This window comes from Lampris incognitus, chromosome 14 (assembly GCF_029633865.1).
Source record: "Lampris incognitus isolate fLamInc1 chromosome 14, fLamInc1.hap2, whole genome shotgun sequence".
In the NCBI taxonomy this organism is placed as follows: domain Eukaryota; kingdom Metazoa; phylum Chordata; class Actinopteri; order Lampriformes; family Lampridae; genus Lampris; species Lampris incognitus.
The window spans coordinates 39511110-39581806 of NC_079224.1; the positions used below are offsets into that span (position 1 = coordinate 39511110).

At 48.9% G+C, this 70697-nt stretch overlaps 4 protein-coding genes across 6 annotated transcripts; 3 read left to right on the plus strand and 1 right to left on the minus strand.

The window, feature by feature from the left end:
- The first annotated feature begins 5611 nt into the window (after positions 1-5611).
- Positions 5612-23245, plus strand: vwa5b2 (von Willebrand factor A domain containing 5B2). Its single transcript, XM_056293019.1, has 20 exons — positions 5612-5750; positions 5885-6100; positions 7483-7708; positions 7894-8051; positions 9075-9206; positions 9333-9457; positions 9618-9794; positions 11978-12088; positions 13380-13582; positions 15517-15631; positions 16107-16292; positions 16932-17148; positions 18450-18784; positions 18906-19143; positions 19927-20247; positions 20330-20467; positions 20578-20706; positions 21538-21649; positions 21753-21876; positions 22478-23245. Exons 1-20 carry the CDS (start codon positions 5612-5614, stop codon positions 23243-23245), a joined length of 4170 nt encoding a protein of 1389 aa, XP_056148994.1.
- Positions 23246-23413: 168 nt separating this feature from the next.
- On the minus strand, positions 23414-27869 carry alg3 (ALG3 alpha-1,3- mannosyltransferase). Of its 2 annotated transcripts, none has more exons than XM_056293020.1 (9): positions 27686-27869; positions 27134-27233; positions 26851-26998; positions 26563-26723; positions 26238-26358; positions 25895-26100; positions 25448-25525; positions 25068-25211; positions 23414-24928 (listed from the first exon to the last, which is right to left on the minus strand). In XM_056293020.1, the coding sequence occupies exons 1-9, from the start codon at positions 27867-27869 to the stop codon at positions 24748-24750; spliced, it is 1323 nt and encodes a 440-aa protein (XP_056148995.1). In that variant the 3' UTR covers positions 23414-24747. The 2 variants fall into 2 exon arrangements, with proteins under 2 accessions (XP_056148995.1, XP_056148997.1); XM_056293022.1 differs by lacking the exon at positions 27686-27869 and adding an exon at positions 27431-27631.
- Positions 27870-27960: 91 nt separating this feature from the next.
- On the plus strand, positions 27961-33013 carry mul1a (mitochondrial E3 ubiquitin protein ligase 1a). Of its 2 annotated transcripts, none has more exons than XM_056293348.1 (6): positions 27961-27991; positions 28675-28815; positions 29379-29466; positions 29583-29703; positions 30333-30564; positions 30760-33013. In XM_056293348.1, the coding sequence occupies exons 2-6, from the start codon at positions 28699-28701 to the stop codon at positions 31273-31275; spliced, it is 1074 nt and encodes a 357-aa protein (XP_056149323.1). In that variant the 5' UTR covers positions 27961-27991; positions 28675-28698; the 3' UTR covers positions 31276-33013. The 2 variants fall into 2 exon arrangements, with proteins under 2 accessions (XP_056149323.1, XP_056149322.1); XM_056293347.1 differs by lacking the exon at positions 27961-27991 and adding an exon at positions 28356-28499.
- A 6893-nt stretch (positions 33014-39906) lies between these two features.
- camk2n1a (calcium/calmodulin-dependent protein kinase II inhibitor 1a) lies at positions 39907-41797 on the plus strand. Its single transcript, XM_056293584.1, has 2 exons — positions 39907-40075; positions 40583-41797. The coding sequence occupies exons 1-2, from the start codon at positions 39907-39909 to the stop codon at positions 40651-40653; spliced, it is 240 nt and encodes a 79-aa protein (XP_056149559.1). The 3' UTR covers positions 40654-41797.
- Positions 41798-70697: the final 28900 nt, after the last annotated feature.

A 70697-nucleotide genomic window follows, 5' to 3' on the forward strand; every position in this document is an offset into this window, starting at 1 on the left:
TCTGAGGCGGTCGCCTCTCCTAATACGGTGAGGTGTGACCTCGATAGCCATTGCTTTAAGAGATGAGGGGTTGCCGTGGCGGCCTCATTGTAGTGGACGGCCATGGGATAGTTCAAGGTGTTTGTGCGGATTGCAGTCTTATGTTCGCCGAGTCGGTCTTTAAATTTTCTCTTGGTTCTGCCAATATAGAAAAAACCCACAGGGACATTCAAGGCGGTATACTACACGTGTAGTGCTGCAGTCAGCAAAGTGTTTCAACTTGCATGATTTGTTGGAAAATGTGTCTGAGAAGGTGTCTCCATTTTGACAATGTTGTCACAGTGGCGACATTGACCGCAGGAGTAGTTACCTACGGGTCGGCGTAGCCATGGGGGTTTTGGGTGGGAGGTAACTGTGGGACAGTTTGTCCTGCAGGGTGGAGGCTCTCCTGGAAGCAAAAGCAAGGGGGGGTCAGGGAAGAGTTCTTCAAGGGAAGGATCACTCTGGATTATGTTCCAGTTCTTTCTGATTATGTTTTGGATTTGGTGGAGATGTGGATGCAAAATAAACATCTGCATTTTGGTGGAGATGTGGATGCAAAATAAACATTTGCATTTTGTGGGGGTTTTGGGCGTTTTTGTAGGAGGCTCCGTCTATCCATGTCTTTGGCTTTGTTGTATGACGTTACCAGGTGGTGGTGGTTGTAGCCGCGTTCACTAAAGCGCTGTTGCATTTCTTCTGCTTTTTCGTTGAAGTCCTCGTCTTGGTCACATATACGCCGGCAGGGCTGAACTTTCAGTGCCAGTGTGCCAAATATCCCATTTTCCCATAGCATAAATGTACGTCAAATCTGCGTTTGGTATTGTGAAGATCTTTTCAGTGTAAGCTTGTGAAAATGTGCAAGATTCGCCTGGCTTGGGGGGCGTCTGGGTGGCGTGGTCTGTTCCATTACCTAACAACACGGGGATTGCTGGTTCAAATCCCCGCGTTACCTCCGGCTTGGTCGGGCGTCCCTACAGACACAGTTGGCCGTGTCTGTGGGTGGGAAGCCGGATGTGGGTGTGTGTCCCGGTCGCTGCACTAGCGCCTCCTCTGGTCGGTCGGGGCGCCTGTTCAGGGGGGAGGGGGAATTGGGGGGAATAGCGTGATCCTCCTACGTGCTACATCCCCCCGGTGAAACTCCTCACTGTCAGGGGAAAAGAAGCGGCTGGCGACTCCACATGTATCGGAGGAGGCATGTGGTAGTCTGCAGCCCTCCCCGCATCGGCAGAGGGGGTGGAGCAGCGACCAGGATGGCTCAGAAGAGTGGGGTAACTGGCCGGATACAACTGGGGAGAATAAGGTGGGAAAATCCAAAGGGAAAGAGAAAAGATTCGTCTGGCTTGCAGGAATATGCCAGTTGCACTTCAGCGACAAAACATCCCAAGTCCCAAAGAGCGGCACCAGGACAACTTGGCAGAGACTTCGGTGGCTCTGATACCTTGTGTGGGCTATCCTTTCCTCAGAAAGGGGAATAACACTTAATCTAAGCAAAGTCCAACATAATTTTTGAGAAACATAAGCTTTTTTCTAATGTCGAAAGACCAAGACTTGAGCTAGTGATGTCAGTAAAACGTAAGAGCTATTCTCCAAAAAAATTGTTTATTGAACCTACAGAGATTTTCTGAGACTAAATTTTATGTTTCATAAATGATCATGCAAAAATAGAGCAAAACCCATTAAAACTCAAATCTCTTTCAAGAGATTAGCCACATGGAGGCAGCACAGTGCCGCCTCAGATGACAGATCACGGTCAACCAGTCTCTCTCTCTCTTTCCCTCCCTTCCTTCATCTCTTGCTCGCTCTCTCTCTCACACACACTCACACACACTGTAATATCAACCCCTACAAAGGCATTCCCCACCCAAGCCATGTTTAGTCGAACAGGTGGTGACAGGGTACACGGTATAGATGAGCATCATTCATTCAAAGATAATGTTCTGTTCTGCTCTCTCTCTCTCTCTCTCTCTCTCTCTCTCTCTCTCTCTCTCTCTCTCTCTCTCTCTCTCTCTCTCTCTCTTCCCCTTCCTCGGTGTTTCTCTGTCTCTCTCCATCCTTTCCTTCCTCTCTCTCTCTGTTTCCCCCTCCTTTCATTCCTCTCTTTCTGTCTCTCTTTCTCCCTACCTCTCTTCATCTCTGTCTCTCTCTCCCTCCCTTCCTTCCTCTCTCCTCTGTCTCTCTCTCTCTCATACACACACACACACACACACACACACACACACACACACACACACACACACACACACACACACACACACACACACACACTGATATCCACCCCTACATTCCCCAGCCAAGCCATGTTTAGTTGACCAGGTGGTGACAGGGTACACAGTATGGATGAGCATCATTAAGCTTATCTCCTAGTCTCAAACATCTCTGTTTATTTTGTGTCTGGTACTTATGAACCCCAACCCTTTGACCATTCCCGGGAAGAGCAATGATCATGAGCCAAGAAATATCAACTCGATAACAGAAGCAAAAAGCTCTACCTCTACCACTGAGGTGGCGGCGTGGGTCACAATCAAGCAACCTTGGAGGACTATCTCTGGGTCTGAGGGTCAGGATTTAACCAGATCGCCGTCTCTGATCACAACAGGCCGTGTGTCTCTTGATATAGGACACAGAGAGGCCAGTGGTGCTCGTCTCTCTCCACGACCTCTGACAGGATAATGTCCTGAAGAGAAGACCCAATTGGTATCACAGCAGCCTATAGGTCCATCCATCCATCCATTATCCAAACCGCTTATACTGCTGGGATAGGGTCCAGCATCCCCGCGACCCCGAGAGCAGCCTATAGGTCAGCCCCAAAATCAGAAATGAGGAAGTAGTGCCTAAACACTTTGCCTCTCTTGCCTTGAGAGAATGAACTGTGAGTAAATGAAGTGCGAAAAAGCAGAAATACTGCAAAACAAAATAATATGACAAAATAACATAGTTTGGGGCAAGTGGGCCATTGAATGGCACTTGATAAGTTCTGATTAAAATGCCATTTCATTAATAGTATTCCACATTAGTAGCTGAGTATTTATTAAAATGTAGTAAAAAAATAAAAAAAGATCTGTGAGGAAAAAAAAAAAGTCATTGCCAATCTGGTTTCACCTACTGCCTGTTTGCGGCTGCTCTGTTTGCATCTGACCGACCTGGTGGAAGAGGCAGTCACACATAACTCCCCCTCCTCTCTCCGGTCCAGCCATTAGCCATGAATTATAGTGCCGCTACCATCACAGCCAATTGTCTGGATAAAAAGCAGACCACCTCCCTTATAGTTGTGCATTATGCCGGAGCAGCAGGTTCAAGATCTGCGATACTGCACAGCTCGTGGTGGTTTAGGTCAAAGCAGGTAAGCAGACTGCCAGTGCACTGCTGCACCGGAGCATCCAGATTTCCATGTCCATTGGCAGGATCGCTTTTTTTCCATACAACGACTGCAACCGGTGTGCTTGCCGAAAGGGAGGGAGGGAGGGAGAGACACAGAGACACAGAGAGGAGAGAGAGAGAGAGAGAGAGAGAGAGAGAGAGAGAGAGAGAGAGAGAGAGAGAGAGAGAGAGAGAGAGAGAGAGAGAGAGAGAGTTGTAGCAGCAGTGGGGGGGTGTTGGGGGAGAAGGAGGTGGCTGTGAGTGCAGGGTGGAGGAGAACAGGACTGCCATCACCGGCAAAACTCCCATGGCTTCATGAAAGAGCGACCCGCCAGCAGAAAGGATGGAGGACTGATGCGGTGACTGGACACATACCAGCCAAATACCTCCCTGCACTGAAGACCCCCCCCCCAAAAAAAGAATCAATAAATAAAAGTAAGTTATACAGAGACATATTACTTTGCATTTTATCTGGAATTTGATTTTAAACACAAATGAAGAACTGCAGTGCTGCCTGAAGCTAACTCCTGGTCAGCTATTCTTTTACATGGAGCAAAAACATCACAACAAGTAGGATCAAAAGTAACATTTGTAGTAATCCTGCAGGTTTTTTTTAAATTTATTTGCAATAATTATTTTCAGTAGATTTGATAAGTTAACAGTAGCTCTGTATGTCTTGGAATGTATCACAATGTATCAGGATGTGTTATCACTATCTTTTAATGGTCGTTGTCTGAATAACCAATGATTATTATTACAATTATTGGTAATTGATCAATATTAGTTCGCAAAATGCACCTTCTAGTTCTCATCTTAAGTTACAGACGGCAGAACTTTTTAATGAAGTGTGTGTATGTGTGAGAATCAGCAGCTTATTGTATATATATCAGCAAGGGTGCATTCGTATAATTTGCTGTATTCAAATTATCTATGATCATTATCATCAGTTAAACGTTAAAGTTACAGACACCCTTTTCTGTTGACATATTTCCTACGCAGGATTGTTTTATAAAAGTGCTTATAAAGTTATTATTACTATTATTATCATCATCATCATTATTATTATCATTATGCTTCATGCTCTCTAGCAATAATAATAAAACACACAGAAATACACTACCAGGCGTATTCAACAGCCTGTCAGAGAGCTGCACCGCAACAGCTTGAACACACAATGTTGTGTTTTCGCCGAGTTGTGTGTTCTTGTGGCAGAGGTTTGCCCCACTTAACAAACCAGACATTTATTTGCCTGTTGCTAGCTGAGAGCATGGTAGCCAGATGCTGTTGACCCACTCAGAAAGCTAGACGTGAACTGACCATTAGCTGGACAAGAGCAAACACACATGTACACAATTACATGCTCGCCACACACAAGCACAAGCGCACACACAGACACTAAGAAGCCTTTCTAATTTACTGTTACCTGGGCTGCAGTCTGCTAACTACGGTCGTTGCACCTGCAGCACTTACGGACTTAAATGGTAACTCATTAACAGTGTTATGCATTGTCATTTTCTTTACAGTTGAACTAGTTTCTACTTTAAAGAAAGTCACAGTTAGTGTAAGATCTGCGAGACTTTTTGTCCAAGTTTTTAATTTTTCTCTTTTTAGACTGATGATGACAATGTTTGGATACAGAGATGTTGTTTTTTTTCTTCTTCTCACCGTTGCTGTGCTGACCTTCTTGTGGTCCTCAAGCCCAGCAGAATACTAATCTCCCATCTCTTATCGCTCCGCTTCCTGCGGTTAGGTGAGAGTAAGGCTGTAAGTGTTGGTCCGCATACATTTGCATGGCGGTAGTCCCCATGAGTACCTGCCAGGCGTGAAACACGGTGTAGTAAATGTTGGCTTGCAAAGTTAATGATTGACCGAGGCCCTCACAGTCAAACGCTCCCAGCCCGTTGCTAAGAAGTGGGAGAGGGGCGATGGCTTGGTCACATGTTTAAGAAACGACACCAGTAGTGTTGGCGTTAAATGGATTTGTCTGGCAATTTTACAGGCACGCAGGCGAAGTTCATGAATAAGAAAATGCGTTTTGTTTGCTTTGCATCAACGCTGCATGTTCTCAGAACCACTGGGGTAGAACAGCCAACGGAGTATAAAATGCAAACTGGCATCCCGCTCATGCATGGAGTCCTTCACTCTGTTCAACCCACTTCACCAGCCCTTCTATCTTTGTTCCTGTACAGCCATTCCCCATAGATCCACTTTGGCCTCCTGAATCTCTGAGAAGATGGTGGGGCTGAGGAACCGCTCCACGTGGGAACCATTGCTCCTCAAGGCCTCCTGCATCAAGTCCTGCGCCAACGGCTGCTCTCTGGGCATCACGGCGAACCTTAGCTATGCCAACGCTGATGCAGAGTCCGTAGAAGGTCAGGCTGTTATAACGCACTTACCACATTAACGCAGCGGAATTGTGAAAACAGCAGGCAAATGTTACATGTTGTGTAGCTGAAATGCTGCAGGACTTCACAGAAGTCCACTGTTTGTGTGATGCTCATTGCAGGCGTCTTCATGTACCCTCTGCGGGAAAAGGAGGTTGTGGTGGGCTTTAAGGCTGTAATTGCAGGTCGGATGGTGGGAGTGCAGATCGAGAGCAGAGGGAAGCTGAAGGACTGCTGTCTGGATTGCTGCCCGGGATCGGGCCCCGACGGCCAATGTGGGGACGCCCAGGAGTGGGGCTGCTGCGGGAGCTCCAACTTAGACTTGCAGTGCACCAACGGTGAGGGGAGGATGGATGGGATGGGGATGGCGGGGTACTGAAAGAAAATATCTGGTCATCCGGGTAGCATACCAGTCGATTCCGTTGCCTACCAACAAAGGGATCGTCAGTTCGAATCCCCCCGCGTCACCTCCGGCTTGGTCGAGCGTCCCTACAGACACAATTGGCCGTGCCTGCAGGTGGGAAGCTGGATGTGGGTATGTGTCCTGGTTGCTGCACTAGCGCTTCCTCTGGTTGGTCGGGGCACTTGTTCGGGGGGGAGGGGGAACTGGGGGGAATGTCGTGATCCTCCCACACATTACGTCCCCCTGGCGAAACGCCTCACTGTCAGGTGAAAAGAAGCGGCTGGTGACTCCACATGTATCAGAGGAGGCAGGTGGTAGTCTGCAGCCCTCCCCGGATTGGCAGAGGGGGTGGAGCAGCAACCAAGATGGCTTGGAAGAGTGGGGTAATTGGCCAGATACAATTGGGGAGAAAGATCCCCCCCCCCAAAAAAAATCTGTTGGACAACGAAGAAATGCTGTATTTTTCTGTGTCTGCTAAAACCCATGTGCGCTGCATGGGCTTATTTATGAACCATGTGGTGGTGTTTTCCCAGACATAATTTCACAGGACTTCAGCTGACTTCAGTTCATTGCAGTTGACTGTTCAAATTTACCCGTACTGACCAGGGCTACAGAGCCACTCATTTTCCTGAGTCAGCCATCTAATAAATCAGCCCAAACAATTATTGAGCAGTAATCAACCTAATCCATTTACAGAGATGACACTGGTCATTGGTCCTCCTCTGTTTCATTCAGAGGCAACTGGACCTTTACTAAACACAGACCCAGTGAAGTATATCTGGGAACAAAGGAATGTTCTGTATTACTTGAGCTCATCTCACAAATATCCTAAATGCATTAAATGCTTACCTTATTTTGCCTGACGACTGAACGTTTCATCTGCAGGCTTAACGGCGTCACAATTTCTTGTCATTTCAACTTCTCAGTGATGAAAGAGTGATGCTGCACTGGTCTGCTCTCTACCTGCATACAAACACAACCACGTCCCTCCTTAGTCCCTTCCCAGGCTCATTTAAGATAGTGGTGTAGCCTTTGAGAGCAGACGAGAGGTAGAATGGACTTGGCAGCCTGCCTGTTGGTGAAATGGCTTTCACTTAGCACAAGCATATATCAACCGAGAGCGCATATTGGTGTTCCAGTACATAATGTGGTATCATGAAAACAGCAAAATGCCTCCTGTGACACGACCAAACCAGGGGGACAGCTCTGATGATTGTTTTCTGTCCTTCAAGATTTCAAATTTTACGAGGAAGCCGATTCACTTACCTCTTTTGCTTGTTGTGACGCGAAGAACTGCTGCAAATATTTTGCCTCCAGGTCACCTCATTCTGGACGAGGACCTGGAGAGGAACACCTTCATTGTGGACACAGGGGTTATTGGCCCTTTGGATATTGTGTCTATCATGATCAGGACCACCCTAGAGCTCCCCACGTTAGAGAATGGAGCGATCCGCATCGTCTACCCCACTCTGCTTACTCCTATTGTCACCGGCCAGATGACATCAAGCAAAAGCGAAAATGGAGGGAAATCAGACGAGACAGGGTAAGAAACAGCGCACTTGAAACTACTTTAAACTAAGTTTTACCAAACATTTTAAATGTCAGTAACTGAAATGTAACCTGTGAATAATTTGTAAATGATGTCAATGCGAGCTGGTCCCGAGCCAGGACTGAACTGTGAAACAGTCTGTCGCGTTTTCAAATAGTCTGCATCGCTCATCTCTTCAGACCGACCAGTTGCTTTGGCGCCGCCTCAGTCAAGCAGGAGCGGGTCCTGGGCCCTGAGCAGCAGTGTGCCCATGCCATCTTCACCAGCCCAGCTGCCAACCTGGCACCTTACGAACTCAACTTTCAGCTGCTGGTTAAAGGGGCCTGTCTACTGGCTGGTAACTGTCTCTCTCCTCCAGCGATAAAGACTTTGATTCAATGGGCTCCACAGTCGCTTATGGTGACATAATGGAGGTTAAGTCTGTCTGACAATTACAGTATTAAAAAAAAAATGACGCAGTGACCTAGATGTGAAGCACAACTGTTGTGGCATTTTGATGGGAACTGAACAATACGGGATCATTTGTAATTGGAAGTGGGCTTTGTATTGATGGCACATATTTTCAATTGAGCAGCTCACGTTGCATATTGTTTGCAGAATACCCTGATTGGACGCTTAATACTGACATTGTAGATTATTAGATGCTTTCACACCGCTTCAACAAAGCTAAAATAAGCCCAAGTGACAACCTAGAGAAGCAAAAGACTGATTTGTTTGATGAGGTTAAAGGTGACCGAGAACGTCTTACTTACATCTCTGTAGATGGTGTTTCTGTGAAATCCTACCTCGGCTGAAACCACACGGACAATACCAAGTGATAGAATATGAGGGAGAGGCTAAGAGAGAATAGCGGTGGTGGTGTGGAAAAAACATATATTTTGCAAATTTCCATACCAAAAACTTTAACATCTTACAAGAACATATATTTTTTGGGGAGATTGCACCCCCCCCCAACGCACACACAGATGTTATAGCTAAACGAAATGTCTAAATATCAGTTTGTAAGTGAGTGAGTGAATTAGAAGCTAGGTTCATGAGGTGGTTTGTATCTAAAAAGCATGAATGAGCTACTGGGCTGAGAGAAAAGGTTTACCACAGACCAAAACACAAGATGCAATACACCATGGAGTATACTCTAGGCATCGGTCTACCTCACCAGTGTGAGCCTCACAATTAGAAATAAATATAAGTATATAACATGTTGATACCTTGGCACCTTCACATTCATGACTGGTCATCATAATACTGGTCATCATTAGTTACTGCAAAATGTGTAAAAAGAGTTAGATAAAGAAAAAAACAGGGCTTTCACTATCAACTCTGGTTTTGAGGTATGTTTCTTTCCAAACACCACTGTCAGGACTGGAAAGCCCCACACATGATCTGAGGGCGGATGCAGACCCTAGTGCCCTTAGTGCCTCTGCCACCTACATTACCTTGGCACAAGAGCATCCGTATGACCGGCATATAGAGGTCATTCTCCACCTCAGCGGTGAGTGACCTAAAAACGTCTCCAAAGGCCTTACTCTCCCTTTCGCAACCTTTCTTTTTTCACTTTGTGAAAACTTTTTCCTGTTCCTGGCTTATGAATGTCACTCCCACCCACAATCTGCCGCAGAACCTCACAGCCCATTGGTCATCTTAGAGAGAGGCAGGCTCTCCTTTAGCCAGTATGAACAGCAGGTCTCTTCCCGCCGCGACTTCATTCGCTGTGCCCGAAAAGTTTCAGAACCCGAAAAGAAGGTTAGTGAGTCCAAACGCCTTTTTCTCCTCCAACTTTCATTTGCATTTCATATCTCGCGCCCTTGATACACGACTGTCGGCGTCTGCTCAGACTATGTTCCGACATGAAAATGCTTCACTGTCAAAGGTGGCATTACTGATATTCGTGCTTTGGCTGCAGTTGGAGTTTTTGAGGAAGCGGTACCACAAGGACATCCTGTGCTCCCCGGTCTTGATGCTCAACTTCTGTCCTGACTTGCTGTGTGAACCTCCAGAGCTGCACAAAGCCACCAGGGAGCTACTCTTCCTCATTGACCGAAGCGGTAGCATGAGTGGCACCAACATCCATCGCATAAAGGTGAGCTAGAGTTGGGGCTCCAATCGTCAGACTAAAAACACTTGGCTCCGTTGACAGTATTTAAGGCTTTCGGTTGTACATTTTTGGAACTCGACAAAAAAAAAAAGAAGGAGAAGAAGAAGAACAAAACACCTGAAAGGGAAACAGTCACGATTTTCAACATTATCTCTCTACATACACTGATCAGCTAAAACATTAAAACCACCTGCCCAATATTGTGTAGGTCCACCTTAGGCCGTCAAAAACAGCTCTGACCCATCGAGGCATGGACTCCAAAAGACCTCTGAAGGTGTCCTCTGGTATCTGGCACCAAGACGTTAGCAGCAGATCCTTTAAGTCCTGTAAGTTGTGAGGTGGGGCCTCCATGGGTCGGACTTGTTTCTCCAGCACATCCCACAGATGCTCAGTCAGATTGAGATCGGGGGAATTTGGAGGCCAAGGCAACACCCTTGAACTCTTTGTCATGTTCCTCAAAACCATTCCTGAACAATTTTTGCAGTGTCGCAGGGCACATTAAACTGCTGAAAGGGGCCACTGCCATCAGGGAATACCGTCGCCATGAAGGGGTGTACCTGGTCTGCAACCATGTTCTGGTAGGTGGTACGTGTCAAAGTAACATCCACATGAATGCCAGGACCCAAGGTTTCTCAGCAGAACATTCCCAGAGACTCGCACTGCCTCTGCCGGCTTGCCTTCTTCCCACAGTGCATCCTGGTGCCATCTCTTCCCAAGGTACATGATGCACAAGCACCTGGACATCCACATGATGTAAAAGAAAATATGATTCATCAGACCAGACCACCTGCTTCCATTGTTCCGTGGTCCAATTCTGACGCTCACATGCCAGGCACTTTTGGCAGCGGACAGGGGTCATCATGGGCACTCTGACCGGTCTGCAGCTACGCAGCCCCATACACAGCAAGCTGCGATGCACTGTGTCTTCTGGCATCTGTCTATCATAGCCAGCATTAACCTGTTCAGTAATTTGAGCTACAGTAGCTTTTCTGTGGATCAGACCAGACAGGCTAGCCTTTGCTCCCCGTGTGCATCAGTGAGCCTTGGGCGCCCGTGACCCTGTCGCTGGTTCACCGGTTGTCCATCCTTGGACCACTTTTGGTAGGTACTGGCCACTACATATCACAGAAAGGTGAATCAGTTCATCTGGACACAACGTTTAGTAGGAGAAATGTTATATCACTCATCCAAGTGACCTCGTCAGTCTTAACTGACTGCAGGTATCCCCCCCCCCAGCTTATAAACAACACAGTTGCATAACGACTGAAACCAACAATTGTTTTCATATGCAAATAGGCATGGCCAGCAACTAGAGGTTTAGTGGCCATGTGTACTATTCACAGAGGACTGGGGAAGAGTTGCAATCACAGCATTGTAAAATGGCAACAAATGTACTCTTAGACCCCCCCCCCCCCCCGGTTCAGGGATGGTCATTCCCTCTCCACATGACCACTACATACCGGGAACACCCCAAAAGACCTGCCATTTTGGAGATGCTCTGACCCAGTCGTCTAGCCGTCACAATCTGGCCCTTGTCAAAGTCACTCAGCTCCTTACCCCTCCCCATTTTTCCTGCTTCCAACACATCAACTTCAACAACTGACTGTTCACTTGCTGTCTAATATATACCCCCCCCCCTTTGACAAGTGCCGCTGTAATGAGATAATCAATGTTATTCACTTACCTGTCAGTCGTTCTCCTGTTTTGGCTGATCGGTGTACGTTGTAGGCACGATAATCCATCAGCAGCCATAACACTGAGTAGCCTTCCATGTGTCTCTGAAATGGCAAAGAAATGTTGTGTCTGTGACATTACTGCTAGACAGTCCCTGAATGTAAAAACTGTAATCCTTAATTCCTGGTTTGCCGCTACCCTCGGTGGACTACATTAAAACAGGCTACATTGTATAAGAAAAGGAAAATCACAACACAACATAGAGCTGTTTAAGCAAATGCCATTGAATGCCATATAAAAGAGGGCATTTCATGGCTTGTCCGCCAGTGACGTCACGGTGGACACAAAGAAAACTGCTCAGTATTATGGTTTCCAACGGAGGGTAAACTCGAAGGGATGATGTCGGAAGTCAGGATTGTTTCCCACTAACATCTATTTGCAATGATACAAATTTATGTGGCCCCCATCCTTTCAACCACATTGTGTTTCCACAGGAAGGCATGGTGGTGGCCCTGAAGAGCCTCCCCCCTGGCACCATGCTCAACGTTGTGGGCTTCGGCACCACCATCAAGGCCCTGTTCACCTCCAGCCAGCCCTGCACCGACGTTGGTTGAATACTTTGATCAATATCAGAGTAGAGAGTTGTCTTAATCTGCTGTGTGTTAACAACAGCAAGCTAACGAAGAATCTGAAAAATAATCTCGGAGCTTTGTGGAGGGTGACCCGTGATCCTGGCCCACGCCACTCATAAAATAGGAGACAAAGTTCAGGAGAGGCACGGAAAAGCTTGCTTTTTTTTTTTTAGATGTGTTCTCTGAAACTTGATGTTTTTGACCGTTTTAGGACCCCGTGTTCTGTTTTGTCCTCTCCCTCCCTCGATAATCAGGCAACAGGTCAGCTCTTTCGGTTGCCTTAGTAGCAGAGTATCAGGTTTTAGCCAGACGCGGGGTCTGTAGGGACAAAAAGTCTTTACACATACTGTGGGCCATATGGTGACCTTTCATGCATTTTAACAACAGTATGGCAGGATATGTGTCCCCCCCCCCCCGTCTATCAGACGTTGTTTGTCCACGGTGCGATTCGAGGCTGCTTTAAGGCAGGTGCTAACAACTGTGTATGTTTACTCTGTCTCTTTATATTAGACCAGGAGTGATTAAATCCTTCTCCGTCCTCCCTGGGTAAATGGGGCATCTGATATTGAACGTGGTGAATATATCTCAACAGCATCAGTGATGATCTTTACTTAGCTCGTGACATAACTGGACAGTTTTCGTTGCACATGATGCTCGTAAGAGTTGTCTTTATTTGACAGAAGATGTATTGGGCGATCTTTCTTTTACTCCCCTCTCTCTTTCTCACTTGTTTGTTCCGTGTGTATACATGCACACAGTCAGAAAGACAGTTAAAAAGAAATATGCAGGGCATCCGGGTAGCGTAGCGGTCTATTCCGCTACCTGCCAACACGGGGATCGCCGGTTCGAATTCCCGTGGTCGGGCGTCCCAACAGATTCAATCGGCCGTGTCTGCGGGTGGTAAGCCGGATGCGGGTATGTGTCCTGGTCACTGCACTAACGCCTCCTCTGGTCAGTCAGGGCACCTGCTCAGTGGGGGAGGGGGAACTGGGGGGAATAGCGTGATCCTCCCACGCGCTGTGTCCCCCCTGGCGAAACTCCTCACTGTCAGGTGAAAAGAAGCGGCTGGCGACTCCACGTGTACCGGAGGAGGCATGTGGTAGTCTGCAGCCCTCCCCGGATCGGCAGAGGGGGTGGAGTAGAGATCGGCTCGGAAGAGTGGGGTAATTGGCCAAGTACAAGTGGGGAGAAAAAGGGGGGGGGGCATGGCAGTGAGCATATATACATACACAAATACATGATGTGTATATACCATGTATACCAGGTGACTCTGGCGCAGGCGTGTGAGTATGTCCAGGGCATGAGAGCAGACATGCGTGGCACCAACCTGCTGGGGGCGATGTCCTGGGTGTACCAGCAGCCTATTCAACGGTCCTGCCCACGTCAGGTCTTCATCGTCACAGATGGCACCGTAATCAACGTGGGCAAAGTGCTGGAGCTGGTCCGCAGAAACATGTGTGCAGCCAGGTAAGGGGACCTGCGCCATGAACAGTTAAATAAATACAGTAATGGGCGTCCGGGTAGCGTAGTGGTCTATTCCATTGTCTACCAACACCGGGATCGCCCGTTCGAATCCCTGTGTTACCTCTGGCTTGGTCAGGCGTCCCTACAGACACAATTGGCCGGGTCTGCGGGTGGGGAGCTGGATGTGGGTATGTGTCCTGGTCTCTGCACTAGCACCTCCTCTGGTCGGTTGGGGCGCCTGTTTGGGGGTGGGGACCGGGGGGGAATAGTGTGATCCTCCACGTGCTACGTCCCCCTGGTGAAACTCCTCACCGTGAAGTGAAAAGAAGCGGCTGGCAACTCCGCATGTATCGGAGGAGGCACGTGGTAGTCTGCAGCCCTCCCCGGATCGGCAGAGAGGGTGGAGCAGCGACCAGGACGGCTCAAAAGAGTGGGGTAATTGGCCGGATACAACTGGGGAGAAAAACAGAACCCCCCCCCCCCAAAAAAAGGAACTTGATATATGGAAAATCCCATGTGAAAAGCTCCATGCGAGATTTACCATGGTATATCAAATGGGCAATATATGGAATACGTGCAATGTACCAGGGGAAACACGGTTTTCTAACATTTTCCGGTGACAACATCATTTCAAGTAACATAACATACAACACGGAAGATTTTCATGTTAACATGCACAGAACATGTGCTCCACCTGTGACAACATGGCTACATATGATGTAACATGTACGCATATGAACACATGTCATCGCGTGGGGATTCCTTTCCTTCTCTGTAAAGGGTTAGAAATCAGACATTAAAGACGACGCAGAGCCAGAGGGAGAAGGCGTGAGGGAGGATTGGTATTCTGAAGCGAAAACACCCGAGAGACTGACTTTTACGGAATCGACCCCCCTAGCAGAGATCTCCTCCATATCCGTCCGTGTCAGACAAACACGGAGGTCAGAGCTATCAATGAGGGAAAGGAGAGAGGGAGGAGAGGACAATGGGCGAAGGCAGAATGAGGTTCGACATACGAATAGCGGTGGGGGGGTGGGGGTGGGGGATGCTGTAAAGGGGGGGTTTAAAGAACTGACTGTGATCGTAACACACGGCGAATGAAAGAAAAGAAAGGAATGAGATATTTTTCAGCCACGCCCAGTAATCCCGCTAAGTGCTCTCCTCTGCAGCGCGTCTTGTCACACCGGTCTCACCCAGTCAGGCCCTGACTACTCCCCTGGGCATTTTCTCCACTAGCTCCGTATAGCCCTCATTAGCATTCCACTGTTAGACCGGCTTGGTTCGGCACTATTCGCCGATGGTTGATGTTTCTCCATCACCAATAATTCGTCGCATGCGGCTGTTGATAAAGAGTCAAGTTCAGCGATTGTCGCCAACATCGCAGTCAAACCCCACTGTCCACACCCCGGCCTTACAAGCGGTAACCCTCTCGTCTGTACCTTTCCATAAAATCACTGCTAACGGCATCTATTTCCCTTGTTGTTATATAGATATCCCGTCGTTATGAACAGCGTTTGTCCCTCTGGACAGACCCAGACCTGCTGTCTTAAGAGCTGCCACTCCAGAGCTTAGCCTTTCCAATTAGTCTATCCGTTGCTCTTTTCACACTTAATTTGCCAAATGGCTCGTGATCCCTCTCGGTGTCACAAATGACAGTTCCGGCTCGAAATGTCCCTTCGCCGAGGCAGGAATGACGTCAGGGGAAATCCTTTATGTGCCATTAGGCCTTACAGATGGATAATAATGTATGTCTGAGGCAATGAGGGGAAGGCAAATGGTAAAAATACATATCCATAAATCATGGGCAGCAGATAGAGCCAAGGGGGGGGGAGGCTCAATAATGTGAGAGAGTGAGCGCAGACAGGGACGATAACTCACGCGGTGACTCCTCTGACATGACTGACTTTACTTGGTGGATGTAAATAATACCTTTACAGATGCTTCGGTGTGGGCCTCGGTCTCCGAGCCTGCAGAAGGCTGTTGCAGGGCGTCGCCAAGCTGACAGGAGGGACAACGGAGTTTCTGGACGATGAGGAGAGGCTCCAGCCCAAGGTCAGAGGACCAGCGGCACTGCTATCTAGTGGAGGAATCGTAAAATACACGGGGGAGGGGGGGGGGTCTTACTTCGAGGGTATTTTGTTCTTCATGTCTTTGTCTTTGATTTCCAGCATGTGACAAGTCCTTTACATCTAGTCTAGGTGTTATTTCCCCAGCTATATCAGAATCATGCTTATTAGCCTCGTAGGTGTGCACATACATGGAATTTGATTCCGGTTGTGTACTTAACATAGAATAGCAACACTACAACACAACAATCTTCAGATATATACACAACAATTGACTTATACAGGTGAAATAAGAGTGCAACGGTGCAGAGAATATATCAGAGATGCTGAAGTAACTGTTAGCAGGATACTTACATAATACATAATACTCACACATGTATTTGTAAACCAAATCGTTATGCGTTACTCAGTGGGTCGTGTGCCGCTACGTGTCCTGACGAGGGGAAATTCGAACTTTTCAGCTCATCAAGACCCTGAAGAAGGTGTTTGAGCCTGTACTGACCGACGTGCGGATTGACTGGTACCTACCGGAAAACATGGAGGCTCTTCTGTCACCCAATGAGATCCCTCCGCTCTACCCTGGAAATCGACTGATTGGCTATTGTACTTTATATGATTTGTCGAACTTCAAGGGCAAGAAGACAGAGGTATGTGCTGCCGTATTCTCTGAAAGATGCTCTACTGTGTGTGTGTGTGTGTGTGTGTGTGTGTGTGTGTGTGTGTGTGTGTGTGTGTGTGTGTGTGTGTGTGTGTGTATACCAGGTTTTTCTATCCTAATGGGGACTTGACTAGGATAGCAAAACCTGAAACCACCTACCGTGTGGGAACATTTATGGGTCCCCATGAGGAAAAGGGTCTATTGTAGGGTTAAGGTGAGAATTAGGATTAGGTTAAAGCTAGGGTGAGGGTTAAGGTTAGGCATGTAGTTATGATAGTCAAGGTTAGGGTTAAGGGCTAGGGAAAGAATGTAGTTGATGAGGGGTACCCACATATATAGGGTGACATGGTGTGTGTATATGTGCACCTATTGCTATACTTGTGAGATCTGACCCTTGACCCCCCCACCTTTTTTGTGAGGACAAACTTGGTTTTAAGGACATTTTGGCCAGTCCTCACTTCTTTTAGGGTCTCTTTTAGTGTTTGGATTTGGGTTTAGGATTAAAATTAGGTCGAAGTCAGCATAAAGTTAGGGGTTAAGAGGGGGCTAATTACTAATGTGTGTGTGTGTGCGTGTTTGTACAAAGACAAACAGAAACAGGTATATCAACATGTTTCTTCTGTCACAGGCCCAGGGAAGGAGCTACAAAGGTGTACATCATGACTCCACGGGGTCGGTGTTTGGCCTGGCAAACGACGAGCTCTCACCCCCTCCAGCCTCAGAGCTCCTCCCCATGATGCTGTCTGCAGATGGCACCGACCTGGATGAGGCGCTGAGGGAGATCTCGAGGGAGATCTCCTCCGAGTTCTCCTGCGCCAGGGACACGAATCCTGGCACCAGCCCAGGTCAGACAGTCATCAACCACAAAATATGCACATACTATAAAGACGCAGTAGAAACACGAATATGTTTGTACCCGGTTGGTATGACAGGGGCTTAATGTAATTTCTACCTGGGCGCTGACCTCTTATCGTTCCCGAAGGCGAATCACAACATCAAATCAGTGTAAACAAACCAATTCAAACAGAAAGGCAACAGCTGCCTTGCATCTTCACCGACATCTGCCATGGTCAAATGCTGCTACGGGGACTTTTTCAGCAATTATGCATCAGTCCTTATTTAATCTTGATGCCACCATATGAACAACATGAGCAAATTAGATAGTTGGCGAAAAGATCAGCTATTGCTATATCAAATCAAAACACAGCACGCAGACACGGAGAAATAGTCACATTGGACATAAGTTACCTCACAGATGTAGATCTTGCAAACATCGGTTCTTCCAAAACACATTACATCTCTCACCTTCTCTTCAAAACCAATGCACGGGCCACCAGAGGGTGAATGTAGAGCTTTGCTACAAGAGGCAATGCTAATGCTACCACGTTTGTCCACAGGGCCGCTCAAAGTCCACAAAAATCTCAAACTCCTCATAGCAGCTTTAAATACCGAAAATCTTACTGGCCGCCTGGGTGGCGTAGCGGTCTATTCCATTGCCTACTAACACGGGGCTCGCTGGTTCAAATCCCCGTGTTACCTCCGGCTTGGTCGGGCGTTCCTACAGACACAACTGGCCGTGTCTGCGGGTGGGAAGCCAGACGTGGGTGTGCGACCCGGTCGCTGCACTAGCGCCTCCTCTGGTCGGTTGGGGCGCCTGTTCGGGCGGGGAGGGGGAACTGGGCGGAATAGCATGATCCTCCCATGCACTACGTCCCCCTGGTGAAACTCCTCACTGTCAGGTGAAAAGAAGCAGCTGGCGACTCCACATGTATCGGCAGAGGCAGGTGGTAGTCTGCAGCCCTCCCTGGATGGGCAGAGGGGTTGGAGCAGCGACCGGGACAGCTCGGAAGAGTGGGGTGATTGGCCGGGTACAATTGGGGAGAAAAACAGGGGAAAATTTCCCTAAATAAATAAATAAATCTTGGGAATTCGGGGGTTGCGAGTCAGTAACTTACCACTCAGCAACTTCTACAGATATTCACTAGTCATATTAAGCTCAGCTCCAGGAAAGCCAAAATATTATACATAACCACTTTAATACCTCTTCAGTAGTGTCCGGCATCAACAGCATCAACAACAAGTTCTATTATATAGTGGCACAGTCGCGGGGGGTCACGGCTTTTCTTCTCTTTCGTGTCATCTCTAGGTACAGATATGGACTGGTCCAGCGACGTCAGAAGAAGAATCCAGGAGAGCTCCTACATCCAGGAGCAGTATGTCCTCACTCGCTGCTCTCTCAGCAGTGAGCGAGACCTACAAACGCACTCCCACTCCACCACACACACCTCCTGGATCTCCGACACAACAGGTGGGCCCCTTCTCCCCGATTCCCCCTCCGGCGCACTACTGGATACCGGGTCTCTGCCCCAGGGCCTGGAGAAGATGTCCCACCTGGAGCAGAGAACGTCTCTGTCTCGCTGGGCAGACTCAACGTGGCAACACAACCTCTCCAATGAGAGTGCAGAACACAGGACAAAGAAGGTGAAAAAGGAGATGGAGAGACAGGTTTGCAGCCAACTGAGGTCGAGAGATATATTCGTTCATGACCTTTGACCGTCTTTGACCGTCTTTGTTTTCCCCCTTCCTCTGTCATCATCACCAGACCGGGCGTCTGTGCGGAGGAGAGGAATCCCGGAGGAGACAGAGGTCGCTGGTGCGCTCGACCATGGCAGCGCGGAGTTTCTCTTCCCCCCAGGGTGAACTGGACATGCACCACCTGAGGAGGGCACTAGAGAGAGTCTCCTTTGACCAGACGCTGGGAGGGAGGCTGGAAGAAAGCGATGCAGAGACGCTAGCCACCCCGAGAGGGACCATGTCCCGCAGAAGCCTCACCGATTCAAGTGAGTTACTACTTAGAAAAGCAGCATCCTTGTCTTCCTCCCTTAATAGGGAGGGAAAGCAGTAGAGCTGCCCTCTAATGGCAGAGTTCTCACCTAAGCATGACAGGGTTGGAATTCTCCATAGGGAGTTCCTATAGAAGAAATTATTTTAGGGAACATTGCAATATTGAAGCAGTGATGCCACTCGGAATATCTTTATGCAATTACTGACAAAATACACTTTTTGTAACGATTTACCACATTTTTCATATATTCTGTTGCCTGCCACCACGGGGATCGCCAGTTCGAATCCCCGTGTTACCTCCGGCTTGGTCGGGCATCCCTAGACACAAATGGCCGTGTCTGCGGGTGGGAAGCCAGACGTGGGTATGTCTCCTGGTCACTGCACTAGCGCCTCCTCTGGTCAGTTGAGGCGCCTTTTCGGCGGGGAGGGAATAGCGTGATCCCCCCCACGCGCTACATCCCCCTGGTGAAACTCCTCACTCTCAGGGGAAAAGATGCGGCTGGCAACTCGGCTGAAAATTACCCCACTCGGGTAATTGTCAGGTACAACTGGGGAGAAAAAGGGGGGAAAATCCCCCCCCCAAAAAAACATGTTTCATAGTTAATTGCTGTATATATCCCAAAAAGCCTGTGATTCCAACAACAATGCTGGTATGGATTTGTAATCCTGAATAAGAATTCTTCTCCAGTAGGAAAGCAACCACCAGAGAGCGTAGGTTTTCACTTTCCCTCCCTCTCTACTGCCGTCTCCATCCATTTCTTTCTTCCTATGCTCCTCAGATGGGATGCTGTTCCCCGCCTCTCCTCTGGACTGGGACAGCTTCATGGAGCCAGACTGTCTGTTCAGTGCCGTTCCCACTGAAAACCCTCCACCCGGCCAGTGCCGTTCTCTCATCCACGGTCTGCTGGGGGGCAGACCCGTGTCCTGGGAGGTGACTGTGGACCTGAGGCACCTCTGGACCCCGGGCGGTCAGGAGACAACTGGCCGAGGAGACGGAGGGAGAGGGGAATCTTGGAAGGAGATTATTCACCAGCTCACGGCTCTCTCGGTGATCCGAGACTTTGAGAGAATGGCGGAGAAGGAGAACGATCCGGAACACGGTGGGCTTTGTGATGCGTCCGAATGTAACAAGTAAAATCTAGTCGTCTCGTCTAAACCTTCATCTGTGTGCTGGTTTCTCAGGCCTGGCCAAGCGCTACCGTATGAAGGCCATCCAGACGAGCAAGCGTTGCAATATCATCTGCATGTACACAACCTTCACCGCTACCGAAAGCAACCCCGGCAAAGGGCTGCTCGACAGCACCGAAGTCAAGAACACAGGTAGACCGCCAACTCACTGCACACACGGTAATTCAGAAAACTGTTTGAAAAGTTTGAAGGCCCGATTCAGCTATTTTGTGTTGCATCTATGTGAATGTGTGTGGGTTAAGGGATGCGTTTGGATACCAGGCGGAGTTCCCAGTCAGGTAGTCACAGACAGACAGCTTATTCGGTCGGTCTGGGACGCCGCCGCTCCAGCAGAGACAGCGAAGAGCCGGAGGACGCCTGGAACTCCACAGGTAGAAATACACTGTATGACAAAACCTCCAGCCATATATGATTACGGACAGGAGAGTGGCAGGTCGCCGACAGCTCCATAATGTGTTACGGTACCGTGTGTATGAGAAGCTGCATCACGTGGTGTCGTGTTTTATGTCTCCCAGACAGGGACGACACCCCGGCCTCACCCTGTAGTCTTACATCGTGGGATTCCAGTAAGTGCTGCTGACGGCTTCCTCAGAACATCACAGACTAGGGGGGTCCGGGTAGCGTAGCGGTCTATTCCGTTGCCAACCAACACGGGGATCACAGGTTTGAATCCCCATGTTACCTCCGGCTTGGTCGGGCATCCCTACAGACACAACTGGCCGTGTCGGGGGTGGGAAGCCGGATGTGAGTATGTGTCCTGGTCGCCGCACTAGCGCCTCCTCTGGTCGGTCGGGGCGCCTGTTCAGGGGGGAGGGGGAACTGAGGGGGAACTGGGGGGGAATAGCGCGATCCTCCCACGCGCTACGTCTCCCTGGCAAAACTCCTCACTGTCAGGTGAAAAGAAGCGGCTGGCGACTCCACACGTATCGGGAGGAGGCATGTGGTAGTCTGCAGCCCTCCCCGGATCGGCAGAGGGGGTGGAGCAGCGACCGGGACGGCGCCGAAGAGTGAGGTTAAACTTGCATCTGCAGACCGACTTTGAAATACCGGGGGACGGATGAAGAGTTTCTCTCAACCCCTACCAGTAAAATTAGTTAATGAAACAATTAATAAACCAATTAAAAGATGCTCGCTCATTTTCTGCTGGACTCTGCACTGACTCTCTGAACCGTAATACGCTTCATCCCATACCTCCCTGCCAGGTGTGAGCGGCGGAGCCTACCCTGCAAGCACCTCAGCGATATCAGGCGCTTCCTCCGCCCGCTCACAGCGCTCCGTAGAGAGCAAGCTGATGGAGAGCTTCTTTGGCTCCAGGTGAGATTTCCGTCCAAACCAATGCCTGTCATGGAATCTGAACTCTGAACAAGGCAATGTGCTGTATTTTCACAGATGTCAGAGAAATGTGTGTGCTTTCCAGGTTTTATCTGGGCAGACTGAGGTCCTCCATTTCATCAGGGAAGCAGGTTCCTCTGAAGTCGCACTGCTTGTCTGCAGAGACCGAGAAACAAGCTGAAACGGAGGCTCCAGACTACCTCCCGCTGGTATGACGCAATCTCACAAAAACCATTGAAGGACAACTCCAGTTTATCACAACTTGGGTCTTTTTGTAATTTTTGCTACTGTGCATATCAGTTATGATATCAGTTTACTCACCGGTATTATTTTGGAGATTTTGTACATGGGACCACTGCTAGACACAGCTTTACAATGGCCTCTTACGGGGCAACCGAATCCAAGCCGTAGAGCTGTAGTTTCTCAATAGGCTGGTCATCCTGTAAGTTGAGCCAGAAAGTTACTCGGCAAAGCAGTCAAACATTGACAATATTGGGCAGTTTCGATTTCACTCCCAAGTACATCGTTTGGATAATTGACTTAAACTGGACTTGCTGAAAAATGTCTTTTGCTTGTGTTCAATTGCCCCATAAGACACCGTTGTAAAGTCGCGTATAGGAGTGGTCCTGTATTCCAAATCTTGACAATGAAGCCGGTGAGTAAATCGATATCATAACCGATATGCACAATGGCAAAAACTCTGAAAATAGGACCCAGATTGTGAGAAAACAGAATTAAAACATGCCTAAGTACGCACATGAGAACACACACAAGCACATGAAGCTCAGTATGAACATGGCGTTTCCTCAGGTGCGTCTCCAGCTGGTATCAGGAGCCTTCCTGTTGACAGAAGCCTACTCTGACTGTGTCCAGATCCCCCTGGACCGTCTGAAGAGGGCATCGCCTTACAGCCTCCATCGTCGCAGCCTCAGCCCACCCTTCCGCTGCACATCTCCCAATGCCCCACCCACCATCGCTGTTACGAAGCAACCCGGGGGGCTTCTCAATAACTTCTCCTGTGCGCCGTCCTCAACCTCCTTCTCCAAACCCCCTGCACCTCCTTTCCACCACACTCCAGATGACACACCTCTAACCCTGGAACCAAGACTCCGCCGGAGGCACTTCTCTGACAGAGACCCCGTTATTACCTCGCCCCCCGACCTCCTCAGCTCTGAGGAGGGATCTCTGGAAATGTCTGTTAACCAATCCCAGAGCCAGAGTCATGGCCAGGCAGACAGCGGACGCGGGTCGGAGACAGACGTCTGCGAGGGCTCACCAGTGGACCCAATTGCTGCAGAGCTCCAGGGGATTGCTCAGCTGGCTCAGGGGGACCTGGAGGGCTCGAGCTGGGCCACAGTCGTTGCTCTGGCTTGGCTTGAGCACCGTTGTGCTGGCTACTTCATGGAATGGGAGCTGGTGGCAGCCAAGGCAGACTACTGGCTACGCTGTCAGGATCTGCCGGAGGAGGTGGACCTGGCTGGGCTGAAGGGAGCTGCCAGACAACTGTTCCTGCTGCTACGCCACTGGGATGAGAACATCCAATTTAACATGCTGTGTTATAATCCCAATAACATGTGAGACAATCATCACTGAAGAAACACAGAAGAGAGCCAGGTCTACTCCCCCTTGGATCGTGGTCGATTAAAGCCAAAATTTCGTACACCATTAACTGCAATGTTATTGCCTTCACTCTCCAACTGAGACTCCAAAGAAGTGATTCCTTTGAGTACAAGAGTTACCCCAGTGCCAAAATTATTTTGAATATTAATGAGCTGCACATGAAATATTATATTATTGTAAGAATCTTTTATGAGTTAAGAATACTCTTTAACTTGACGCAGACCGAGTGGCCTTTTATGCTATCACAATAATGCCTTGATCTGAAAATGCATTTACTCCGCAATCTTAGTTGAGAGCCGATGGAATTTTCCTAATGCATAATCAATCAGATGGAACCAGACAAGTGTCAGTTGTGGAAACCAGAATGGTGGCGGCAGTAGCTCGACTGATGACTTCATCATTATTTACAGAGATGAACTTGAGTTTTGCAAATAAAAATGTAGGATAAGTCTATTTGTCATGATATGTAGCAGAAACATGCATGCAAAAGACAAAAAAAATAACACTTGATAGGGGCAAATTTGCAGCTCAAGTTTGATATAAAAGTTTACTCTTTTGGCATTTCAGTCTACTGTATACCCTTCACATCTTATATAACCGAGAGATTGTTGGGCCACAACCGTGGATGGATAAATAATAAAACAGACAAGTAGCCATAATTGTAAGCAGCTTAGGTCTAATGATTGTAGTAATTAATAGGACTATTTGGATACTGTTTTGGTTTCTTGCTACGGAATAAACTATCGTGCCCGTTGGTAATGCCAGAGACTTTTTTTTTTCCAGATACACACTTAATTGAAAGCTTGGTTGCTTAGGACCGAAGACGTTAGAAAGCTTAGACATGTCCAAGTCCCCTGGTACACTACAGACATTCCTACAGTATAACATACTGCCCTTTTAAAATACAAAAATAACCTTTATCATGCCAGCCAGCGATAGTTCCTTAACAATATATCTATCATATTAGGGGGACAACTGTGACAAATTACTTGACTACAGCAATCATGGGCAGAAGCTAATCTTAAAATAAAATATATAACTTAAAAGTCCATAAATTTTTCATCATATCTTTCAAAAATAGTAAAGCATCCACAGTTCCTCTTCATCAATAAACTCCACTCTTTCAATTATCCATTTGAAAATGGAACCTGAGAATTCCTATTTTCTGCCTTTTTTTCGTCTTACTTTAACGGTGATGGGCTACCGTGTACTGTACCGTATCATTATCACTAGGTGTCTGTCTGTAGACTGCACCCAGACGTTAGTGCTCTTCACATTTAGCGGCGAGCTGAGATGCATCAAACAGCTCCTTATTTTTTTTTCCTTTTTCTTTTTTTAAGACGGTCTACCCCAGTGACCTTGCTCTGCAACCATGTTGGAATAAGGCATGGAAAGGAGGATGCAGGCTACTCAGTAACTGATCAGACCCCTCAAAAGCTGAGTCCGGTGAGGGGTGTAGCTCACTGACGTTTGTCCTTCACTTGTACATCTTCCTGGGCATTCGCCGGGCCTGCAGCTGGGGCTGGAGCCAGCCACAGGGAGAGGAGAATGATGAGGTGACAAACATGGAGGGCAGCTGAGCTGTAGTTAGTGGAGGGGTAGGTGTTCCATGAAAGCTCTATGAGACCCAGAATTAGGACCCTGTGCACAAATACAGCAAATTTAGTAAGGCATTAACACACAATTAACTCTTGGGTGATCTGCATCTCAGTAACTTAAGTAAATGAAAGTGGAATATATTATAACACTCAGTTTAAGCCAGAGGCAGCTTCCTTCTCACCTCAGCAAGTGGGCCAGCTTCTTGACCCCTCCACTCCAGAGCAGGTAAGGCAGCGTGTGGAAGTACCAGACATAGAACTGGTAGTGCAGTGAACGGCAAAAGCACATGCCAATGAAATTAGAGGTAAACAGAATCAGCACTATCTGTGATTTTGTGTTAAGGCTGGACATAAATGTAAAAAAAACAAAAAAACAAAAAAACAACGATAAATATAATCAAGACCATATTAATTTGTTCACTCACTGATCAAAATTACTCCCCACAGCAATGTGACTTTGCAACAGGTATAATAGTATAGACAACAGTTCTAAAACCATAAAATATGTCCTTTGACAAATGTGATCTGCTGACAGTTGCACACTCGTGAGTAACAGAGGATATGATCAGCAGTGAGCTTCTGAGCAGGGATTTTCCTCTTGTTTGGCTCCTTTAGCAGATCTAGAATGCCTTCTCCAGGCCTGAGAAAGAGGGAAATGAGGTATTATTCCTACGCAGTAAGTGGGATTTCAACTTCAAGACTTCAGTAAGTACTCTACAGTTTATACACACCTTCCGTGAAGGCAGAGTGCCTTGTGTTAGTTCATAATGGCTATAGGCAGCCCCTATCTCTAAAATCAAAATCGATTAATACAGGTTTTACATTTTACTCCAACCCTAAACGTCATATCTGACAAACCTCCTTTTGAGTTGTGTTCAGCAGTACCTGAGCCAAAGCCTGTAGTTAACTGGAACAAATAAACTGAAAATAATGTAATTCCATACGAACGCCAGTCCATCTTCAACTACAATGCCAACATTGACCTTGGTATTGCCAGCATCTGTCTCACCTCTTCCAACGGCGGAGGCCAAAAAGTAGCAGGGTGAGCAGATGAGCAGTCAGCAGGACCAGATGGAAGTAGCGACTTAGGAAGAGCCACTCTGGCAGGAAGCGCCAGTTGACAGTCCACTTGAACATGAACTGACGACTCAAATCAAACGCCCGGTTTATATAACCAATGGGATTCTCCATCAGAAAAGGAAGGCCCAGTAACAGCTGTGGCATGAACAGAGTGAACTGAAGCTCAATAAATTCCATTAATATGAAAAAGAAAGATTAACTATGAGTGTGGAAAACAATGAAATCAAACAATAATGACAAATACTGATTTGAAGTATGTCTTCCTATTTTACCTGAATTGCTGCACAGAGAGAAAGCTTAGGGATAGTCCTAACCATACCAAACTCGGACAGGAGGAGAAAGAGAAGGCCTGGGGCAAACAGAATCACATTCATCTTCACAGATACTGCTAAACTGTCAGAAAGAGAGGGAGACAGAGTTGTACTTTGAACCATTTCACAGAAGGAAAACATGTCACTGGCTATGAATAAACATTTGCACCGAATAAATTCAGCAGAATGCAAAAAAGACACAAAATCCAACTATCGCAGTATCCAGTAAGAGAGGTTACGTACTTTGTCCTATAATCTTACATGCCATTAAGGGGTCCACACTTGCCTATAAAGGGCACAGCCCAACGTCCAATGTCCATCCATGAAGAGGTTGACAGCTTCGAACAGCAGCATCATGGCCACTGGGTCGTTGAAGAGACGCAGCACAAAGATTGAGTGAATCCGATATGAGGCACAGCACACAAAGAAGAAAACATAGGGAGGGACCTGAAATCAAGCAGGGAAATGGGAAGAAAAAAACCAATTAGTGAGCACACAAGTACAGTTTATTACTCAATACTACAGATGGCTGGCTGATTAGTGACTTCATAATAACAAGCAAACATGGGCCAACCTTTTTAGTGCGGTTGTATATCCTGAACACCAGCAGGAGAGTGATGAGGTAGAAGACTGCAAAAAGATACTGACCAAGTCGGATGTTAACCCCATGGTTTGTGATGTAGTAAAGAGCTGTGAAGATGTAGACAAAGCCAGCTGGATACCTAAAAAAAAACAAAAAAACCCCACAACCTCCTGGTTGGATCAGAGAGCAACGGTGAACTTACACATTTTAACACCTTATTGAATGTTAGGGAGCTCACTGGACAATTTGGGCACAGTGGGCTTTATAAACTCACACCAAGGGGCCTGTATCTCCTTCGAGCTGGGTGTAGTCGTAGGTGCCATTAATGACTCCCTCCACTTCATCCATGTAAGCTTTCCAGTCTATCTCTGTGTCTGCAGGATATGATATTAGTGACCAGGTGAGGCAAGGTCTGAATAATGGCATCTTGCTGACACGTTTGAGTTTGTTAAGATTGATTTGTCAGATCCAATAGATTCTATGACAGATCGCTGTCGATGGTATGCATAAGCAGCAAATGGACAAATTCAACTGCCCGAATTCTTTAAACTTTACGTAAAGTTTAACTCACACGACAGAATGGTTTAGCTTATAACAACTCCATGCACAACTTCCGAGGTGAACGGATATCTGCAAGTTAGGGATTTGTGAAAGTCTCGGGCATGAGCCACATCCACGGGATGGACGTGGCCACGCACGAGCAGTAAATACTCTCTTGACAGGCGGCAGCCGCGACTGTCAGCTAATGCTAGCAACTGAGCGGCTAGAGACGCTCGAGAGAACGGTGGCGTAGCTTAGCATGCTAACTAGCCGCGGAGCTACTTACACGCCACTTTTTGTATGACCCATATATTGATGGCGATTTCCAGGAACCAAAGAACTGAGGCAACAAGTAGCGTATACTCTGCTTTGAAAAGGACCAAGTGCTTTTCTTGCCACAGTGTGCGAATACTCCCGCACAGCCGAGACGGCGGACCGGGGCACTTCTTCTTCACTACTCCTCCGGCCATCTCGACGCACGACAAGAGGCCGCAACACGTGATCCAGGAAGAGGTCGTCTTGACGCGTTGGCTTCGTAACCTGTATCACATGACCTAAACACTTCCGGGTATGAGGACGGACTCTCCTTAAGGTAAACAACTGGGTGCAGAGTAAATATTGTTTGTTATGGATGCCAGCAATTGAAAATTCACAAGTTGACGTCTGTTATGTGCGTGCGTGTACTTGGTTGGGAGAATGAATCGGAGAATCCCACCAACCCTTTTAATGAACGATACCTTGTTTTCTTGTTCACCAAGGAACACAAGCTAATTTGTAGCTAAACTAGAATTTAGCTTACTTGCTTTTGCTGTGTGGTTAGCTAAATATCGGAAAGCGTAGCTTACGGCAACGCAAGTGTGCACTAATATTCATTTTAGTGAGTGTATGGGGGGGGGGGACCATTCTCTCGTATTGCAGCCATTACAGCAAAATCTTCATGCTCTTTCGTTAATGTAAACTATAACGATAGAGGTATCTTAACCAGCGATAATAACTGATTAAATGGTTGCCATTAGTCAACGACTTGTTTCCCTGTATGGTTTTAGACTGTCACGATTTGTTCTGACAGTAATGACTTTGGTCGAAGTATCAATTCCAAGGTTAGTTGAATTACTCAAACTAGAGCTGGGTGCAAGTAAGCAGACATTGCCATACCTTTAAGCTATGTGCCATAAACATTTCACACGAGTCCTGTAGGTTTGAATTCAATTGTATGCCTAATTTACATCACGTTTAACATGTTTGGGATTCTGGCTCTGTTGGTCTGTTCTCCAGGAGGTAAGAGGAGGCGCAGTGGGAATGGAGGAATTTCCTGTGAGGACTGTTGATGTGCTGTGTCTTGGAACCAGCCTCGCTATCTCCGGCATCTTCTACTATGTCTACAGAAAGAAGAAGAAGACGGTGGACAAACTCAATGTTGGTTGAATAGCATATGTACTTGGTATTCGTATTTATACAAAAGTAGCTTCTTGGCAGGTTTCTTTTTAAGATACTAAAGAAATATTCTCAATGTAATTAAATATGTACTATGTCCTCTGGACCAAGTTCATAGAGTATGTCAGTCCTCTGGATAACGGTACCACACATCTTTTATGTTCTTACTGGGTAAGAGTATAAATTCAGTCTGACTGTACAGTGAGATGATTGCTTTGGTCCCATTGCAATGGAGGAAAAAAATATTAAAACAGCATTCATGAAGCAGTTCAGAGGGTGTTTACACATTTATTTTTATAAGCCTAATTGCAATCTATGACACAAGTCTGTGTGGAAATAATTGTATTTGAGTGAAATTGCTGCAAGCTTGCTAGGAAGTTTAGCTGGTCATCTTAACACTACACTTTGGGCAACTCTGGTATCACAGGGGCATGTCTGTTTACAATTGTACCTGATATTCGGACACTTTGTATTAGGGGATGTGATTATCTAAAGTCTGATTCATAAAAATGAATGTGCTGTTGATCTGATTATTGTCTCTTCAGGATGCACCACATTTGCCCTTGGATGGAAAGCTTACGGAGCTTTTGAATGTAACCCCAGGAAAATGTCTGCAGTATGTTGTCATTGAAGGTAAACAGCCACACTAATTTGTTTTTTACAAGCCAAGGTTGATTCTTGTTTTTTCCTGAAAATGTGTTTAGCAATTACTGTCTCTTGCATCTGTGTTCATGCACTCTTGTGTATAGGGATAGTGCAACCAATAGGGGAGCCTCTAAGAAGTCAGTTCCAAGAGGGAAGTGTTGGAGTGGTGCAACAACTCATGTTGAGAGAACACAAACTGGTGTGGAACAGCTTAGCTCGCACTTGGTAAGAACCACAACACCATGGCAATACAGTACAATGAATCGTTATGACATGGCACAATATCTTTCAGTTACACAGGATCTCGTGCAACTATGTTTTTTTTTTTCTGTCCACAGTACGTACCTATGTCAAAACCTTGTTTGGATGCTCGAGTATAAGTGGGTGGCTAAGAGTGTGCATCTTCTCTCATAGTTGTTATATTGAATAAATCCTACAAGATCTTAATATAATCAATATAAGGGTCAATAGTAAGTTCAGGTGTCTCAGCGCTCACCACCTGTGCTCATGTTCTCAGTATGGATTTGATCTAGATTTACCCACATTACAATGACAACACATCGACATTTAGGCTTGTACCTAGACAATACATTCTTAAAAAACATGGAACCTCAACCACCATCTCAGCTATGACAGCCTGTTGAGACAGATTACTTAATTGGATTGCAACAGGTTTATTCGCAATTGAGTTATTGCAGACCCTCAATAGCTTAACAAAGAACACTTGGTAAATTTTGCTCATCAACTAAAGCTTAACTTGTATGCTGTCATTGCACTGTATTGCACTTTTGATAAAATTGTTCTCTTAAAAGCTACAGTAACCCACCAATCCCTCCCCCGCTCCCCTGTTGCAGGACTGACAGTGAGCGAGTGCTGCATCAGAGAGTGAATGCAGTGCCCTTCAACCTGGCTGGATCAGATGAGGCCACTGTCCGGGTGCTCTGTCCCCTTGAGGCCTCCGGGCTGCACATGGAGATCATCCATGAGAAGTTCCACCAGGCCACCTTTGGCTTCACTGACATCATAGGACAGTACCTGAGTGGGGAGAAGCCTAAAGGGCAGTTGGAGACAGAGGAAATGCTCAAGGTCAGTTGTTGAGTGTAACGCTTCTTGAAATGCAGAGATCAAAAAACTGATGGATGGATGAACATGATGATGAACATTAATATCAGTGATTTAGCCATCTTTCCTTGCTTTATTTTTTTTTAATATATGCTGATAGTTAAAACATATGTGAGATGGCCCTGATGAAGTATGTAAACATGCTATTTCATTTTCCAGGTGGGCGCTACCGTGACAGGAGTAGGTGAGCTAATCCTGGACACAGACCGGGCCCTGAAGCTGCGTCCTCCCACCAATGGCTCAGAGTTCTTCCTGAGCACGGAAGACTTTGACACCCTGCGAATGGGGCAGGAGAGTCAGGCAGCTGTGTGGCAGGTGTTGGCATCTGTCTTTGCCGTGGCTGGGGCCGCAATCCTCCTCTGGGTGGGGAGACGCTATTACCGCCACCTGAGGCTGCGCTGGGAGCAGGACAGGCTGAGAAGGGAGTTCGAGAGACTAGAGGCTAGAGCCCTGAGAGCGGGAACGGGCTCAGCAGAAAGCAGGGCTTCTGAAGATGGGGCTGAGGTACCTGTAGAAAATGCTTGTGTGATATGTCTTAGCCAGCCCCGAGGCTGTGTCTTGTTGGACTGTGGGCATGTGTGCTGCTGCTTTGGCTGCTATCAGGCCCTCCCTCAGCCCACCTGCCCCATATGTAGGCAGACCATCAAGAGAGTGGTGCCTCTGTACCAGGCCTGAGTGCAACCCCCACCCCACCCCCAAATGGAACCTGACCACCCTGCAAATACTAGTTCTTCTGTCAGCTTAACACTTTCAAGGTCTCAATCCCAGTACAAATACTGTAGAGAGGACAAAGCTAACTTTGTCTGGTTATCTTAAAACTACCTATCAGTAGTTTGGTGTTCTGAAGAAAGAGGTAGTTACAAAAAATGTGAAGTTATAATACATTGTGAATAATCTTACCTCGATGTGTTTGTCACTGGTTCAGCTGTAGAGCTGGTAGTACCGGCTCAGGCTCATATACTGTAAAACTGCAATGGATTGCACATCGCCAGTAACATCTGGATATTTATTACATGGACGCACACGTTCAATGAAATCTCCAAAGGAAATGTCGGATCAGTGCCTGTGGAGAAGATGGAGACAAATTTGCCCGGCTTGTAGAGGAGACCAATAACCCAAAGTTATGGGTCTCCATTACAAGGCCGGTATATTTGTCTCCATCTTCTCCACAGGTGAGAATCCGGGGTAAAGAAACCGACCTCTACCTGTGCATGAATCGCCACGGCAAGCTCGTGGGAAAGAGGGCCAGTAATCATGGTGCTGACTGCGTCTTCGTGGAGAAGATTCTGGAAAACCCCTACATAGCCCTGATGTTGGGACGCTATCCTGGCTGGGCTTCGCTAAACGAGGGCATCCCCGCCGTGGCCCGCACACGCTCCCCAACCAGCAGGCTGCTCACTTCTTGAAGCGCTTCCCGCCGGGGCGGGGGGGGCCCAACTTGACCACAGCCTCCCGCTTCATCATTGTGAGTTAGCGGAGCAAGCGGGTGCATGCCTCCAGACCTCGCTAGTAGCAGGTAATGCTAACTGCCACCACCCCGTTTTCCAAAACCTTGACCTGAGCCGACTAATGACTCACCCACTCCTCTCTGCAGTTGCACCCCGTTGAACACCTCCGTCTGCTGGAATAACAAACACTGAATGTGTTGGATTCAGTGTGTTGGGTTATTATTATATAATTACATATTAATTCAAACTTGGCCGTACTAAATTGTCCCTAGGTGTGAATGTGTGTGTGTGTGTGTGTGTGGGCCCTGTGATGGCCTGGCGGCCTGTCCAGGGTGCCTCCCCACCTGCCGCCCAATGACTGCTGGGATAGGCTCCAGCATCCCCCGCGTCCCTGAGTGCAGGATAAGCGGTCCGGATAACGGATGGGTGGATGAATAAGCTTTTCAAATCATTTAATATATGTGTGTGTGAATTCACTTATTACTGTTTAAGTTGTTATGTTGGTAACGTGGCATTACTGGACAAACTATGTCGTGAGAAAGTGTGTACATATATAAAATACAGATAGAAGTTTATTTTCCTACATGTTTGAGGGCACGTGCCTTGATATGGTGATTGAACTTGCAGTCGCAGAGTGGTTGCGTATAACACAGTCGTTCTGCCCTTGTCACAAGAAGACACGTTGTTCGTACCGCTGCTTCAAAACACTAACACAACTTAGTAACAAGTCTCTGGAAGAAGTTCCTCGCCGTGGGGGGAAAGAAATCGGAATAATTGGAAGTCACCGAAACAAAGACTCACTTGCAACCTTTTTTTTTTGTTGTTGTTTTTGTTTGGAAAACCAATAACTCCAAATTGTAAGTGGCCTCACAGGTGATGTTGATTTAACATATTGGGCGTTGCTGTAGGAGAGACGATGTGGAAACCGTCGCGTCTGTTGAAGCGACGGGGTCAATAAAGCAGCGCTCTCACATTAAACGGGGTGTTTTGTGCAGTTTATCTCAACGCAGTGTAACCGTGGATGCACGAAGGACACCAGATAGTGCCCCCAAGCGTAATACTCGATTTAAGATTGAGATGTTGGCCGTGCCCTGCATTAAGGACATTTTGAGAGGAGGCGTTTGAGGCACTTCAAGAAGTATTCCACCAAAACTTCCCAAAAGATCCAAAGATGGTGTTACCGGGAAGAAGGCCGGAAGGGACTGATGGAAGCGCTAAAAAATGTCTTTTACAAATATTACCAACAGCAGCAGTTAAATGCATCACAACTAAGTGGTTAAAACCTGAACCCCTTTTTCTTTACTCAGTTTAGTTAATCAAATTAATTATCAAAGTAATTAAAACTCAATTTAAGGTTCTCCATGAGACGTTAAGGAAGTCGTGGCGGTACTTACAGGTGGAGCTCTGCAGAAAGAGATCTGGGGGATGCTGCAGGTTTTCTATTGAGGTGTGTGTTTGTGTGCCGGTTTGATTTCTGGGCTGCAAGTTTAGCACGCTGCCCATCTGCGGCTCCCCACAACCAGCAGACATGTGAACAGCCGTTTCCTCACACGGCTGCTGCGGGGAAGTAGTTTATTTATGAGTGATGTGTGAAAAACCCAAAACACAACACTGACGGGACTCCCTTGCCCCGGGGTAAACTGTGATGGGGTTTATTTCCAGAGGGCAAAACGTCTTGTTGACGACAGCCAGCTGCTGTGAAGGCAGTCAGCAGACCTGCTATTCCTATCATCTCTTAACAAGCAGCCAGGAGAAGGGGGGGGGGGGAGGAAGGAGTGACAGGCAGATGGGAACCACCTCCGGATTTTTCCGTGGCCCTTTTATGAAAAGCGAGATGCCAACAAGTACGAGCGGCGTCAGGGAGGCAGAGGGGTAAAATGAGGACGTGTCACTTCTTTCTTTTCTTTGCATCTTCGGTGAAATTTTATACACACGGTTGAGTCAATTGTATTTTTATAGCCCGACACCACAAATAACACATTTGCCCCAGTGGGCTGACGGTTAAAGAATTGATGGCGTGACAGACGGAGAAATGCACGGGACACACAAACAAGCAAGCAATGCAAAAACTAAATATAGTAATAACTCACCATCGCACCATCAGATCAGATTTCTTGCTTTTCTAGACGTCAAAGCAGGCAGAGACAACACATAACACAGTGTTTCTCAGCCCAGTCCTCAAGGACCCCCTATCCTGCAGGTTTTCATTGCAACCCTGCATAGGTAGCCCTGCTTGTACTTACTCGACCAATCATCTCGCAGCACTTCATTATGCAAGGTGTGCAACGTCTGACAAAATTCATTGCTAATTGGATGAATAACTACAAACAGGCACCTATTCAGGGTTGCAAAGAAAATATGCAGGATAGGGGGTCCTTGAGGACTGGGCTGAGAAACACTGACATAACAGTTTACATGACATGAATATCCTAAAGGAGGTGGGGGGGGGGGTTCTTTTGTCTCTTTCAGAAATGTTATTTTATGATTAAAGAATTGGCCCAGTAAGATAGACAGGTTTACGATATACCGTCGACCGGCCTGTGAATCTGTAGAACAAAAGGAAGACGTCACGTTCTGCAGAACTAAAAACTAGGGGGTGAGACACGGGTTCAGAAGGGGTGAGGTGGGAGCAGGTGGGGGGATGTCAAAAGGGTCCCATAAATTCTCCTCAACGGTCACGGGGCTTCACTTTGACAAACTCTTTATTAGCGCTCTCGGCTGAACAGCTGGGCCCCGGCCCGGCCCCTCGCTGAACACGCCACAACGCCGGGCCGTGGCGGTACACCGGCATCATGGGTGGTTTCACTGCTCCTCCCGAGTGTGACTGGATCATCCAGAGCAGGAAAACAAGTTCACAGCAGCAGAACCTGAGCAATTTCAAAGGTGGAAACTGGTAATGTAAAGCTCTGGGAGGGGGGGGGGGTGGGGGGTATTTAAACATCATCTAAACTTTACTCAAACATTCACTGCAATGACGGTGCCGTCAGGGTGAAAGCAGATTATGAAAGACTTGCAATACAAATGATCAGATGCCGTATTTCTCACTATCTGCTGGATTTGCATCATGCAAAATTAGGACGCCAACATTTTCTAAGGTCGTTTCGTTCTTTCGCCACTAGGTGTCGCCCTCGCCACACTTCATCTCACAATGCGTACGCAACGCATAAACACAGTCTCCTCTGGACCGATTGCCAGTGATGTGGGCATGTTGTGAAACGCTATTCACAACACTGATGGACTGTCCCTCGTGAGGGAAGACATGCCACATGTGGGAATACCGGGAATGCTGCAAGGCCTTGGGAAGTGGGACTACTGTAACTGTAAGCCCTTATGGGACTGCGATCACAGTGCAGAAATCCCCCTACTGAGGTGTGTTGTGCTGGTTCTGGTGCACGTTCCAGCTGATTGTACGCTTCTTATGAACTGCATTAGTGTGGCAGCGTCACTGAGGATGTTTCGCTCTCACGGCCCACGTCTTGCAGCATCTGGAGAGGTCTACAATGGCAGACGGTCGAGTCAGACCCAGTTTATTTGTGTAGCCCTGAATCACAGTTACAGTCTCAAAGTGCTTTACAGTCACGCGGTGAGAAATAGGGAGGTGCGATAACAGTGGGCAACACCTTCTGCCTTTAGGGCCAGCAGGCATGGCCAGAGTCATATAGGCGGTGTGCATATAGGCGGTTTGAACGACACCGATCTGATTCTCCCTGCGAACATAAGCTCAGTTTCTGCAAACCTCTGAAATCCTGAAGCGACGTCGCCCGCTCGCTGTGCTGCTGGGTGGGTGGTGCGGCGTGGGTGTAGGTGTTTATAGCGCTGGCAACTGGGCTTCTGCAGACATTCAGACAGACAGGGAAAAGGGAAGGTTTAGATGCAGCACCTCTGGGGATGAGGCTGTACCACAACCCATCCGAGCCCGTGCTACCAATTACCGTTGTCACCCATCTGCTTCGGGCATGCCGCAAAATGTGTGATCTGTGACCTACTTTCCAAAAGTAGTGCGACTGCAGGGTTCCTCTTCCCTCACAACAAACCGACAAGAGGATGGATCGGGGACGGCTGTGGAAGAAGGGACGCTGCAGGAAAAACCGGGATTACCGGTCTCGGTGTCCCGATATCCCCGCCTCGCAATGCCCATCAGAGATAAAACGACAAGAGAAAAGCAGATCCCGAAAGATATTCCTCACATCTGTACTTCCCTTTCAGATCAGAGCAACAACAAAAAAAAAAGTCTTGAGAGACTCCAAACCCAGAAGTTGAGAGAGAGAGAGAGAGAGAGAGAGAGAGAGAGAGAGAGAGAGAGAGAGAGAGAGAGAGAGAGAGAGAGAGGTCTAGCTTCATGTACCCCAAGGATTTCACCAATATGGCCCTAAACAAAACGTATAAACATATATTTTTAGTTATTTCTGCCTTGTGTGTGTGTGGGGGGGGGGGGTGGGGGGGGGTCAGGTGAGAGAGACAGAGCAGGCAGCTGCTGCAGAGAGCGAGAGAGAGGGAGCATTGCTGCAGCCCACAGCTGTGTGCACGTCTCTCTCAGCCGTGTGTTTACGGATCCAAGGACAGGGATGCGGCCTGCGTTCCCACCGCCTGCTGGAGAACGCTTCAGCGGGGAGCGTCGACGTCCGGGACTGGGCCGGAGATTCGGAAGCGACTCCATCTAAACGATGGCTGCAGATGGCGTGTGCCGACCCTCTGGTCAGGAACAAACGATTCAGAGGGGCCCGGTTTGTATTTCTCTGTGCTGGTCCTCTAACTTACACGGTTAGCGCCCCTTAAACAGTCTCACACGGAGATACGAAGGGCTGATAGTCGAGAACCAATCGATCCTCAATCTAGGCTTTAAACTGCAGGCTTGATTTTATCAGTGTTTTCCCCCTGGGCCAGTGTCCTTCCCTTACTTTCTGTCTGTCTCCCATCCATCCATCCCTATCTATCTATCTATCTATCTATCTATCCACCTATCTATCTATCTATCTGTGTGTGTGTGTGTGTGTGTGTGTGTGTGTGTGTGTGTGTGTGTGTGTGTGTGTGTGTGTGTGTGTGTGTGTGTGTGTGTGTGTGTGTGTGCACATGCGTGCACACTCAGCTTTACTGGATTGACTGTTGGGGACAGAAGGGGGGAGGCAAGAGAATGACTCAGCAGTGGGACTCCTTTGTAATTGGAGGCAGCGTTTTAAGAGCACGCACACGCGCGCGCACACACACAGAGTGTTCCTTGAGGAAGGGTGCCCTTGTGAGAGGGGATTGGGCTGATTGAGCCAGTCTGCTCATTAGGAGCTGCTTTCTGCTAAACAGGCGGAGGGAATGAGAGCGGGAGAGAGAGAGTGTGTGTGTGTGTGAGAGAGAGCAAGAGAGTGAGAGCTGGGGGGAGAAGGAGACAGAGAGAAGGAAACAGGGGGGGGGACACACCACATGGCAGGGCTGGAGAGGGCATGGAAAGAGATGACTAAAAATGAAGAGGACGGCAGACAGAACGAGGAGTCACTGCACTTGACCAGTGATCCAATATCATGTGGGACAGATAAGAGCGTATGCAATTAGCGCCACCCTGTTGTTTGACGCCAGTACGTGGCCCTTTTGTGTCCAAGACCTGAGGGTAGGTTAGTGTATCGTTAAAGGTCAGGGTACAATAAAGACGGAGGGGAGATTCCAGTCGGCTGGTGTGACAGATGTATCTCTGCCCTAAATAGTTGCGCTGGTTGGCAACAACAGCGCAGCGCCTTTTCCCGGATAAGCTATAGGCGCATGAACAAACACCTGTTGCTTTGCAGGGCAGGAGGTCAAATTCTTTCCCCTGACCTCTGACACTGCTGCCGCTGGCCGATGACATCATGTGAACCCCCCCCCCCCCCGCCTGAATCCTCATTCAACTGCCTGCCTTGTGTTGACACCTAGAGGCCGCATCCTGGAGAGGAAGAAGCTTTGTAATGTATCCCCGGGAAACTAGGCTCTCTGCACCGGGACAGGGGGGGGGGCAGGTTTGTTATTAATAGCGCCGCCGCCTTTTAAAGCCGCGCTTGTAAAGCGTTAATGCTCAGGATTTGTGTGCACGGGAAGTTAAAATCAAACGCCAACATCATCTGGGGGGGGGCATCAATTCAAAAAGAACACGTTTCGAACGAGCTATGATCCGTAGCTATGACGTCAGTCAGCTTTGGGTTGACGTCTTCATTTCACCATCGCCTCTCCGTTGGGCGGAAGCGCTTTCTCAGGCGCGGAGTCACTCGCTGGGATGGTTTCCCGCCTCTTGCGCCCCCCCCCCCCCTTAACGCTGTCAACGGTGTGTGCGCCCCGTGTAACCCCTCTTCGTTACGCGGGGCGCACACGCCAGTGGGGGTTTGGGGGGGGGGGCTTGCCGCTATACTCATCTAACCCCGCCACCGTTGAGCCGTTCACCCCCGCCCTCCGGCGACGCCGGGTGACTGACCGCCGCGCAGAGGCGCCCGTCTGCCTCTCACGGCACCGCGTTTAAAACGTTCGTCAGCGGGCGCCGCAGGGGGGAAATGACGTCACCTGCAGGCCTTTGTTGACGCCCGCATGGACGCAGCGGTGCAGTTACAGGCCGGATGTTTACTGCCGCGTTTACGGCAGGGCGGAAAGGACAAACGTCGGGGTCCGTGTACACGCGTGTAACGCGTGTGCGCTGTCCATGGTGTTGGATTTCCCTTCGCAGCGCGCCAACGCGGACAGACGCGCGTAGAAATAGCTACACATCCAGCTACACAACCGTTTCACAATGGACCTTTTCCAACGTGAAAAAACAAAAAAAAACAAAAAACGCGCGGGCCTTGGAATACTGTAGCGAATTCGGGGGCCAACGCAACCACAGAGACTGCCGTGGTCGGGAGGCGAACCCGCGTCGCCCGCACCGCAGGAGGCATCGCTGACCGCTCGGCTAAAGGGTCAGACCCGCGAGCCCGCGGCCAGCGTGTCTTCTTATCCATGCACGTTACAACACGTTGGCGCGCTGCGTGTTGGCACTGCTGTGAAATTAACAAAGCTTTCGACACCTGGACTCTCAACACCCAGCCTTCTACAGACAATGGCGCCGTAGGAGCGGCCTCAGGTGTCGGGTTTTGGGGGGGGTAGATATTCACCCGCCGGCGACCTCCGAAAGGCCGCCAGGTGTTCGGGCGGCCCCGGTCCCGTTATAAGAAGCGGGCTCTGCCGCCTTTAGCGGACTTTCGACAGGACCGTGTGGTCGGAAGCACAGCACAGGTGGCGTCCACGTGTGAAGCCCATTCCCCCACCAAACACACACACGGGACGCTCACGTCGCGCAAGAAACCCCTTTTTTTTTAAAGTTTCTCCGCGGTGGCTTAGAAAGACGCCGCAAGGCTGCAACGATAAGCTTCGGGTTTTAGCCACGACACCTCTCGCCTGTTGGCGTCGCCCTTTCTCCTTTAACGCCCGACGCGCGCGCGCGCGCGCACACACGCTCTCGCGCGCCTCAACCCCGGATGGATGACTTCACCGCTCCGCCTGGGTTTCCTTTATGATCCCGGGATCTCCCACCACACTCACCAGTCAGCAGCCAGCCAAACAAGCGAGCGCAGCTCTGCCCCTGCTCTCCGCCACTCCACGCCGCTCCGCTCAGCGCAGCCACCGAGCAACCAACGAACGAGCGCCGCGGCTCCGACCCGACCTCCGGACCTAGCTCGCCTGCTCCGCGGCGAGTTTCCCACCGTCACTCCAGAAAAGGGATTCCGGCTGCAGAAACTCGGAACAAGTGCGCTTTCCACCAAGGATCTAAGGCTACGTACCGACCATAGCCACGGCTTTTTTCTTTTTACCTTTTTTTTTTTCCTCTCTCTCTCTCTCTCTCTGCCCCCCCCCCCCGATCGGCGTTCGTGCCACCATGTCCGAGGTACTGCCATACAACGAGGGGAAAATGAGCGGCTACGGGGCGGACAGCGAGGTCAGTCAGATGTCCTTTAGCTGCGGACTTCAGGACACCAGCGCCTTCTTCGCGGCGTCGCAGGCGAAAAGACCCCCGAAGCTGGGACAGATCGGCCGGGCCAAGCGAGGTAAATGAGACGAAAGCCGCACGGCAGGTTGCCGCCGCCGCCGAAACGAAACGAAACCGTGCTCGCTTAGCGGACGCGCGAGTCTTGCACCGGCTCCTCTCCCCGCGGCCGTGTGATCACCAATTTGGGCGCAAACAAGCCGCCCGTTGCCGTGCATCGGCTGACGCCGGTGACCTTGTTTGCAGCCATGCGTGAGAAATACGACGCAGTGTTGAGATAGTATACAGCAAAAGATACAAATACAGTTATACAAATAAGTTTGGCTTGGCACCGTTTTTTGGAAATCGGCTGTTTTCGGCAGGAACTGACATTAGAGATGTTCAACGGTGTCGATTAAAATCATGCACCATACATCATGTCGCGTGTAAAAGAAAGTGTACGTCGCATATCATGTCGTGTGTAATAGCAGCAGTAGTCTCCGGTGCAGAGAATACTGTCTGTCAACGCAGGTCGATGTCCCCGTGCTGTGTGAGTAAACACGAGTGTGTCTTCTCCTCCTTTCCACAGTGGTGATCGAGGACGACCGAATAGACGAGGTCCTGAAGGGGATGACGGACAAGTCGTCACCTGGCGTCTAAAACGCGCTGAACGATGCCTTGCAAGACTTTTTATTTTGATCACCGATTTGAAGCACTTGTCGGCTGTGCATGTTCGAGGATTTTGGGAGACAACGATGGCACGAGGCGAAGACAAGGATGGATTAGGAATGGAAGGAAGAAGGTGAAAAGACGAAAGGAAGAGAGATAAGAGAAATAGAAAGCTAAGATAGAGAGAGAGAGAGAGAGAGAGAGAGAGAGAGAGAGAGAGAGAGAGAGAGAGAGAGACTCTGGAGGGGAAAAAGAGACCGAGATTTATTATGGGATTGCTGGCAATTCTCCAAACGAATCCCGATTTGAGCAACTGCTGCGTAGCCAGATGTTGAGATGGCGGACGCTGCTCCGTTTCTCAACCTCTGCTGAAATCTAACGGATGAACTTGTCATTACACCACTTCACCACCGCCCCCCCCACTCCACTCCCCTCCCCCCACCACTCTTTTTCTTTTTTTCTTTCTTTCCAAAAAGCGCTGTAATGCAAAAAAAATAAATAAAAAAATACTGCAACTAAAGGCTGAACCCCCCCCTCCCCCAAACTCAAGCTTCCACCTCAACAGTATATAGGCTCGGTATAGGCTAAACTCCAAGCCCCCCCTCCCCCTCCCCCGCCCCTCCCCCTTTACACGCTCTGCATTGTTGATTCAGTCCGTCAGCGGCGTTGCATTTAAAGGAGCTGTCCTTTCAGCACTGACCCGACGACAGCGAGTTCCGGTCGCTGCTGAAGCTTTTCTTCTTCTTCTGCTTCTTCTTCTTCTTCTTCTTAAAACTGACCAACATAAAACTCTCAAGTCCACGAGCTAGAGGAGAGCCGTTGTATGTAAAACCATATATCCGAGGCTGGTGCAATGTTAATATTGTCTTTATTATAGACCCATTTGGTTTGCCCCCCCCCTTTAAAAAAAAAAGAAAAGGTCCCTTGCTACACGCTACATTTCCCCCCCCTTTTTTTGCATTACACCCCCCAACGGTTAAGGGTGCAGGTTGGCGCCTTCATGTAGCTACAATCTCCACCTGCGCACTTCCTCCTTTCTGAACCCCACATTTCCAATACTCCAACACCAAGAGGCCAGCAGAGATGTGGAGGTCATACAGTGGTAAACATGTTTGAAAATAGTAGAAATGATACTGATCGGGGAAAAAAAAGAAAAAAAGAAAAAAAAAGATGTTTTCTATTGGTTTGACTCTTGTTTCTTTTTTTTTCTTTTTTTTCTTTTTTCATTTTGCGATTATTCGTGTTTCTGTCTTTCTATAAATTCGAGTTGACTTCTTTCTCCATCTACTTGCATGAACTTTTGCTCCGGTGCCAACGCAGGTGCCAATCACTCTTAACCCTCTGGCACGCTTCTTTTTAACAAAAATTCATATTTGTATTTTTATATCTAAATATTTGTTATCTAAATGATATGCTAGTCTACCGTCTTACGATTCATCGACAGAAAAAAAAAATATTTATACTGCAGAGAGGGTACACACAAGATGGGGAGGAGGCCAGGCCACACGACCAGAACCGGGGGGGGGGGACGCTGGGTCGACCGGTCTCGTGTCCTATATCAGAGGTTGGAGGTTTTTTTTAAAGACTAACTGAATGTGTCTGGGGTTTTTGCACACATCAATGTTCAAACTATTATTAAGAAATCGTATACTGTGACTTGAGCTTCGTTGACGAATTTGTTAGAAAACGGCAATTTTAGAGTATATTGCACTGTTTACGAGTATCCTCAAATAACACGTGGTTATTTGACCGATTTTTTGGACATTATAGTTCTGTTGTTTTTTTTTTGTTTGTTTTTTTTTTTTTTTTTTTTTTTGTTTATTTTGTACCTTTCTTTTAAAGAAACTGGATATGGTTTGTTGTGCATGAAACCTTAATATTTTCAATAACGAAACACCGTTTTATGAAGCAAAAAAGCAACAAAAATGTCATGACATTCTAAGAATGAGTCATTGTAAATTACGATGCCATTTTCACTGTATTTGGTGAACTAATAAATGGTGAAAGAACCTGTAAACGTGTCACTTTGGCGTTGATTCCCACCCCCAACCCCCCCCAAGTAGCAACCCATCCGCTGGAGGACTACGACTATCAAATGCAGAAGAGTGTCCCGGCCGCTACCAAATAACCCAGGAGATACCGCCCGAGCGGAGGCCTGGACCAACCTGAGATTTACGGAGGGGGCGGCGTGCACGCGCCAAGTGTGAGGAAACAAAGGAGCGCACACTCCTATTTCAGGTTTATGCCCGCGGAGCGGTGCAGGTCCACACTAGGCCTCCATAGGCACCGCCTTCGTGTGTGTGTGTGTGTGTGTGTGTCTGCTGATCCTTAATTAAAGCGTGAGGAAGAAAGGGTGGTCCATCTGTTAAGCTGTTAAAACAGCTCCGCGCTGGCCTAGACCAGTGAATCCATTACACCCCCAGACCCCCCGTGGGGATCCACGTCCGGCAACGGCCTCAGCTATCAAAAGTCTGGCCTTTATAGCTCTCCCGTAAGCCGTCTCGCAAAGTCTACAGCAAGGCCGTGAAAACAAACAGCCCCCCCCCCCCGCCGGTGACGTGCCGGGCCACGTTTAGCGGTCTCACCGGGCCCTCGGAGAGAGCCTGCACCGTGCTCGTTAATCCCAGAAATCAAGCCGGCCGTGCCCGGTGCAGGCTGCAGCGGGCGGCCGACGACCTGACACGGCGGGGCTGTAGGTGGGACGAGGCGCACTCCTACGCCGTCGGCCAACTGTGTCAGTAGGGGAACCGCGTGTGCTGGTGTCGTCCCCGTTCCATCTGTGAGCTGCACACAATGCTGTGCTGCAACGCAACCACAGCAGGACAATGCTCACCTGCCTACAAATCTCACAATAGTGAGGCGGCGGACGTCAACCCCCCCCCCCCCCCCGACCACCCGCCCCAGCATAATATTTGCATTTATCTAGTACTGAAATGTTTTACAATGGACTCGTGCTTCAGCGGGTAGAGGGAGTGACGGCGCTGAGCGAGCTAAGTGAACAATGGCTATACGAACGACACGCTCTGCCAGCAAAACACAGGTAGAAACACTGACGCCAGCCAACACCGCGTCTGCACTCGAACACCAGGACATAAAGACCCTGTGCCGACACCATGGAAACACCCCCCCCCCCAAACTATGTTCCCACTGCCGAGATGATCGACTGTCCTGATACCATCAACACGCAACACTATTGACTGTGTTGTTGTTGTGCTTGTGTTTGAGGATGTGTATGTGTGTGTGTGTGTATGTGTGTTTGCCATCTGAGGCCATTGACAATTGCATTGTCACATTGATGGACAGCCCTGGTAAGCCGGAACCCGACTGACATATTTGGGCAGACATTACTGTCGTGTGTGTGTGTGTGTGTGTGTGTGTGTGTGTGTGTGTGTGTGTGTGTGTGTGTGTGTGTGTGTGTGTGTGTGTGTGTGTGCGTGTGCGTGCACACGCATGCAAACACAAACAAACACACGTGTGCATGCACACATGTATGCACACATGCGTGTTTGTGTGTGTGCATGCATGCATGCACACATTTGTTTGTGTGTGCATGCACGTGTGAGGGGTGTGCACACATGCATGCATGTTTGTGTGTGTGCATGCGTGTATACATGTGTGCATACATGCATGCATGCGTGCGTGCATGCACGTGTGTGTGTGTGTGTGTGTGTGTGATCTCCCACTCTCTCTCTCTCTCTCTCTCTTGTGCTCTCTCTCTCTCTCTCTCTCTCAATCAACACATGTATGAGGGAATCGGAGTTTGCCGGCGGGTGTGTAATGATTACAGGTAAAATCCTAGTGGGGCTCGTTTCAGACAGAACGAGTCGACGGTTGTACTTTACGACAACACGCTCGTGACCTCTGCCAGGGAACAGACGGGGAGCCTGGCGCGGGATGGGTGGCGGACCAGGGACCTCCAGCACAGGGCCCTGACTAGCATACTACAGCCAAACACACACTGCCCTAAATCCTGCACCCGCTCTGCAGCAGTTCGGCTGGCACGGCCCAGGGTGCCGAAGGCTTCTGCCCCGACAGACGGATCGGGGGTGCGGGCTACGGTGGGGTTAACACAAACACGCCGGGGTTAACACAAACACGCCGGGGTTAACACAAACACGCCGGAGACGCATCTGCGATCTGCCCCGGCGTAGCATCTCCACACACAGACGCAGAAGGACTTGGGTGACGATGCAGCACGACACACACACACAGAGGACCAATATGCTACAGCAGCACAGAGTACAGCGAGGACATCATGTGCCCCCCTGTCGTTGTCGGAAACCAACACAGACACACAAACAGGCAGACATAAAATACAATAGCGCACAGCTAAAAGCTTTTCCCCGGCTCGATGTGAAAGTGTGTCGTGGCGGCAATAACTTAACTTGGACAAAGAGCTTTGATTTGTGATCACACACACACGCACGCACACGCACACACACCGAGCGGACAGGCATTAATATTGCCCTACCTGTTACATAACCCTGCCATTATGCGGCCCCATAGGAGACTGGCACATATTCTGCACAGCCTTGGGCCGGCAGTGTGCCCCGGACTGAAACCACCGCGGCTTAGAACCACGCGACAAAGATGGCGGCTCCTCACACGCCGTCGACCATCTACTGCCAGAGGGCCCTCAGACGGGGCAGCACCCCGACTGAAGTAAACAGCTTTTTGAGGAAGTGTAACTTGACCTCCTGTTGTTTCATCAAAAGCTTACAGTGGTGGTTGTGAAGTGATGACCGAGTTAAAAATGAACACCCCCCCCTCCCAACTCCTCCTCCTCCTCCCCGAACACTAAAATAAAACAAAACCGCAGAACAAACACACAATGACTATGTTTGGGCAGAACATATGATGGATGTTTTTAGGTGCAGCCCCCCCCCCAAACCCCCACATATTAAAAGCACTCTGGGCCAATCAATATGCACAGTTGAAGGGAGGGAGCTGAGTGGATGGGGAGGGGGGGGGAGCCAGAAAGAGAGAGATAGATAGGCAATGAGCATGCAGCAGATTGCTGTTGCTGCTGCCCTTGGGCAACAGAGCATGGAGGACAATTAGGAACAACAGAGAGAATGCTGCCCCCCCCCACACACACACACACACACACAGCACTCATGAGAAAAACCACATCAGTCCCTGACAGACACCTGAACAGCCTGGGTGACGAGGGAAAAGGTGATTTGCAAAAGAGAGGAAGACTGAGGGATCAGAAGAGAGGGATAAAGCTCTGTGTGTAGGAAATAAAGATTACTGAACCTCTGCCTCCTGCATGAGGCCTGTGGCCCGCTCTGCAGTTATATAACTTAAGTCCGGTCGAGTTAAATCTCACTGTCGGGGTCGGTGCCGTTGCGCATTTGTCAGTTCAGCCGCGGGAGCTGAAAACCAAGTTCAAGAGCTGCTGAATGACAATATGATGCAGAAATGTGATGCAGAAATATGACACAGAACTATGATGCAGAACTATGACGCAGAACTATGATGCAGAACTATGATGCAGAACTGTGATGCAGAAATATGATGCGGAACTGTGATGCAGAAATATGATGCGGAAATGTGATGCGGAAATGTGATGCGAAAGTGACTGAAACGAGATGGAAGTGGCGTCAAGCCGAGTGGAACTTGGATGGAGGAAACAGGTCGGCTGCCAGAATATGAAACTAAAAAGAGGAAAAAAAGACAGCAGCAAGAGCGTCACACCGTATCCTTCATGAGTCGGATATGGAAACTGCAGAGACTATTGCGACTGTAGCGCTACTGCAGTGGTCAAATTCTCTTCGTTGTTTACCGAGATGAAACAGAAATACCCACCTTTACACACATACACACACCCACACACACACACACACACACACACACACACACACACACACACACACACAGGGATGAGCCCAGCACAGGTCTTCAGAGACCCGCCCTGCAGCATGGCCACTCTGCACCCCTGCCGAGGACACACTACCTATTGTCAATAGTCAGCCACTTAACATTACATAAGCAGCAGCATCCTCCCTGCACACACACACACACACACACACACACTGTCCACCCCACCGGACTGTTCATTTTTTTCTTTTTTTTTCAGCTTCCTGTTCATTTGGATGGTTGGAGCGCCGTGCTCATTTATCACCGTGGCAACCTGATAAAAGCCAAATGAATGATTAGGGCGTCCCCCAGGGACGACGGCGGTGGGGAGAGAGAGGGAAGTGCGATTTCATCACAAGACCGACGCCCGTCTGACAGGGGAACGTCGTTCCAGCGGCGTTATGATCCCTGCGTACCAAAAGAGGGGCGAACAGCTTCGCCGGCCCGACCCCGCACAACCCCGCCGAACCTGGAAGAGCTGCCGTAGGAGGCGGGAAGAGCGTGCCTGCGTGAAACAAACACACCTCGGGTTAAATCATAACAATAATATTAATATTAATATTAATAATAATAATAATATTGCAATAGAGGATTTTCATTTAGTGTCAGGGACAAGGGGCATGAAAAGTTTCTTTGCTGAAAATATACCCTTGAAACACAGCATCTTAACCTCGCCAAATGTCACAGCGGCAAAAGCGCCAAAGTTCGACAAAGTCATGGCCGTGTTACAACGGGGCAAAATCGTGGCGGGGGAGCGACTGAGCCGCCTGAAAGATCACGTACCTTTTTTCAAGCCTTAAAAATAGATGGTAATTAGATCTCTGTGGAGAATTAAAAATAAATGATTTCTACTTTATTAATGTGGTCCCCCCCCTCCCTCCCTCCAGTCACCAGCCTTCCTGTCTGCCCGCCCGCCTCTTTCTCTGGTCTATATTTAAGCAGTACACTGCACAAGACCCCAGACTCATCTGATATTTCCTCAACAAATAATACAAAGAGTGAGCTATTACTTGAGTCTTTGTGTGTGTGTGTGTGTGTGTGTGTGTGCAGTATCTTTGTGTCTTTGACAGGTCTTGCACATCAAACATCCCACGTCTACGATGGGAGGGGACGATGGGAGGGGGTGCAGATGATACGGGAGTCGGGAGGGACGCTGGATGACATGTTGACAAACTTAGACAGGGGTTTTACACGCTGGCTGGTGCTGCGTTTAAAACACGGCTGCTGACAAGCTTGTGCCGAAGGGGTTGCACATTGCACTTCGGGGGCAGTTGGCAAACGGTCTTCGCCGCAGGGCGTTTGAGTGCATCGCACTCCATGACCCGCTCATGTTTCTTCAGTCATTCGCTATCATAGGATGGATCAGGGCGGAGACCAAGGTAGACAGAGCTGGAGATTTTTATGATGGCAAAAAAAGAATTCTTCCGTCATTCATATATAAATCACTGAATTATACAAACATTATAAAAGATATAAAAATATCTCTTTAGGAAAGTCCGGAGTAGCTCATTTTCTCAAGGCCATCACCAAAACACATTAGCAGTTCACATTAGCATTACCGGCAGCGTTGAGCAGGAACCCGGTCTTGCTTCAGTCGTCACCCCTTACAGATGTGCTAACGTCTGCCCTCAGACTGCGAGTAAACATGCACGATCCCTGAAATGATGACTTCACGCTGTAAGGCAGATATTTGGGGCAGCAAAGAGGGGAGAGGTAAGGCATTACCCACACATTATCTATTTATTTTGGACCCCCCCCCCCGCTCCCCAATTGTATCTGGCCAATTACCCCACTCTTCCGAGCCGTCCCGGTCCCTGCTCCATCCCCTCTGCTGATCCAGGGAGGGCTGCAGACTACCACATGCCTCCTCCGATACACATGGAGTCACCAGCTGCTTCTTTTCACCTGACGGTGGGGAGTTTCGTCAGGGGGATGTAGCACGTGGGAGGATCAGGGAACAGACCCCTATGCTACCCGGACGCCCCCTAGTACCCACACATTATTAAACAACATGTTGACTACTTGGCTGCAGAATCAACATGACACAATCAGAGGGAAATTTTCACAAGGGTTTCCAAGATGATGGCCACAAAAAAGAGCTTTCTCCTTTCCTCATTTAGAAAGACGGGCACTAGGCTGGTTAAAAATGAACAGTATTAATATGCATATCCATAGATACACGTATCAATATAGCTAAGGCCTCCCCTATGTAGTCCAGCTGTTTTATAGGTCAATGTTACCCAAGAAGTCCTCATTATCTTCTTCTTGTGTCGCTGCGATCTGAGGATGCGGGGCTTTGGCCTCCTCCAGTAGTCTTCTCTCCAGAGCGGCGTCCTCAGGGCTAAGCTCCTCCCCTTTGGTCAGCACATACAGGAAGTAGTGGAAGCCGTCTCCGTAACTATAGTGACTGACGGACCAGTTGTACTCGGAGCGGGCGTAGAGGCGCTTCCTGAAGTGGGGCTGGGCGAAGGTAACGGAAAGAAAGCGCCCTCCAGGCTTCAACACACGACTAACCTGGGAGTGGACATTAGGGGAGAGAGAGAGAGAGAGAGAGAGAGAGAGAGAGAGAGAGAGAGAGAGAGAAAACATTACCAATACCACCTTTATCTCTATTATCGCCACCACCACCAACATCCCTTTTAACTGTACTGCCTCTAGCATCACAGACTCCACTATAACCACCAGCACCACCCCCTGTGCCCCAGAAGCTGAAGGAGAGTTTGTGAAAATTGTTACCTTTGCCCATCCCATCAACTTCAGGTGAACTAGTCAAACTGATGGCTACGAATGAACCGTTGAAATACATCTACAGCAGTGCGTGACAGCCATGGCGGTAGCAGCAGTGGCGAAAGCAAACGTAATAGACAAGCCCTGTAAATATCAATAATGTAACAGACACAGCCACAGGAAGTTGAATCGGTTCATCAGGACACAACGTTTATTGACAGAATCGTGTCATCACTCATCTAATGCCCCTTTTCCACCACACGGTACTGGCTCAACTTGCCTCGACTCGACTCGCTTCTGTGTCGTTTTCCATTACTGTAACCGTACCCCCTCAGTGTAGCTGGTTGTCATAGCGACGCCCGGTTAAACCGCTGTGACGTCATCTTCAACGCAACCATTGTAAGAACAAACAGCTGCGAGGGTAAGAAACGTCTGTACCTCCTCGATCGATAGACCACGGCGTGGATATTCGGCTCTCCCTTTTTTTCAATTTCAAAATCTACTTTTAAGATAACTCCGCTTTGACCACGTCGGTATTTAAAAATGCCGGGTGATATCCCATGCGCGCATTGATGACGCAGAGACGCAAAATGACGCAGTGACGCGTTTCCCTGACCAATCAGAGGTCTGCGTGGATTTTGGTACCCGCTCGTTTTTTGGAGCCTCGACAAAGGCGGTACCCCAAAATGTCGGCAACTTCCAGGAATGGAAAACGACAAAAGGTGAGTCGAGCCGGTACCATGCAGTGGAAAGGGGGCATAAGTGGCCTCTTCAGTCTAAACTGACTGCAGGTATCCCCACCCCTTATGCACAATACAGTGGCATAACGACCGAAACCAACCATCAGTTTCATGTGCGAATTGCTGTGACCATTAACTAGACTTTCAGTGGCCATGTGTACTATTCACAGAGGACCGAGGAATCGTTGCAATCACAGCATTGTAAGACGGGGACAGATGTACTCTTAGCCCCCGGTTCAGGGACGGTCGTTCCCTCTTCACAGATGGCAGATGGCCTCTGACTCCCCGTTCAAAGGAAGCGCTTTGGGTGTCTAGAAAAGCGCTGTATAAATGTAATGATGATGATTATTATTATTTCTTTTCTGTTTCCCCGTTTTACATCCTGTAGAGCTGGGTCCAAACTATGGACCTGAGGCACTATAGGGCAGATGTCACTTGATTGACAGTACTCCTCGTAATACGGGGGCTGTTCCGAGTAGGGCGATCTTCTGGACTGCACAGATGTTGATGTTGCCTGGGATACGGTTGGTGAACTTTTCCATTCCCTTCTTCATGAGTCCTAGAGCTCCGATGACCACTGGCGTTGTTTGGGTCTTCATACCCCACATCCTGTTGATTTCAATCTCCAGGTCTTTGTACTTTGTTAGCTTCTCTGTGACTTTTACTGAGGTGGGTTTTTTTTCGGATGGTGTCGCCACGTCGATGAGCATGCACCTCTTTTGCTTCCTGTCCTTGATAATGATGTCGGGCTTGTTGGCTTTTATCTCTCGGTCAGTGTGGATGGGCATGTCCTAGAGGACGGTGACAATATTATTATTATTATCCTCATCTCTGAAAGAGTGGCCCCTGGCCTGTAGATGTGTGTAGACTGTGGAGTCCTGGCCTGATGTGTTAGCTCTTTCTCATGTGTTGTGCCATTCTCTTGGTCAGCGTCTGTTTAGTTTCCCCAATGTATAAGTCGCAGCAATCCTCCCGGCACTCAACGTCATCATCAGCTCCTGAAACCTATGGAGGTCGTAGGAGCACAGCTGATGCCTCAACAGGTTGAGTCATCATTGTGTTTCAGTAGGGGGGAGTACCTGGTGGTCCCTATCTCTTCTCCAGGTATGGATGGCCGTTGGTTCACAGAGGAACTCATCCGCCCTTTGACACGTTTTGTTTTTAGTCCTGCTGAGTATCCACGTGCCGGTTTAGTCGCCGACGACCCGACGGTTGCAGTTTGACGTCGCACACAGGCACTTAACAGCGTACACTATATTGCTCGGTTTTTGCCAGGGGACCCGGCCCTTGGAGTGGACCAGTGAGGTCACTTAGATGATGATGAAACGTTTCTGTCCAACATTGTATCCAGATGAGCTGAAGCAACTTCCTTTGATTTCCTTACCTGGATTACGAGCACGCATCAAGATGCTCACAGACAAATTCGACTTGGGGAGAAGAGATCAACATCTGTCCTCGCGGTGTGAGCTAATTAGGCTGTTTTTCTAATGATTTAGAGATCTCTTTCATGGCAGCTCCACTATAATTCATGCCCTGGCATCACAACAACATTCACAAAAGGCATTTTTCTATGGCGCTAAAGGAAAGAAAATGTGATTTAACCAAGCTTACAAAATATTACCCCCCCCCCTTTCTCCCCAATTGTACCCGGCCATTTACCCCACTCTTCCGAGCCGTCCCGGTTGCTGCTCCGCCCCCTCTGCCGATCTGGGGAGGGCTGCAGACCACCACATGCCTCCTCCTATACACGTGGAGTCGCCAGCTGCTTCTTTTCAGGGTGTTTCTCCAGGGGGGACGTAGCACGTGGGAGGATCACGCTATTCCCCCTAGTTCCCCCGTCCCCGCCGGACAGGCACCAACCAGAGGAGGCGCTAGTGCAGCGACCAGGACACATACCCACATCCGGCTTCCCGACCGCAGACACAGCCAATTGTGTCTGTAGGGACGCCTAACCAAGCTAGAGGTAACATGGGGATTCGAACTGGCGATCCCCATGTTGGTAGGCAATGGAATAGACCGCCATGCCACCTGGACGCCCCAGGCTAATGGATTCTTATCTCACCTCTCCTCCTCTTCCTTCCTCATGTCTCCTCTCTTCTCTGTTTTATTTTCACTCCTTCTCTAACCTCCCTCCCTACCCCTACCCATCTCGCTCTCACCCTGAAGCCCTTGTTTTTTAGCCTTCTAGGGCCGCCCAACCAAGCTGGAGGTAACAAGGGGATTCGAACCGGCGAGCCCCGTGTTGGTAGGCATTACAAAATATTATTACAAGAAATCCTCGACTTGTTAACACAATCATATGTGCTGTAGCACACTAAGATTTGTTTTAGACTACATGCATGTTGTAGATGGGTACTCACGAGGAGCTACTGTTTACCAGATTATCCTCATTGGATTTCATTAAACCGGTAGTTTCCAGTGCACCGCCTGTACTTTTAAGCAGTCAGTCCACAGTGCCGGTTTCCCCGCTACACAGCCGTAGATCCTATGGCACGACATAAGTGCACAAACCATAAACGATCAGGCCACGCCATATGAATAATTGCTGCTCTGGGCCATCAACACACCGGCGTGTTAAGCCTTCATGTGAGATGCACGTGTGCACAGGGGACGCCCCTCGAACACGAGGAGGCCCTCGAACGCAAACTTGCACACGTGTGTAAGAAAACAAACACGCACGCATGAACATAAATCATACACTTACGCACATATATGCACAAAAACACACACATGCACCCACACATACTACTTTACAAGACTTAATTCTGCAGAACAGCGGCGAAGCCCGTCGTGTGCAGGCGGGAACTTGCTCGATAATGAGAGGACGCACCACATTTATACTGTTTTTTGAGTTCCACATTCGAGGCCCACCTAAAGTCTTCGTCTGACATCGGGGGGCCAGGGGATCATACACAAAAACCTAGTGAAACACAGTCAGGGCCACCGGGGAGGAGTAGCTGTGTGTGTGTGTACGGTTGGCGACGGTGCACTACAGTGATGATCCTGGTCTTTATTAAGACCGGAGACGAGCTCCTCCGAGCCGCTCGCAGCACGTGTTTGCTGCTCCGCTCACGTGATTCCTCCCCACCAGCGAGCGGCCTGACCATGAATTATTCACGCCTTAACTGAGATGGCGAGAAACCGTGTGTGTGTGTGTGTGTGTGTGTGTGTGTGTGTGTATGGGGGGGGGGAGTCGCTGGATATAGGGTAAATTGAGTACCACATAAGCAGAGGGAAATGTGGTAATAGTTCACATATACATAGTAAGACTTGACAGACAGGAAGTGGAGAGGTGGGGCTCGCCGGAGTTGTAGATGTGAAACGAATTGGGAACAAAAACAGAATAAAAAAACAGAACTGCCACCTTTTTTTTTTCAGAAAAATGTTCTTTCTTTTTCTCCCCAATCGTACCCATCCAATTACCCCGGACGCTGCTCCACCCCCCCCCCCCTGCTGGCTGCAGACTACCACACGATACATGTGGAGTCGCCAGCCGCTTCTTTTCACCTGACAGTGAGGAGTTTCCCCAGGGAGACGTAGCGTGGGAGGATCGCGCTATCCCCCCCATCAGATGCCCCGACTGACCAGAGGAGGCGCTAGTGCAACGACCACACATACCCACCTGGCCAATTGAGTCTATAGGGATGCCCGACCAAGCCGGAGGTAACATGGGGATTCGAACCGGCGATTCCCATGTTGGTACGCAACGGAATAGACCGGCTACGCCACCCGGACGAACCGCCACCTTTTCAAACATCCCCTGTGTATTACAAGGCAGTCAAAGAAACCCCACCCTCTCCTCCGCCGAGCTAAACACACACATCCACCGACTGCAGAGATCTCCTTTCCTCCCTGCTTCGGGGAGGTCAAACCTCCGAGGACAAAAACCACAACGATAAACTGATATTAAAGACAAAATGCTGCCTGCCTGCCATGACTTGAAAGTCCGTTTCATGGAAAGCAGACTCTGGCAGTTTACCGGCGCTGAAGGGAACCGCTAGCGGGCGAGATGCAGGTGGAGCCCCCCCCCCCCCCGAGAGGTTTTCGCTGCATGAGTTACCGAGGCACCACAGGGGCGGGGGGTAAGCCGACGCATCACCCTGCCTCCTCCGCGTTGAGCATTATTCATGGCACCGGGATGTATGGGGCCCCGCTTCCTGCGACCGCACACTGTAACCCCAGAGCCGTCCCACTGGAGGACTCAAGTCGCCGCCGCTGCAACCCAAGACAACGCCGGCTTACGGCGAAGTCGGCTCATCTTAAAGCCGCCGATGCTAAATGACCGCAGACAGCCATCAGCGCCGAGTGCACCTCGTGTGTTACGACTGTCAGGAGACAACGGGGTAAACGAGTCAACTGGACGCGTGCAGAGAAAGCTCGAGTTTCATCTGAATGTGTGTGTGGGTTTGCACGCGAGCGTGTGTGTCTGTGGGGGTGTAACAGTTGGGTTGTGCGGCTGACTGCAACTAGGAGAGCGCAGATCTGCACCAGGCATATCGCCCTTCTCCGGTGCTCGGACTTGGTGACAAAACACCCCTTTTTTTCGCCTACCGGGAGAAAGGAGAATACAGAGGCAAGGCCCGCGTGTCTCCCCTCCTCCGGGTCCTGGACTCTTACGGGAAAAACCAGCCGGGGAGTTAGTACTCGCTATGAAACAGGTTTTTCAAAGGTTTTGAATCGCCACAACCATGAGAGGTCCTTGACCATACGGTCATAACGGCACAAAAATGACTAGGCTGACAGGCCCGGTACCATGCAAGACTAGCAGCGGAGATACACACACACACACACACACAGACACACACACACACACACACGGACAGCAAAACCAGTGTTTTTCCAGCCATTATAAGACTTCTGCACAGTGCCAAGTCAATTGAATGGGAAATATAGGAAAGTTAACATGCAGCCCTCAAGCTGAAAAATCTCCCTAATAAGAAGGTTTTGCCTGTCAGTCTGCGGACGTGCAGCCTCCTAGGCAGAGCGGCCTATTCCGTTGCCTACCAACACGGGGATCGCCGGTTCGAATCCCCGCGTTACCTCCGGCTTGGTCGGGCGTCCCTGCAGACACAACTGGCCGTGTCTGCGGGTGGGAAGCCGGATGCGGGTGTGTGTTCTGTCACGCCGCACTAGCGCCTCCTCTGGTCGATCGGGTCGCCTGTTCCTCCCCATGTGCTACGTCCCCCTGGCGAAACTCCTCACCGTCAGGTGAAAAGAAGCGGCTGGCGACTCCACATGTATCGGAGGAGGCACGTGGTCGTCTGCAGCCCTCCCCGGATCGGCAAGGGGGGTGGAGCAGCGACCGGGACGGCTCACAAGAGTGGGGTAACACACGCACACACACATGGCCAAACCCATTATCCCCTCCAGCCTATCCACCTCATATAACAACGAGCATGGCCGCAGGTAGTTTGGGTTACTTGGCACGCCACAACTGGTTGGGAAAATGTCGGCGGTTAAAACTCCGGCTGGCGCGTCTGTTAAACAACCGCTCACAGACGTAGCGTAGTTCAGAGCCGTGGCATCGTGCACACAGCGACACCTTCTCTGACGTCACTTCCCAGTCCCTCCTCCCACCTTGTTTGTTTACATGGGGAAAAAAACTGACCTACATTTTCATGCACAACGCGAGCACACACGCACACACCACGTGTGTGTGTGTGTGTGTGTGTGTGTGTGTGTGTGTGTGTGTGTGTGTGTGTGTGTGTGTAATGACACCACATTTCCAGCAGGAGAGTTTCTTTTCCCTCTGAAGCAACAAGTGAATGGAAACGCGGGAGCGCAAACAAAGCACACCGGCTACACTTTCAGTCTGCCCACCAACAGTCGGGCCTTTGTAAGCCGATCCTAAATGAGGCGCGGGGCTTTTTTTTTTTTTCTAAGAGGATCAGCCAGGTGGAAAACCACTCTGTGGGCCTCCATCATCACACACTCTCGCCTTACCAGGATGATGTCACGGCTTCCCCCGAACATACATCCAAACAGCCAAACAAACACACGTGCTGGGACGCGTGACCCCCACCCCAAAACTCCCCCCACCCCCTCTCTCTCACACACACACACACACACACTTTAAGGGTAATTCCAGTGTTTTTAAAACCGGGCCCTATTTTTCCATCATTTGGGGTCTGACTAACGGTGACAACGTTTTTATGAATTGGTCCAGTCAGAACGCCTCAGCCAGCAGCCACGAAGCGGGCTGCCATGTAATCCGCCGGGGCAAGTGCTTGTTTTTGCCGCTGACGGACTCCGACTGACATGTCTGACAACATTATGGAAACGATCCCGGTAGAGACAGACCTTTTTCTGTACTCCGTCTGGTCCCTGCTGGAATATCCCTTTCCTGCTGCTGCTATTTTCTTTCGGATGTTTACGAGAGAGGAAAGCCGCGCCGGATCTGATCAGAGCCGACCGTTCGTTCAAATACATTTTAGACACCGACAGTCGCCGTGCTCATCTGGGCATGATGACATCATGCTCATCTGGGCATGATGACATCATGCTCATCTGGGCATGATGACATCATGATCATCGGCTCTGGCTACGGCGGTCTCCCAACTGCATCCACCTCCACATTCGCTGACTTGATGAGCATTTGTACAGCTGGCACGGAGACTTGATTTGATTGATGGCGGTTAAATATTCGGCTCCTCGCCACGTGGATCGCCTATTAGTAATAAACGAAACGGGTGCAAATGCCCTATCGGATGCAACGGCAAAAAATTGATTTGTTATCGAGACTGCCTGATCCCTCATTTCCTTTCTCTGCTTTCGTCTCAAGAGAGATGTTGTTTCTCTGCCTAATTAAAATGCTTTTAAACGCGGGTATTATAGCCTTAATCAAACATCACTCTTAGCTAATGACATTACCTCGACTCCGCATGCGGCGGTGTTGTGCCGAGGTACTTACCCTCTGGTAGCAAGTGTGCCACTCCGAGGGTCGCAGCATCAAAAGTAGAGGTCAGACTGCGGCGACCCTGGTACCATTGGATTCCGCAGGAAACATTTCTGATGCGTAACATGTGTATATGTTTGCTTCGAATTGTGGGGTCGAACACAGAAATAACGAGCCGTTTAAGGCAAGTTTCTGCTGGAAAAGCCCGTTTTGGACATGGCAAAGCCTGTCGCAGGAATAGTAGAGGTGCAGCCGCCGCGACTCTGGCGTCATTAGATTCAGCAGAAAATGCTGAACATGTCTGACGCATTAACACGTCTACGCTTAAGCATGTGGGGACCAAGACACCCATGAAGTGCCTGTAGAGCACGGCGTTTCGGTGGGGATCTGCGAGCAAATGGCTCATTATTTCCGTGTTTGAGCCCACAAAATGTTCGGCGTTTTCTGCTGAATCAAATGGCACCAGGGTTGAAGCAATCTGACCTCTATTTTTGATGCTAACACCCTCGGAGCAGCCAGGGGCACACTCACCCACGATACATTACATTACGCTACATTACATTACGTTACATTACATTATGCTACATTACGTTACATTACATTACGCTACATTACATTACGTTACATTATATTACGTTACATTATATTACGTTACATTACATTATGCTACAGACACAATTGGCCGCGTCTGCGGGTGGGAAGCCAGATGTGGGTATGTGTCCTGGTCGCTGCACTAGCGCCTCCTCTGGTCGGTCAGGGCCCCTGTTCAGGAGGGGGACTGGGGGGGAATAGTGTTATCCTCCCACACGCTATGTCCCCCTGGCGAAACTCCTCACTGTCAGGTGAAAAGAAGCGGCTGGCGACTCCACATGTATTGGAGGAGGCATGTGGTAGTCTGCAGCCCTCCCCGGATCAGCAGAGGGGGTGGAGCAGTGACTTGGAAGAGTGGGGTAATTGGCTGGATACAATTGGGGAGAAACAGGGAGAAAAAAAAACCCTCACGTTTCCACTGTTGTCTTCCTGCAACAACTCACCTCTCGTGAGATTCCAGAGCGAGACTTCTCCTCGAGCGAGACCTCCATTATGGGCTAGACACCCGTCTATCTCTGTAGGGATCCTTTCCGTAATGTTGTCCTGAGCTCGTCTGTGGCAAAAACAAGCACTTTTAGTGGACGTACTTTGATAGGCGCACTTACCCCGGCGGATTACATTGCAGCCTGTTTCGCAGCTGCCGGCTGGAGCGTTCTCGCTCATCACTGGACCACTTCCAAAAAACCTAGTCCCTATTAGCCATTTAGACGCCAAATAATGGGAAAATAGGATCCAGGTTTAGGAATACCAGAAGTACCCTATAATAATGACCTCTTCATTATACATCGAATAAGATGTTTGGAAGAAAGATGTGCTATAATGTGATATATATATATATATATATATATATATATATATATATATATATATATATATATATATATATATAATGACCTGGTAAAGATTCAGGGGAACAAAGGATATTTGCCTGTACAGGTATTTGAACCCAGGTCCTCCTTTTGAAGTAAAGTCCCCCCAACTAACTACAGCCCTCCCCCACCCACCCCCACTGCCCCTTTGTAGTGCTTATCTGAGATATGCAGCCCAGCAACATCAGCTGAAAATTTCAATTTCACTTATCAACAAGCTAAAGTGATGAGGCAACACTTTGACAGTTTGCGGCAGCATATTTCTATGCTGTCTTTGAAAGCGGTGGTTTTACGGGTTATGGTTTTACTGCCGCTCCATAAACATATAACTTCTTTCATTTTAAGGGGGTGCTTTCTTTCTATGCCTATTAATTTTACAGCTTTTCAACGAGTAAACACAGATCTTAGTGCTTTTTAGTGTAATACTTTATTTACAGTTTTCAATTTTACAGTGACAATATATATTGAAAGGACATACAAGACAATACAAAGAAAATACATGAAGAATACAAGCAGAACAAAAAAAAAGGCTGCCAGAAAGTTTACAAGAATACATAAATAGTCTTTCAAAAATGTTGTGGCACTAGTAACATCTCAGGCACAAGGTAAGGTGACGTGACTAAATGAATCAAGTTAAACACCACACCCACTCTAGAAGCCAGGTAGGTCCAAGTCCCTATGGATGATGGTAATAGGAAACTGTGCCAAAAATGGTCCCCATATTCTCTCAAATGTATTCTGTGTATTGGGGTTTGTGCAGACACAGCCTTTCTATTTCTATAATGGACGACATATCCTTGAGCCAATGTGCAAATCTGGGTGGAGTGGTAAGACTTCTAGGTCAGGCAAATAGGTTTCTTAGCAACCACCATTCCTAGATGCTGAGCAATCTGCATGTAGTATGGCAGCTCAAAAGCCTCTGCAGAGCATCTAAAGATGGTCAGGTCATGGTTGGGCTGAATGTCTGGAATAGGCTTTTGAGAGCCACTCAAAAATTGCAGTCCAAACGTTGCATAATGCAGGGCAAAACCTGAAAAGATGTTCTAGTGATCCTTCAGCAGCGCAATACTCGTCACATTTAGGAGACAGCGATGGGAAGATGCGGTTCAGTTTCGGTTTTGAGTAACGCAGCCTATGCATCACCTTGTACTGGATAGAGCAACGATGAACCTGGAACAATGCATCTTCCCGAGCTCTGCTGATATCTACGAGTTCAAATCACTGGCCCAGGCTTCCCTAATAAAAGCTGAAGAAACCGAGGTTGTAAAGCAATTCACAAGTTTTTATACTAGCTGCTTGAAATCTGGAGGAAGCAAGAGATTTTCCAGAAAAGGATGTGTGGTGGGGGTGAACTGTGTGTGCAGCTATCCTTAACATAGTGTCTGAATTGAAGATATATATATATATATATTAAAAAAAAGAAAAGTTTGGATGCTTGAAATGATGCAAATTGACTATCATTGTACAGATGTAAAAAAGCTCTGATACACTTCTCTCTCCAGACTGCAAACACCCCATCTAGTTGTCCAGGCTTGAATGAATTTTGGCAAATGGGAGCATGTATGAAAAAACTAGAAGTTTGGTGAGCCACTTTCATCGGATTTAATATGCACAAAGAATTCTTTGAGGTAAAGTTTTGTTGAATCGACTTGTCTACCAAGGCAGAACAAAAGAAACAAAAGAGCAGGAAGTGAAGGATTTTTAACAGCAGAGGCTTCTAGCTGTAGCCATGAAGGGTTCCTTTCAGTCTCTGCACCACTGCATTTCCAGTAGGTAAGAGCCCTGGCATTAGCTGCCCAGCAGTAGCGTTTCAAAATCGGCAGACCAAGACCACCCCTTCTCAAGGGGTTTGTGTAGGCGAGCCTTGGACATCCTGTGTGATTTGTAACCCCATATAAAGGGCATATAAAGGGCAATACGATAGAATCTAGCCTCTTAAAAAAGGATGTATTTAAGCTTATGGGCATATTTTGAAAAAGACAGATTAGGGGAAGACTCACCATTTTGATTGTATTTACCTGTCCAATCATGGATGAGGGCAGTATCCTCCATGACTCGATATTCACTCGAAGTTTTTCTACTGATTCTGTAAAGTTAAATCTGAAACGACGCTTTGGGTTCTTGGGTAGGTGAAACCGTCCATTACCCTAAAAGTCAGTTTTTTTCAGGAAGTCTTCAGTAAATTGACCCACTAAAGGCAAGAATTCGCTTTCTCCAATTTATGGTATAGCCAGAAATATACTCCTGAAGGAATTTATATATTCTAGTAGGATGGGAATAGAGACCGTTGGGTCAGCTAGACAGACAATGGGTCATCCTCGTGCAGAGTCACGCAGGTCTCAATACTGCCCAGCTTGATACCCTTTAATGTCTGGAAGCCCCCTAATGACAATTGCCAGGGGCTCCAGCGCAATGTTAAACAGAAGGGTGGACAATGGGTCACCTTGGCGAATGCCGCACTGCAAGGAGAACAGACGGGATTTATACTCATTTGTGAGAATGGAGGATTTTGGATTGGTGTATAATATTTTGACCCATTCTATGAATGTGTCGCCGAATCCAAACGTCTTGAGTGTCGCAATTACATAAGGCCACTCTATCATGTCGAATGCCTTAATAGCATCTAAAGACAATATAGCAGCTCTATCATCTTTAACTTAGTTGGCATAGAAAATATTGAGCATTTCACAGATATTACAGAAGGAGTACCTGCCCGGGATGAATCCTGTTTGGTCCAGGCGGATGATATTTGCTCTACACTTACCCAGCCAACTTGCTAATTCTTTCGTAATTATTTTCAGATCATAGATTAGCAAAGCAATGGGCCTGTAACTGCCAGCATCCATTTCATCTTTACCTTTTTAAAAAAAAAATAAAACTCAGATATTTGCTTTGCAGTAAGAGGATGAGAGCTTCTTGCTTTTAAAGGTATCTCGAATCATTCTCAGCTATGTAGGTGCAAGGACCTCTTGGAGGAAGGCTTTTCAATGTTTCTTCATAAGAACTAATTTGTCCTCTGGTATATACTTTTAGGGTTTCCCCACAGCGTTGAGACATTCACCTCACCGTTGTCACTAGTCTCAAGGAACTGCTAGATGTGTGTCGTAATGTATTCTTTACAAGCCTGGTTTATGAGTGAAAAAGGGTTAAAATGCCAGGTATCGGCTTGCCTGGGGAGGGACAGTTCAAGGTTGAGACTGACAGGACTATGGTCTGATATTATTATGCTGCGATATTTGGTGTGGTCAATGTTAGAGATTAATCTGGAATCGACTAAAAAATAATCGATCCGTGTATATGATCTATGTACATGAGAATAGAAAGAATAATCGCAATCAGATGGATGTTGTAGTATCCAAATATCCACCACCTTCTTCAACTTCATCAAGTTGTTAAGTTTGCACGGCAAGAATATTGGGTGGGGTGGGGTGTGGGGGCACCCAATCAATTTCTGGCTTGAGTTGTTATCTGGGATCAAGTCAAACATCTTATGGAAAAAAACTGGGATGTCCGTTCGGCCCATAAATATCTAATAGTGTAACGGGAAGTGAATCGATGTGCCCAGATAAAATAATAAACCTGCCATTTGGGTCAACTGTGGATGAGTGAAAACAAAAAGAGACAGTCTTACGGAAAAGCATGGCAACACTTCTGGCTTTGGACGTGAAAGGTGACTGATAGACCTGTGACATCCAATCAGCCCTGATTTTCCTATGCTCAGTGGCTTTAATGTGTTTTTTGTACGAATTTAACATCGGATTTCAGTGACTTCAAGTGTGCAAAAACTTCCCCTTGCTTTATTGGATGTCCTAAACCATGAATATTCCAAGAGACCAAGGATACGGAATCAAGAGTATTATTCATTGGCGATACCTTGAAGGAGCCACGAGATTGGGCATTGAGCAAGAAAAGGTAGTTGCATTATAATGAAACACAAACTTAACATTCAAACTGGCAGCCAGCAACAACCAAAAATAAATAAATAAATAAAAAAATCGAATAAACAGTTAACAAATATGTGAACAAAACCCCCACCCAGTGCTTCCCCAAATGAAGCAGAGTTACCCTCAATCACATCAGGGACCGCCGGCCAAAAAGCGGAGAAAAACACCTCCAACTCAACAGCCCTGCAGTGGCACACACAGTGCAGAACAGGCTGAGCATAATCAACATAACAACATAACAATATTTTATACAGGGGCCTGTGTGTGCTCTGCACGTATACGGGAAGTTAAATGAGCCCGAGTTCGACCCGAGCCCAATTTATATATTGGAAAAAAAAGAGGCCTGAGCCAATCTATAAAAAAAAAAAGAAGGCCCAAGCCTGGCTCAAATTGACTCAGAGTGTCAGGACCCGTTGGGACCCAACGGGCTTGCAGACCTCTAGAAACGTATCAAGTGCCGAATCTCCTTCTCTCTCAGCAGTTGCAGCACCTCACGGAAGCTCCGCCGCTGCTCCGTCACCTGTGCAGTGTAGTGTGGGAAGATCAAGGTTCGATGACCTCCGTATTCCATCGAACACTACTGCCTCTCGAGCCACAGACTCCTCTCTTTCTCCTGTGCGAGATGCACCCACGCAATTACTGTGTGGGGTCTGAAGCCTTCCGGTGGTTTGGACTGTTGTGTGCGGTCGATGACTACCGGCTCGGTGAAGCTGTCACCCCCAGCAGCTTGGGGATCAGATTGGAGGCAAATTTGGTCGGTCTTCCTTTCTCCTCGCCTTCGGGGACACCAACAATCTTGATGTTGTTGTGCCTGGATCTCCTTTCTAGACCTGAAAGCTTGGCCCGCAGTCCTTTATTTTCTTGCTGAAGCTCTGCGGCTGAAGCCTGCACGGCTTGAATTTGCTGCTCGTGGTCTGCAGCTTGATTTTTGGCGGTGCACAGTCTCTCGGTGAGCGCTTGCTGGACGGACAAAAGATCCTGTTAACTCTGCTCGGACTTGTTGAACCGCTGGTTAAAGGACTTCCAGAGCTTGTTGGACACTTCCTGCTAAATTAGTGGCAGCTCATTTCCTCTTGAACTCGTGACATGTCAGGAGATCTCCTGCTAGCTTGGTCATGGCTAGCGACAGCGTCAGCTAGCCGGCGAGCAACTCCCCATCCGCTTCGTGCAGTTTGACCAGACATGTTCATGTTCCACTTTTTGATGGCGTAAAGAAGAAATAAGCCGCGGAAAATCCATCCGCCCATTATCCGAACCACTTATCCTGCTCTCAGGGTCGCGGGGATGCTGGAGCCTATCCCAGCAGGCATTGGGCGGCAGGCGGGGAGACACCCTGGACAGACCACCAGGCCATCACACACACACACTCATACCTAGGGACAATTTAGGACAGCTGATTCACCTGACCTACATGTGTTTGGACTGTGGGAGGAAACCGGAGCCCCCGGAGGAAACCCACGCAGACATGGCGAGAACATGCAAACCCCACACTGAGGACGACCCCCCAAGGTTGGACTACCCCGGGGCTCGAACCCAGGACCTTCTTGCTGTGAGGCGACCGTGCTAACCACTGCGCCACCGTGCTGCGGAAAATGTTACAACAAATATGGAGAGTCCGGCATTCAAGGAGGCAATTTTAACTAGTAGGATTTGGTGTGCCACGAGGGGCTCGAAAAAACACATCTACACTGCACTCGTCTCACCCATGCCCCCCATACTGTGGTGCTTTAGTACTTGGTGCTACTTACTTTGGTGCGGACCTCTAAACAGAGCCAAGGATGGATTTCGTAAAGCGTTTGGATGAAAGAAGCAAGTGAACCTGTGTGAATCCTATGAAAAACTGCGTTTGCACGCATCTTTGCCAGTCCCCCGCCTGACCTTTCCGGATCAGTCGGTGAGGATGATAAGCTGTCAATCAAAGCGGAATGATATTGCCTTTACTCCGCGTGCGCCCATTTCTCCCCAGGTGCGTATCCTCCATTTCTCCCTCTCCTCCGCTTTATTACCATTCCTCCTCTTTAATCTCTTTTCTTTCCTGGCCACCTTTTAAAACTTGCCTCTGGGTGGCTGAAATATCCAACAGTCTGTCATGGTCATCTGGGGACGGGTTGTTGTACGGTCATATTGTCCGCTCAGGAGCTCGGCGGTAAGAACCTGCCCGGCTTACGTAAGACGGGTTCATCTGAGGGTGAACAGGTTTTCTTTTGATTCTCGATGACAAAGGACCAGTACTTCAGGACCAGTACTTCAGGATGACTCTTCATTGCAGGTCTCTCTGTAGTGAAGATTTACAAAACACACCGCCAGTCTGCCAGGCTTGTGATAGCGGCCCTTTACCCCACTCTTCTGAGCCGCCCCGGTCGCTGCTCCACCTCCCCCCCCGCCGATCCGGGGAGGGCTGCAGACTACCACATGCCACATGTGGAGTCACCGGCTGCTTCTTTTCCCCTGACAGTGAGGAGTTTCACCAGGGGGGGTGTAGCGCGTGGGAGGATTACGTTACCCCCCCCCCCCCGAACAGGCGCCCCGACCGACCAGAGGAGGCAGTAGTGCAGCGACCAGGACACATACCACCCGCCCGTAGACACAGCCAACTGTGTCTGTGGGGACGCCCGACCAAGCCGGAGGCAACACCGGGATTCGAACCGCCGATCCCCGTGTTGGTAGGCAACGGAATAGACCGCCACACCACCCGGACACCCTCGTCTTTTGCCGTTTTGATAAACGCTAACCCCTTTTTGTTCATTTCTTCTTCATTCTCCCCAACTGGGAATGTTTGCTTCTGTAGTTGAGCAGCAAATGTTTTCCTCAAAGATACCTGGACAGCACCCGTAAAGGACGCCGACGTGTTTTTCCCTGATCCTATTCCCCGCCTGGACTTTCCAAGCTGGCCCAAGTACTCAAACAGACATCTTTCTGGTCACACAGCAGAAGCTCTCTTTTTGACATTGAGGCCGCCGTTCATCGAACACCCGCCTTCTCCTCATACTCTGAAATGACCACAAAAGACGTGGACTGTATATATATACATATACATACATATACATATATATATATACATATATATTATATATACACACATATATATATACACACATATATATATATACACACACACACACACACACATATATATATATATATATATATATATATATATATATATATATATATATATATATATATATATATATAAAGCTGTGGACTGAAAGGTTCGCGTGTCTGACATGTTTAGACAAGTTGTCCACGGGCTCAGCAGCAGAGGCCATCTGAGAGGACACAACGCCAGTGTGCCGGACACAGCAAATATAACCCTGCACCGTTTGACCGAACCCGCTTTGTGACTCGGCATCGGCACAACACGCACACTTAACCGAGCCAGTCTCTGCTCGTCTGTTTCAAAATGACGATGATGATGTTGACGAAGGCTGGGGTGTGGCCGGATTATTGTGGGGAAGTTGATGGTGGAGGTTGTGTGTTTGAGTATTTTGTGCATTTAGCGCGAGTGTGTGTGTGTGTGTGTGTGTGTGTGTGTGTGTGGGGCAGACGGGGTTGACCAGCGGGTAGCGACAACAACAGCGCACTATCTCCGGACAACAGCCCTGTGTGGACCACAGCTCGCTATCTGCTTCGGATATATACTGTACACCCACATGGGCACAATCGCACAAAAACAAACAAACAAGCACACGTACACACACACACACACAACACACAAACACAACTCTACTGCACAAACGCTCTAAAGTGTGCACGCAGATGCCCACGCATGGGGCTTCAAACCTGCGTGAGTGCGCGTGTTCGCGGCGCACACCTTTCTATCTGGGTCATATTTTCTTCTGTTCTTTCTAATTCTCTCCCCGCCTCTCCGTGGTTGTTTTTCATCCCGCCCCTCCTCTACTGTAGCTCTGCAGACCCCTCCACTGCATTACACCCCCCCGCCCCCGCCCCCGCCCCCGCTAGAAAAACGTGCATCTCCAAACTGCCTTCTCTCCCCCGTCTGTGTCTCGCCCTCATCCGCAGCCTGCACGCAAACGCCTCACGGTGAGTGAGACACAACAAAACGCTAGAAAGAAACGGGGGGGGGGAGAGAGAGAGAGAGAGAGAGAGAGGAGAGAGAGAGAGAGAGAGAGAGAGAGAGAGAGAGAGAGGAGAGAGAGAGAGAGAGAGAGAGAGAGAGAGAGAGAGAGAGAGAGAGAGAGAGAGCGCAAAGGGGTGGCGGTGCAAGGGAGATGAAAGCAGGACACCGGGGTTAAAGAGAGGGGCGATTCCTCACGTGTGGCCCGGTCTCTAAACAAAGCGGGTCCTCTCTTTCCACCGAGGGGCCAACCGCCTGCTTTGTTTCCCCTCCGTCCCTCCATCCCCATTTCATCCTCTTCCCCCCCCCCCCCGCTCTGTCCTCCAGCTCCCGGCTCCTACAGCCCAGTGTGCGAATGTTATAAGCCACCATCTGCCCGTGGATGGAGATGCTGGATTTTGTGTGTGTGCACACGCGTGAATGTGCGGTAGCACTTTCTATGAAGCTTGCATCTATCACGCCCTATAAGCATCTATAACGCCCTTAAAGCATCTATAATGCCCTTAAAGCATCTATCACGCCCTATAAGCATCTATAACGCCCTTAAAGCATCTATCACGCCCTATAAGCATCTATAACGCCCTATAAGCATCTATAACGCCCTTAAAGCATCTATAATGCCCTTAAAGCATCTATCACGCCCTATAAGCATCTATAACGCCCTTAAAGCATCTATAATGCCCTTAAAGCATCTATAATGCCCCTATAAGCATCTATAACGCCCTATAAGCATCTATAACGCCCTTAAAGCATCTATAATGCCTATAAGCATCTATAACGCCCTATAAGTGTCGCTATAAAGTCATTGTAAGATTCATTATAACCATGTACACGCCCTCAACGACACCTCATAACCACCTTTATTATACATTATGTCAATTTAAAACGGATTTATTCATTATAAATATGTCATCGTTAGCCTGTTTATCTGTCAGATGTCATAATGCATCATAGCCAACTTGTTTTGCTGAAGTTTTGCAGAGATGCATAATGAGACTTCGGTGCTATTTCAGTCTTCAGCCATAGCCGTTAGTCACTGTAATATACTTTATAGGAAAGTATGGCCTTATAAATGCAATAGATGCTTACAGGGCGTTATGGATGCTTATAGGGCGTTATAGATGCAAGCTTCATAGAAAGTGCTACCGAATGTGCTCAAGTGTGTGGGTTCAGGGCGGTACGAAGGCGGCTCGCAGCAAAGTGCCCTCTTCCAAACTTTTTACTCAGACGGCCGCTAAAGATGAAATCTGAGACTGACGCATGGTGAGCCCGTCCGGCCTAGAGAGCATTTCAAACCAGGTAACAGCCCTTCTCCACAGCGCACGTGTGTGTGTGTGTGTGTGTGTGTGTGTGTGCGCGTGCGTGCTATATGCGGACGCACAAAACACCGTTTAACAGGCACGGCGCCGGTCATACACATCCCTCCACACCGAAACGCCTCTCCCCGGGAACGTGGGCGGCACTTGGCGGCGTGATGGATGACGGGGAAAACGTGAGAAGAGCGGAGCGTCGGGCTGCCTTTCACCCATCCTTCCTTTTATCCACCTACTCCCTCACCCCCCCCTCCCCCGCCCACCCATCCCCCCCTCCATTCTCCTCCTCTATACACCCCAGCCCACACTCCACATCTCCTCCGCTCACCCACTGCATAGCTGAATTATACATCAGAGACCCCCCCCCCGCTCCTTTTTCTCGTCTACCCCTCAGCACTCCTCTCGTCCAACGCCGCCTCAGCCAGACAACATATACATTTGTGCGGAGGGTCGTTTGTGGTAGTTCACGTGCATCATATCTAACATATATTTCCCTGCTGTTCTCGCACTGGACAAATCAATACGAGAGGAAAGCCAGTGGGCCACCCTCCCCCCTGGTGTCGTACCCCTCCCCCCATTTGTTCTCCATGTTTGCTGACATTTCCTAGCGACATGACATTTCCCGTATATCTCTTGGCAAGTTGTGCGCGAATCGCGTGGGCGAAAGTCAGGCCGGCGCTCGTGCTGCCGCGGCTCCGGCTGGCGCAGGCAGAGACAACAGCATCCATCCTTTCGGCGAGGCGCATCCCTCCCCGCTCGCTGGGCGTAACCATGGAGACGAAAGTTTAGAGCTGGTCAAAGTAGTGTATGTAGGTCACACAGTTACAGCGCCGCAACAACAAAACAACAGACGGGGGGGGTGAGGGGGGGTGAGGGTGAGGGGGGGGCGCGGTTCTGTCCATTCGGTCGCCGCAATTAAGGCTCGGTTCACGCTGATGTTTTGCGATAACGAGAGTCGCCAGGTTGACGGAAAGGTTCAAATGCTGCGAGAGGTGTCAACCCCCCCCCCCCGGGATCGTCTCGCTGATCAAACGCTATTAACACCCCGACGCCATTTCCCAACCCCTCCTCCACTGTGACGGCTGTCCGGCGCGTCTCCGAGACGCCGTCTGCAGGGTCAGAACCGGCTTCTCCGTCGGCCGGTGCTCCGTTGATGGGTTGCCATGAAGTGAGCGGTCCAGAACTTCAATTAAAACCGGAGTTTCCGGAATCGGATTGGGAATCGGGTTACTGGCCACGCGGGTTTACACAGGCACGGGATGTGACTCCGGTTCCCTCGTGTGGCTTAATGGAGAACAACACCACCACAACTCAACAGTCTCCACATATATATACCCGAGGGCTGAAGGGCCCATCCTTCAAGACTTGCTGGGTTTTTGCTCGCTCCCCCAAAAACGTGGCTCCGAACTGGGTCACCGGTGGCAGGTTTTACAAAGCACTTTTTGGGCGTGAAGGAAAACAAGAGCTTTTGCTGGGTCAGTGCTCCAGAAATGAGGGAAAACTCTTGCCTTAAGGCTGTTTTACAAAAGCGTTGCCATATTTTAAGAGGATGTGTGTGTCCATGTGTGTGTCGGTGTGTGTGTGTGTGTGTGTGTGTGTGCTGGCTGGCATACTGCTGTCTAACCGATTACCATCTTTGCATTCAGCGATTGCGTTCTTCCCTCATGGCAATCCGGCACGCCGAGCAACACCCTCCCCTCCCCTCCCCCCCTTTTTTTTATCAAAAATAACCCTCTCCCACTTTTATCTCTCCTTTCTTCTTTCGCTCTCCCGCCCACTCTCGTCGTCCCCCCTCACCCACCCCTCACCGCCCCCCCCCCCCTCCTGTGGGGCACCAAAGAGAGTTTTGTTTTAATTGCTGAGCTACTTTTCAAGACGGAGACACGGTTCAACACCCACACCCGCCCGCCGCCATGCTCCCAGCCTCCCTCCTGCCGCCTTCACACCCACGCGCCCACTTAACAGCCTGTGTGTGTGCCCGTGCGTTCGAGCTTTAGGTTCTCACCTCCGGAAAGAAATGCCGTTATTTCCGGTTCCCTCGCCACGACCACCCGTCACACCATCGGGGCAGTATAGACAGGATCGAGGGGCGTTCACCGCGCCCAGCTGTGGTCCTATGGTGAAAAATTAGCAAAGCACGCACACACACACACACACACACACACACACACACACACACACACACACACACACACACACACACACACACACACACACACACACACACACCGTGGGACCCCGTGCACCCGCTTGCCAACTGCAGCGGGGAGGGGGAATGTGTAATTAATAAAGCCATCAGACTCCCGAAAACTCCCATGAGCGGCGAGGAGCTCGAGCGAACACGAGCCGGGGAGAAAGTAGGGCAAAACGTGCGTCCCCGGTACGGTGGACATGCTCGGCTTGCGAGCGGAGAGAGCAGGAGGAGGACGCTTTTGCGGTTCTGCCTCCCTCCCTTCCTTCCCTCTGCCTCCCAACCCCTCGCTTCCTTCCCCTCTCTAACTCCGAAGCCACCTTTTTTAAAGCCCCGGACGTTTATTACACTGATCAAGCCCTCGCCGGTGTGTATATGTAATTATCCATTAAGTACTTATGGAAAGACGTGCATCGGCGGCGGCGACAAAATTGCTTTTATTGTGGCGCACACTCCCCCCCCCCCCCCATTTAGCAACACGTGCAGTTAAGCACAACGGTGCATCATCATTGTTTAGCCGGTAGCGATTAGTCACTAGCCCCTATCTGGTACTGCAAATCATAGTCCTCCTGTACCCGAGCCAAAATCTTAGCACAGGGGGTCTTGTTTTGATGGTGTTGGTGGTTGGGGGGAGGGGGGGGAGGGGGGGGGGGACAAGAGGCCATTTATCCATTTTAGTCAGATCAGTGGAGAAAAGGAGATGCTGTCAAGATCAATAAGCCCAAAATAGAAGGAACGACTCTGGACCTGAGGAAAGTCTCATGCGCTATCCAAGTATCTCTCCAACCTCATTACTGGGCAGCCGGGGAGAGTCTGGCAGCAGCT

Coding starts and splice junctions, on each gene's coding strand:
- vwa5b2 (XM_056293019.1), top strand. CDS start 5,612: ATGGTGGGGCTGAGGAACCGCTCCACGTGGGAACCATTGCTCCTCAAG. Junction 17,149..18,449: donor GAATCCTGGCACCAGCCCAG/GTCAGACAGTCA, acceptor TGTCATCTCTAG/GTACAGATATGGACTGGTCC. Junction 21,650..21,752: donor GAGAGCTTCTTTGGCTCCAG/GTGAGATTTCCG, acceptor TGTGCTTTCCAG/GTTTTATCTGGGCAGACTGA.
- alg3 (XM_056293020.1), bottom strand. CDS start 27,869: ATGGCCGGAGGAGTAGTGAAGAAGAAGTGCCCCGGTCCGCCGTCTCGG. Junction 26,101..26,237: donor CTCTCTGTGCAGCAATTCAG/GTAAAATAGGAA, acceptor TTCATGCCACAG/CTGTTACTGGGCCTTCCTTT. Junction 24,929..25,067: donor AAGCTGGCCCACTTGCTGAG/GTGAGAAGGAAG, acceptor ATTTGTGCACAG/GGTCCTAATTCTGGGTCTCA.
- mul1a (XM_056293348.1), top strand. CDS start 28,699: ATGGAGGAATTTCCTGTGAGGACTGTTGATGTGCTGTGTCTTGGAACC. Junction 29,704..30,332: donor AACAGCTTAGCTCGCACTTG/GTAAGAACCACA, acceptor CCCCTGTTGCAG/GACTGACAGTGAGCGAGTGC. Junction 30,565..30,759: donor AGACAGAGGAAATGCTCAAG/GTCAGTTGTTGA, acceptor TTCATTTTCCAG/GTGGGCGCTACCGTGACAGG.
- camk2n1a (XM_056293584.1), top strand. CDS start 39,907: ATGTCCGAGGTACTGCCATACAACGAGGGGAAAATGAGCGGCTACGGG. Junction 40,076..40,582: donor GATCGGCCGGGCCAAGCGAG/GTAAATGAGACG, acceptor TCCTTTCCACAG/TGGTGATCGAGGACGACCGA.